The sequence below is a fragment of the Haemaphysalis longicornis genome, unplaced genomic scaffold, assembly GCF_048455015.1.
Source record: "Haemaphysalis longicornis isolate Haplotype H1 unplaced genomic scaffold, Haemaphysalis longicornis Haplotype H1 scaffold_2, whole genome shotgun sequence".
Lineage (NCBI taxonomy): Eukaryota > Metazoa > Arthropoda > Arachnida > Ixodida > Ixodidae > Haemaphysalis > Haemaphysalis longicornis.
The window spans coordinates 70,769,767-70,841,855 of NW_027526295.1; the positions used below are offsets into that span (position 1 = coordinate 70,769,767).

General features: G+C 47.1%; 1 protein-coding gene and 1 long non-coding RNA gene across 2 annotated transcripts; both read right to left on the reverse strand.

The window, feature by feature from the left end:
* Nucleotides 1–9,213: 9,213 nt before the first annotated feature.
* On the reverse strand, nt 9,214–31,617 carry LOC144167179 (uncharacterized). The gene is made up of 4 exons (XR_013321875.1): nt 31,488–31,617; nt 26,665–26,799; nt 25,149–25,273; nt 9,214–9,332 (listed from the first exon to the last, which is right to left on the reverse strand). It is a non-coding gene; the product is annotated as an uncharacterized LOC144167179 (long non-coding RNA).
* Nucleotides 31,618–32,832: 1,215 nt separating this feature from the next.
* LOC144168048 (sodium-dependent nutrient amino acid transporter 1-like) lies at nt 32,833–59,974 on the reverse strand. Its single transcript, XM_077697135.1, has 5 exons — nt 59,830–59,974; nt 55,096–55,227; nt 42,424–42,629; nt 37,464–37,673; nt 32,833–32,895 (listed from the first exon to the last, which is right to left on the reverse strand). The coding sequence occupies exons 1-5, from the start codon at nt 59,972–59,974 to the stop codon at nt 32,833–32,835; spliced, it is 756 nt and encodes a 251-aa protein (XP_077553261.1).
* Between the last annotated feature and the right edge of the window lie 12,115 nt (nt 59,975–72,089).

Below are 72,089 nucleotides of genomic sequence, written 5' to 3' on the forward strand. Positions count from 1 at the left end.
TGTTTTGCAATCATTAGAGATGTCGAAAAAAGGTTAACAAAGGGTTGCGGTGTCTCTTTAAAGGAGCCATGAAACATCGCCTCCTGTATTTTACAATGCCAATCCTATCGCGCGCTTCCCAATGGGAGTGAGTGGTGAGCTTAGTGGTGAGTGGGAGTGAGCTTAGCTATACATCTCCTTTTTGTCTCTTTTCACTAGCTCAGAGGCGGCTTTAATAAGAAATGGATGAAATACAGCCTGGTATGCTGATGCTGCTTTCCGTCCAAAAACCGGAATTTGTACCTCATACAACTTCAGCGACAGCTGTACCTTGCTCCCGGCTTTGGCACGAGAAAACGAATTACCGATTGTAAAGGTACCCCTAGTACAACGTAGGTTTACAGCGTGGAAGTCTTAGTGGTAGTCTCATGACAGCTGTTACTTCGCTATAGCATCATACAATCGGCTCTTCCCCTGAGCATACGCTCTGCTTCGGGTAACACACGCACACTTTCGGATCAGCGCGAGTGGAAATTTGTAAATTATACTATTGACAGCGACTGCAGTAGACAAAATGCTGCAGAAATTTAGGGAATTATTCACTAAGGCGTAGCATTTTTATGCCGCTTGTCTTTAGTGCGAGCTTTTACAGTCAAATTTTTTTGTTGTTTTTCTATATCCTGTCCGACCAATTATCTACATTTACGCTATTGAAACGATTCGAAGTGGAACATTCGCGCAATCTGCATTATTGTGGAAACGCAAGGCGTTACACGGTTCGCCATTTGCCGTCAGTTTTTTATGTTTTTTTTCTTATTTCTGGTGCTTCAAAATTTCTTTCTACAAATTATCTCATTTACGCTAATTATAGGTGGTACTTCAGCAAACTCTGCATTACTGTGGAAAAGCAGGTCGTTATACGGTTTGCCATTTCCCGTATTGTTTTCATATTGTGACGTGGCAACGAAGGGGATGTATTCAGATATTGTAATTACCAAAAACAGACGGGATATCAAAGGCAGACAAGGCAGCCGCGATGTCCCAGATACTTCACGCACACCAACATCAGCGAGCGTCTTCTTCCCTAGCCTATGGGTTCACTTATCCCAGAGGGCGCATACCCGCAGAGCGGGGTTTGGACACTGGCACCGTTTATAGTAAGGAGCCAAGGGACGAATCCCGTGACAATATTTTTGTGATTTATTTTGTCGCAATTTCGTTCGATCAATTATCTCCATTTGCGCTATTATAACGATTACAGGTGGAACTTTTGCGAAATCTGCAAATGTGAAAATGCCATGGGTTATACGTTTTGTCATTTTTCATATGTTTAACATTTTTCTTATTTTTTAGATTTTCAAAATTTTGGCCAACCAAATATCTCCATGTACGTTATTATAATGATTACTTTTGGAAGTTTCGCGAAATATGCATTATTGTGGAAATGGGAGGCGCTTCACGGTTCGCCATTTTCCGTATTTTTTTGTTATATTTTTGTCACTGTTTAAGACTTTCGAAATTTCGCTTGACCAACTATCTCCATTTACGCTATTATAACGATTATAGGTGGAACTTTCGCGAAATCTGCATTGCTGTAGAAATGCCTTGCGTTATACGTTTTGCAATTTTCCGTAATTTTTTGTACTTTTTTTATTGTTTTTATATTTCAGAATTTCGTGCGACTGGCTATCTTCATTTAGACTATTATACTGATTACAGGTGGAACTTCCGCGACATCTGTATTTTTGTGGAAATGCAGGGCGTTACACGGTCCTGGCTGTGGAGGGTACTCGGCAAACAATGCTACGCATTTAATAGTAAAGCAGCGTTGCGTCTGAACGAGCGACTTCAGCCGATTTGTGCGGTGCACGGAACACTTGCATGTATGCCCCACCAGAGTACTTCTTGCCACAATCATATGCCTCGCGGGAATGCACAATAGGCATGCCTGCTTGCGCGGTTTGAGCTAAAAAACCTACAGAAAAACCTGTATTCTTTGTAAAGGCTTGTCTGTTCCGTTCCACGATATTATTGCCGCCACTCCTCTGCTTTTCACTACTTCTTTGGAAACATTCTCGCCATTAATGATGGCAATGACCTCCTGTCGGCCGTCCCAGTTCGAATTGTACCCCACCAATCCCCAGGGACAACGCGAATCCGCAGCAAGAAGAATGCTGGTTCCGGTGGGTATGCCCAAAGGCGCCAATTCATCCCAACCAGATTCAAACTACAGATTTGCATTTCGCTGAAAAGGGCTGGTGCCGCTGGAACGCATACCATAGAAGTACACCACGACCATCAGCTGAGCAAATCCAATGCAGAGAGTCATGTCGCTGGAGACAACGCTCTCGACGAGCTCACTCACGTAGTAGCCACCCTGCGTACGAACAGAGTGCTTGTTGTGGATGCGTTCGCTTTAGGAGCACGGAACTCAAGTTAGCAGACAACACTGAGCTGGTGCAAGCTAGATTGCAGTGTACGCGTGTAATGCAAATTCGCCTTACAATCGGTGCAGTGTTCAATCTCGCTGAAAAACGTTGATAAGCAGGTACAGATAAGCTATACGAGATTTGCACGTTGCTGACTTGTGGTATCTCTTAGTGCGCACTCGCGGTTGCATGCTCAGATTTGTTTGTTAAGGAAACTTGACACTCGCACAGTTGTCTGCACAAAATTAAGTACGTAACGTTGTAAGTGTAATTTCCTGCTCAAAGTACTCGATATGAATCGAAAAGCTTCTTCCACTCGCGGTTTTGTCTTTTTAAATTTCAGATGTTTCAGTAATTCTGACTGAATATCGCCCTGCCATCATAAACAGAACTTTACTAATGCTGGCCGCTTACCAAATATGCTCCAACATATGGCACGTAGCTAGACCGAGAATTTCCAGCAACGAAGTATTGAAGTCTTTGAAACACTTCTATTTGGACAAGCAATACTTATACAGTGAAAACCGACTGCGTAGACGACAGCCAGAGTCATGAAGTGTACCACTGAATCTGAACAATTTATAGGAAACCATCTTTGTAAGCTGGTACCAGCAAACCAGTTCCAATGCTCTTGCATTGAATATACGCATTCAAGAAAAAAAGCACGAAGTTGAAGTGATTAATATCCCGTGTGAGGAGATTTATTCGCATTCAGTTGGGTTTTCGGTAATTAAAGACTTGTTGTCACACACAAAACAGTTTCGAGAGGATTGAAGGAGTGTCGATGTTCGGGTTGAAGAAGTACGGGGAGATGCACCGGGCACTCGAAAACCCATCGTGGCAACAGCTTCTCTGGCTTGCTTCCTTACAAAATAGAAGAACTCTGAATTTGTTTGTCTCTGTTGGGCTTGTCCTTTGGGCCACAAATATGTGTCTCAGGCGGGAGCCCTTTCTGAATATATGGGTTAACATATTGCTTCGAACGCGTTTATTTGTTGGCTAATGCAAAAAATACGCGCCCGTGCAAAGTAAAAGAACAGTGCTATAGTATCAGTTATGTATTTGTGCTTTGCCGCAAATATTCCTAATGCTTTTTTATATGTAACAGTGTTCACAAGAATAATACTACACGATTTAGTGGTTCAGATTGGGTTTGCCTGTATAAACGTGCGGTTGCATCATTCATTAGTCGTATCGCTGGGCGTCTAATTCGACAAACTGGCGGACACGCGTACGGGCAGCCCAGAAGTTTTGCGTTGAAGTAGCGCAGGAAGGCCGTATCTGAAACGCCATAAGCACGCGTTGTGCTACAGGTGTACTGCTGCTCATGAAATGATTGTGGGCCTGTCCATTAGGGCAGTGTAAAATTGGTAACGTATGTATGCGCGCTTAACATTTGTCTCAGTGATTGACTACTGCCCTTTGCGTCAATCTTGGCAGTCGTCAACGACCGCGAGCGTGGAAGATTAGGTACAAAAAAGCGAAACAACTGGTAAAGCGGATGGCTTAACTCTGAGCGCTCAGGACGGAAGCAGTCCCCCTATGCTTGCCTTTCTTGAACAATTTTTTTTCCTGGCTGAGGCCTCGCTTTTTACCAATATTTTCCAGTTTCTCTGAGGCATTTTCGGACAAAGTACCTGAAATGTCCAAAATTCAACCTGCTGCACTTGCCACAAGTACTTCTTCGTAGCTGCAATTACGTGGGCGCATTGTTGTTGTACGTAAATCCCTGTAGAGCGCTACTGTAGATTTGTGTTCGCACTTTCCCACGTTATGGTTGTGTTTTCTATGGTTCTCGTGTTGGCCCTAGCCTGAGCAAGCGGGGGCAGCTGCACTGAGACACTTGGAGACATCCTGTAACGCAACAACAATTCACAAGGACAAGTCCCACCTGGAAGGCCATGGGCACGGTGACGCAAAAGCAGCCCGAACACGCCAAAAGGGCCGTCAGGGGCGTTCGCCGCCGGAGTACTGGGTACACGTCCTTCGCTGTTCCCAGTACACCCTCCATGACGGCCATCTGTGCGAGCACGGCCGATGTAGACGGAAGACAAGAAAGAAAAACCACTCTGAACGCACACGTTGGCAGTATTCCATGCAATACTTGACGTCTACAAGCGGCAGGCGACATCAGTAATAAGAGAAATGCAACTACGCGCGGGAAACCCTAGCCTTGTCTATCGCAGACGGGAGGCAATATAGTAACGGAAGGGATGCTGGTTACCATCCCAGCTACGTATTTCGCAGTACTGAAGAGTCGTTTACCTTACAGATATCATTTCTAGAAGGCACCTCAACTTTGGACACCATCACTCGACGCAGTTTGCGCTTGTGAACCAATATTTTGTTTGTTGCGAAGCGAATCTGTGGGGGAGAGGCATAAAAATACGTTGTAACGTGGCGGCAGGACGAGGCGAAGCAGGGTTGAAGATGGCCGGAGGTATTTACAAGGCTCCGATGACCACCCCTAGCAAGGCGAGGTTTCACGCACTCCTTCGTCGTCGACAATGGTAGGCGACCATGACACACTGCGCCATTCCCCGCATCTACTTCTTGTGTCACAGATCCCCGGTCGAGGATGCCCGTTCCAGACAATGACACACAAAGGTGATGATTGCGATTAGACGAAGCATTCCAATGGGATGGAAATAAACAGTTAAGAATGCGCCCGTGCACACCATGCAAGGGGGTAAAAGCCGAAGCTGTAACGGGTGGCCGACCAAGCTCCCGCCACTTACTTCTAACTCCACTCCAGTGAACATCGCAGGAGATGCACAGAAAGTGAAGTGAAGCCTAAATTTGACGAGTGATAGCTCGGTTTTCGCGTCGAGAGAGCACAGTAAACGCGCACATATGCTCATGGCACACGCCCTCAATCTTTCCTTGTATTCCTGCTGCGCACACTCCCGTCGTGACGAAATAATAATTAAGCGCTTTCACTTCACGCAAGCGTACGCGGTGCTGGCGTAATCTTGCCGGGCTTGAAGGTCACAGTTCCGAAATCAGGCGTCACTTCGATACGTACCTTAATAGAGATTTTGCTGTAAAACTGCGGCCCCCAATAACAACATTAGTATTTGTGATGAGTCGCAAATTTTGTACCCACGGGCACTTTCTCTGTCACCAAGAAATTTTCTCGTTATTTTTCTTCAAGAGACCCTGCAACACTTTCTTCAACGTTTTTTTTTTTTTTTGAATTCTTAAATGCTTGCAGAACGTAGACACCCAACACACCCATTACTTAGATTAGGGGGTCGCAGAATAGCGCAGCGAAAAATTACTGTTCTATGCCCATCAGAAAACTTGTAAACTTGCTCAAAAAATTGTTTTCTCTTTTCCGGTCTTGACGTTCGTATACGGTTTGAATTACGTCACTACGGGCATATAGCGCCTGTTGGCCGGTTTTGCTTCAAATGAACGCTTTCCGTTAGCAAAAAAAAAAGCAACAAAAACAACGCACAAATGGAAGGTGTATCTGGTGCGACGAGCACATCCCGCAGTGCCGCTCCGTACTGGCTATGACTATAGCTTTCGCAGTGGTTCCAGACGCAAAGGAAAGAGTGAAAGCGCTTATCGAAAGTGTTGCAGTGTGCCTTTAAACTACATTACGGGTCCAACAAGAGTTACTTTCAACGCAATAGACACGCACGGAATGTTAATAGAACCATTCCGGGCCAGCCGTTGGAGGACGTCATATCTTCGGCTGTCCACTTCACGGCTGGTATCGGCTGGTCTCTATGTGCGTCTCACGTGTTGGTAACACGGAGTGGGGCATGGTCGAGTAACTGTTGCCGCGGTGGTAGTGTTGCCCGGCACCGCCAGCGTACTCTGAACGATTGTGTCTACGCCAATATGGTACGAAGATGTGGCCAGGATGGGGATGACTCGGCAATCTCCACCACACATGCTACGTGGCGGTTCAAGATGGCTCGGGCTGGCTTAAGTGGCAAGGCAGCCATTACAGCCCGAGCAAGGCTGCGGGCTACAAGCGCCTTCCTCGTCGTCTGTAACGGGTAGAAATTGCTCTATGCGCCATTGTCTACTTCTGCTTGTTCTGTAAATATTGTTACGGGGCATACGTGGGCATTGCCCCATGAAGCCATCGCCTGGCATCGACGACGACGAGGAAGTGGCGGGCTGCAGCCTGCGCGGATTGCGTTACGGTCGCTTGTAAGTAGATGGTCCTCACCTTGCATTTAAATCGCTTCAGCACCAACCCAAGTCCATGTCATCTGTTCCGCCGCCACATTACAATATTCGCAACCCACTGTCTACGTCAAAGCCAGCCGATGCTGCCAGTACTGCACATCATATGTGTGGTCCTCATGAGTTTGGTTTGCGTATTCACGCTTGCTATATACCGAACGAATAGTAGAGAGCTCGACTGGGTTGAGGAAGAGATGCTGAACACCGGTGCCTAGAAATGGCATTTTTCGGTGTTATACTATCGTGATACATTCAAATATAACAATAAACTGTGCGCCTTTCCGGGTGCGCTCCGCGTTCTGTGTAAGGGCCGCGTATCCGGAGTAGAAAGGCCATCGTTCGGCGAGTGAGCATTTTGATTTGAACCACCATCACGTCGCGCGCTCGTTCACTCTTCCGTTATATGACTTCGTCAGTGCGTACGGTGAACGCACCCACACAGCTATGTTCTTTCATTTTTTAATTTCATGTTGAGAGTGCGAAAAACTAAGATAAAACCTAGCGGCGCACGATGCCTGAAAGCAGTGCTCTCCAATTTGGCTGAAAAGCCACAGAGTGCTTCGTTTTAGAAAAAAAAGCCTCGTGGAACATTCACTAATTTTCGCGCCAAAGAGATGTGGCGCGGTCGTCTTCCCCTGGCGGAAAAGCTACATTACGGCAGCGTAAAAGGGCACCAAACAGGGTGGTGGCGGTGGTAACCCAAATCAAAACGCTCACACCTCGAACGACATCCTTTCCGTAAGAGCAGGTTGAAGTCAAACCCTCGCAATTTATTCCGACTACGCATACGGGCGCATTGCCAGGATTCGGAGCATTCACTCACAGTTACGAGCGTCGTTGCTCCCATTTGAACTTCACTTCAATGTACATTGTTCAAAATGGGGTTCACCAGCTGTTAATATTCCTACATCCGCACAATCCTATTGGATAGGAATTGTGCTTTCTGACAAGACCTCTTGCCCCACTAGCAGCAGGACGTTTCGCATAGCGGGTGTGATACTTTAGGCAGAAACTACTCAGGCCTCTTGATGTTACGACAACGATGGAGATGGATTCTCGTGAGGGATTTGTTCGCTGTCGTTGCCGTTGTTAGGGTGTACAGAGCTTTGGTGATGGGACGGCCACCACCAGTGAGACACAGGAAGCTTCGCTTTAAAAATTCCCCGGGTCCTTTAGTCTGATTACGTGGTGCCATAGCGAAACCCTAGCAATTGTTAAAGGCTTCATTCCTGCTAAATCGTGTGTGCGAATTTTTGCGTCTTGCTTCGTTTCTCGGTATCCAGCGTTTAGCGCGGCAGAACGGCCGCACGTAACGAACGCTGAAGCTTCAGAGCATTCACCACGTATTACCGCCTCTCTCGCCTCCGATACCTTCCCGCCCACCCTTCCCTCAGCTACACGGAAGAACGGCTCTGGAGACTCCTACAAACTGAATCTCTGCCTAACAGAGCGCTCCTTCACCGGACACACCCCTCCCCATCCCCCTCACCGAACTGCACATCATGCGGCGCGAAGGCCAAAGTAGAGCACCACGTGTGGGCCTGTGCCGACGACCTCCTACACCCAATCACCCCCCCGGAGCTATGGGAGGCGGCGCTGGGCTGCTCTGACTTGACGACGCAACAAGCCCTCACGGAAAGAGCAGCCAAGGTCGCTGAGCAGCTGCGGCTGCTGGCCACCCGCCCCGCCTAACAGGGCCCGAGTTGAATAAAGTGTTTCTCTCTCTCTCTCTCTCTCTCTCTCTCTCTCTCTCTCTCTCTCTCTCTCTCTCTCTCTCTCTCTCTCTCTCTCTCTCTCTCTCTCTCTCTTTTCAGAGCATTCACGGTGCGCTTCCGCGTACACCCATTTTACAAAGCTTCTCTCACGTCCCACCCCGTTTACCTGCTCTGAAATATCAGACAACATAGACTGCGGTGAGCTTCTTACGGAGCTTGCTAGCTTTGCAATTAAGAGTAGTCTAGCGCAAGTCGTGTAGCAGGGCGACGCTATAGTCCGTCACACTGACTGAAAAATCGTGAAGTGGGAACTAAGTTTTAAATGTTTACTAGGTCTGAAGTGTGAATTGAGTGTGAACTAAGTGTGAACTGTGAAGTGTGAACTGTTAAGTGTGAACTAAGAAGTGAAACCGATCATACTCTAAATATTCCCCTTTCCATCCCAACCGTAGCCACCCCCTCATTGGCTATCGCCTTGCTGTCAAATAAAAGCTTCGACTAACTAACTCATTGGGCATCCTCGATTTACCGGTCCTGGACGATCCGCGGACAGTCCGAGGACTGTGTTCCGACCGGAAGTCCCATAGGAATACATGAATCGAGCGCCGGATCGCGTCTCGGGCAGTCCGCGGACGATCCGGGACTGATAATCGAGGAGGCCCATTGTTCGATATTTACAGGTTGCCTGGATGGTACTGCGGTTAGGGTGCTTAGCTGCGGCTCTGGCAACCCTGATTCACATCCTGCACGAACTCATGTTCTCTTTACATCGGCGGCCACTTGGGTACCAGTCGTGTTTACACAGACAAACACCACGAGAATGGCTACGACGACGCTAAAGTTTCGCGTCTAATAAGATACCTAAAGACTAGGCTTATAATGCGCACCTGTGAACCGTAGTTCAGGAGGAACATCATCGTGTAGAAGGCAGTGAACCAGATCCGGTCGTTGTAAAGCTGGCCTACGATTTCTGGGAAGGTGACAAAGCCGTATTGTATGCAACCTGCGTTGGAAATGACATTCGCACTTTGAAGGAAACGTAAGGTCACATTGTTGCAATTCGCGACACGGGATCATGCATTCCTTTTTCCATGTTACGCAGAAAGCAGCGCGTGGGGAGCGCGATAGAGAAGAAATGAACTTTTTGCTTTTTTTTCCGCAGGTTTCAATGACATCTTTCATGCTATGTAATGCACGCCGCTCACAAAAAAATACTATAGAACCCCGCTCGTACGTTCCTCAGTACTACGATTTCCAAGATGCTACGTTGTTTTTGTCCATTCCTGGCGGAGCTCGCATAGAGTCCCATGTATTTAAATCCTCTCTGTTACGTCGTGGCTCAGAGTACATTCCCGGATCATTCGTCGCAATCCGACACACCGAACCCTCCCGGGCAACATGCGCGGGCTGCCATTTTGACGCTTCACCAGCCTTGGCCAGGCTTCGCTACGGAACTGACTGCATGAAGCAGCACGTGGGTGCGATTCGCCACCACTTCATGGTTACTGCATGCTATCACCATTATCACTGCGCTTACAATGGAAGTTTCAATACAGAATGCCGGAAGTGCGTGTTTCTTATAAAAGCACCACCGCAAGAATAGCTCGCGCTCTCGTCGTCATCGGGCGCTTCAAGCTTTCAAAACACCGTTTAACTTAGAACCGCAAACTTTGTCGTGCCTTGAAGGCGTCGCGAAAACGGGAGGCGCTTTCCCATCAGGAAAAGCTGGACGCGCTAAACGCAGTAGACGAGAAACCAGCGCGGAAGACAGTCGACATTGCTAGGGACCTTGCATGCCACGCGTGGTGTTTCCCAACGATCGCAAAAGGCGGCAATTCTAAATTCTCGAGTTTTTTTAAGGCTCGAAAGCCGAAGTTGCAGAAATAGATGGTTGAAAGTCAAAGCTACACAGTTTTCCTTCATTTTCAAAAGTTTCCTCACTGCTGCGTTTTCCTGGTTGTTACGTTTGTTTTCCCGGTCCGCTGAAAAACGTATGAACGGGGTTCCACCGTACCTATGTCCGCGACTTCGGATTGTGTCTTCAACTTTATCTGGATTTGGGTAAGCGAGACACTTACATTGAACAGCCCACTTGTTTGAACTGAACCGAGTTTTGTTCTGTTTGCGTGTCATGAGCCAATTCCGTTATGTGCATTTTCCATGGCCGCCTCATTCATTAGGCGGGATTCCCCTTACAAGACGGGTCCACTTCCCATGCTTTTAAGTTCGGCTCAAGGACAGAGCGCCATTCCGGGAGTCTTTTGTAGCTGTTTCACCGGTAGGGGCTCGTCGCCACCAAGGAACACGGTGGATTCCACAGCCACAGTGGACCCTCAACTTGATAGACGCCAGTGGAATAACAGCGGCAGGACCGTGTCCCTCCCTGAGAATGCAGTGTTGTTTTCCGGGACCCGGCGAACTAGACAAGGGTCAGGGGCTGTTTTCATGAATACAGGCATACAGGCAGCTGTCCAGGCGTGCATTCCATGTCATGGGTTAGCACTCAACCGGGGACTCCAGAAGACATTTAAAAAAATTAAAGCCATCCCACTCAAAGTGAAAGGTGTCGCAAGTGCAGAGAAGTGATTCGCCTTAACGGGCTGTACCGCCGTTATCAGCTCACTGCAACCACACAATGCAATTCAAATTTCCCGCCTTCGAAGTGCATCGCTCGCCCCCTGCCTGAAACTGCTCAAGCGGGAGTTGTCTTCTTTTTGTGCTTGGTTTAATTTCGTATGCTGGAGCTGGTTTGCGTCATTTCGAACGCACTATTTTTTCTTGCGGGGCCGCTTTTTTCTCTTACTATCGTAAAAATCAACCCAACGAGCGTTTTTAACTGAATGAACGCGGGGGCTGCCGCTTGGTTCCGCATATTTTGCCTCAAATGTACTTGTAGTTTTGTTTGCGCTAAACAACGGGAATGTACGACAAGCGGCCGCGGTTCCAGAGCTTGGAACGCTTATGACCATATATATCACTTGGATTTTGAAGCCTCCTGGGTACGCCGCGACGACAGCGCTACAACGGAGTTTCCAGCGAGCCAGCTACGACGACAAGGCGAGCGCCTAAAGTGTTCTGCACTTAAAAATCGTGCAGCCCTCCATCCAACAACGACTATGGTTGAACGCGAAGCTTTCTCGTGACGGAATCTTTGGTTGTCGTCTTTTTCCAAACCAATTCGACATTTTTGAAAAGGAGCCATCAGGTAGACGCCGGCTTCGTAACACGAGAGACCCAGGTTACATTCCGGCCACAGCAAGCCTTTTTTTCTTTCACGCCGGCGTTTTGGCGTTACAGATACCATCAGTGAGGACGCTAATTCTTCGCTTTAAGAACCGGTAAGTGCCCGGCGGTACGCGGATTCCAGCCCGGTACCCTCCACAGACGGTGTGAGTGCAGTTCCTCGGAGCCATCGGTGCAGTTTAATTGTTGTGAGGAAACACAATAACAGTTATTAAATGGTGACCTCACTCACAACGTGGCAAACTTTCAAGGACAGTTAGACGAAATTTGTTTCTTCTTTTAGGCGGATTATTTTGATGATTACTGTGATAAATTACAAAGAACGGCAATAAAAACGAACTATGCAACACAAAACTAAAGAGACCAAAAGATCGAAGCAAACGCAGCGAACATTTAACAATGAACAAGGATTGTTTACGCGACGACGGTGGAAGGCACAAGAAAGATTGAGGTTGACCCGACAAAAAGCCAGGGACAGCTATAATCGAAGACGATATTGAAAGAACGTGGTGGTGATTCACCAACATCCACCACTTCACAAAAACTATTCCCCAAGAAAGGAAAACGATCTCAAAGAAGACAATCTAACTGCGGGTGGAGAAACGTATTCTATACGTTCGTCCACGGCGCCGCTTAACGGCATAGCAACAATCGCACGGAACTCTAAAATTCAGCTGCTCGAATCAAAGAAGAGGAAACACCCTTAGTGCAATGATGAAAGCTACAGGTATCCAGGCGTTAAAAGGAACGGCGATTCTAAACTACGATTAGCGCGTAAAAGCATTTAATACCTACAAGCGTATTGGGTTTCCGCAAAGGGCAGTGGGTGCCCTTGAATCCGCGCACTAAACCAAATAACTGCCATCTATGTGGTACCCGCAACGTATCACATTCAAAGTCCGGAACATTCCTCACGACGCAGAAACATCCAGAGTGGATCGCCGATTATGTGCACATAAGTAGCTCATGGCTCAATCCTGCAGATGGCGGATGGAAACCTATCGGGAGCTACACAATCACAGTATTGAGAAAGTCACGCAGCCTGGCACAGGTAATCCAGTTACCCACCTTTCTGATCTGTGGATGCCGTGGAGCGGTAATAAGGAGCCCACAAGACCACGGCACGAGTAGTCCACGGCGATTCACGGAAATCAACGCACCCACGTCGGCAAGCGCTAGTGTCTCTGCACCACAGCATCGGAAGGCAATCTGAGCTGGACCACTGTGCGTTCCGATGGTCTATAGTTGTCATGGAATTCAGGAACCTATATCCTAACGATTCATGCAAATACTGTTTGGTTCTCGTTATCGTTATTAATTTGTGCGTATTGCAGGGTTGCTGCCTTTTGGTAATAATGTCTGTTAAAAAATGTGATCTGGTTGGTTGGAACACAACACCAGAGCGAAGACGAGCCGCCACCGCACGGGCAGCGGGGCACGTGACATCTTCCTCAAGCGATTAAGGCTAGCCACTCGAACGTCGTCGATAAAGCGGTGTCCTCTAACCCGCGCCTGCTTCCTGGCTTTCAACAATTTGGTGCCGTGACAGGATGGAAGGATTACAAAGTTGAAGGCCCCTACCATGAAGCAAGCCCATTGAAGAGAAAGCACCGGCCAAGAACGACGCATCGCATCATTTCCCTCCAGAACGTCATTTCTGCCTACCGAGCCACATCATGGACCGGCTGAAACGGAAACATGGTGTGCTCCGCGCCTCGACTGCAAAGATCATCAGCGAGATGAAGGCCACGATGAGTGTGACCTCACTACTGCTCGGTGAGCTGGCTGAACAGCTTAATATGCTTAAGCGGAAAGAGTGTGCCTTAAACGAAATAGACAGAGATAGAGCACCTCGTCCCCGATGAAGAACTAGACGATGAACGGAGAACTGCAGAAGATTGCCGAGATTTTGTCGCACGCACGGCCTTCCGCGCTGAAAGATATCTTCTAGCCGCATGCCCGTTCATTACAACTGGTGTGATACAGGCCGCAACGCCACCTCAAGAACGAGTTCAAGATTTCCCAAACTTGAGATCTACCCTGTTGATGGAGAATTCATAGGGTGGCCTGCGTTTTGGGACCAGTTCGAGTCGACGATTCATAAGAACCCGTGGCGGGCAGACGTTGATAAATTCAAGTACCTGCGTAGCTATCTGAAGGGGAAAGCAAAAGCCGTCATCAGCGGATTACCATCAACTAACGACAACTATCCCATAGCCATCGAACTGTTGCAGCAACGTTTTGGAGACAAAACTGTGCTTATCAACGACCACATGAGCGAACTGCTAAACCTCCCAAAGGTAACTTCGTGCGACAACTTGAACGACCTTCAGACGGTCCACGAAAGTGTTCAAACTCCCGTTAGATCACTTAAGAACCTGGGAGTGCACATTGAGTTCTACGGAATCAGGTTGAAGACTGCGCTAATACAGAAGTTGCCCTATGAGCTCGTGCTAAGGTTTAACCAGTTCACGTTAACAACGCCACATGCACAGGAAGTATCGACGTTACTTTAACTTTCGAACCTGGAAGTGCGAAGTCGGAAGACCACTTAACTAATTAATGGATCAGACATGCCTACCACAACAGAACCATACCGGAACCAAGTCAAGGAAAACAAGCAAGGTTCTTTTTCCGCGCTAACGGCAACGATATCCCGCCATGGATGTCTTCTCTGTGATTCCAATGACCACCTCACAGAAGACTGCCGCGCTCAACTTACATTAAACGAGAACAAAGCGAAATTGCAAAAAGAAGGTTGTTCCTTTCGCTGCGCCATGGCCAGGTCCTTCCACCACGCCAAAGATTGCAAGAAGGCAAGAAGACTCTTACGTCGGAATTTTAAAGGATTCCACATCACATCCTTGTGCGATCCCAAATGGAAACGACCCACACCAGAGAAACTGACGATTGTGTCCACATTGACGGCTATATCAGAGACACCCCCAAAGACAGTTTTTGGGTGGACAGTGCCTGGAGACGCGAAACTTACCTCACCAATCATAGGATCAGAAGCAGTGTCACACGTATCAACTGAAGGACCAGAGTTTGATCAGGAAAAGGCTTCTTTGTAGGCGGACCAACCACGAGCTACAGACAAAAAATCTTCCGAAGAAAGCCCACGTGTCTTAAAAGTCCTCGCCGAAACCGAAGCAAAAGCCCATACGAAATAAACCGCCGAATGTTTATTCTCGACTTAATCGCCTGAAGCTTCATCGGCCGGGACGCTATATGAACGTTTGAAGCAAGGAGAACACCTTCTGGACAGACCATGGAAATTAGGGTGGCGAAACAAATACCTGCACCCGTTGCGCTTCGCGCACACGACTCTGAGGAAGTCTCCAGTACTTCTCTACATCGGAAATTCCAATCAATCGCTAAGCCATTTCCAGGTTCAAGATATGAGCCATGTGAAGCCAACCAAATCCTTATTATTGCGCCGGCCCGGAGCCAGTTACAAAATGTGATCTGGTTGGTTGGAAGACGACGACACCGAAGCGATGACGAGCCGCCACCTCACGAGCAGCGGGTCTCGTGACATCTTTATCAAGCAAATAACGCTTGCCGCTCGAACGTCGTCAATAAAGCGGTGTCCTCTAATCCGCTTCTGCTTCCTGGTTTTAACAATGCCAGAGTTTCACGTGTCTTATTACAAGAAATGTGGTCACGCCAGTGTTGGCGACCCTACTGGCGGGCCCAAAGATGCTATTGTAATTTCAGCACTCCCTATCGATTGGGAATTCCAAAGTGTTAATGTCGAGCTGAACTCTTTATATATTTATTTCGTTTCGCGTTGTCGAAGGGATTTGCAATCTTGCCGCTAGAGGCGATGTGCTACGCGATCTGCCTGGGCGCTTTCGAAAAGCTTCGATCTGCCTCCCACCCCTTGCACCGCTGCTCGTTTATGCCGCCGTTAATGCGACAGTTGTCGATTGTGAATTTCGCTGCTTAAGGTTCCCCTTGATTTATTTGAGAAATACTGGCGGGGAAGGCCACCTATGGCTACTGCAGAGAATTAAGCTTGCGCTGTGGAATGCCTCATAAAGGGGCCGATGTATTACGCTCCGGTTAGAGGTGCAGGCCTGTTGGAACAAGTTTGCTCTTCGAACGCCTCGTGACAGGAGGAGGACGAGGAACAACTTTATTTTGTCAACAATCATTAAGTTTGATTATTGATGGGCTTATTCTTGACTCCGTGAACTGGCCAGAAGACCTTCCTTCATGGCGACTTCCAAATCCCAGTCTACGGCGTGAATTTTGGGTCTCAGGATCGGAGCTGGTCACCGCAGTCTCCCACTTTATTTGGTTAGAGAGATGCCATATTCGGCTTTAGGTTGGAGCTCAGGGCATTCATATAGGATGTGGGCTAAATCGGCTTTTTCGGCCTCACACATTCTGCACTTTAGGGTGCACAGACCTGGGTACATTAGGGCCAATTTATAAGAATTCAGAAAGGTATGAGATTGGCGTTGCCTCCATGTCGCCTGCTGAATTTTCGTTAGTGAATAATGAGGGGCAGGGTAAACTAGTCTTTCATTTCTGTAGTGAGATGTAATCTCTTGAAACGTAACCATACGCTCCTTAGACCCTCGCAGGCACGATTGGTCCACCGCGCGGTTGACGAGTTCGCGGGCAAAACTGTGTGCCGCTTCGTTCCCTGGATGGGACGAGTGCGCAGGAATCTAGATAATCTGGATCTGGCGGGGTTCGAACTGATTTCTTAATAGAATTTGAGATGCCGCTTCGTGAATTTCGTTTTTCGCAAAATTACGCCCAGCCGTTTTGGAATCGCTGAAGATAAATTTTGCTTTGGTACTAATAATTGCAGCAGAAATTGCAGCCTCTTCCGCTTCTTCCGGCCGCCTGCCATAAACAGTGGCTGCGGTGATGTGCTTGAGTTTGTTAGACAGCGTCTCAGAAGGAGCCTTGTTTCTGCTAAGGACTCCGGACGCCGGGGCTTTCTTTTTTTTTGCAAATCGTTCATTTGGGGCTTTCCCATTAAGATACTTCATCCACCGAGGCGATTGGTACTACAGGCGAGCTTACCATTTACAACGGTGCTTTACCAAGCGGCAGAGATGTCCGCAATTAAGCTGGCACTTTGTGCACCTCTCCACCACACTCCCTGCCAGCATTTTGGCTTTCTGCTCTTTCCGGCTAAGATAAGGATGGCGGGCCACAAAGTTCAACCCAGAACAACTGGGGTTAGTAGACGTAGGCCTTGAGGTTACGAACAACACGGTGGCGGTTTCAGCCTCGAGCATGGATGGAATTACTCGCCTAAAACAATCCATCGAGCAAGACCCGCGGGCACAAGGATACAGCATGCACATCCTGGCCCCACAAAAACCAATGTTTGGAATCGTTGACGTTCCGGTTGGGCTCCCCGCGAACGACATCACCAACTGCATTCTCGTACAAAACACTGGTTTCCAAGGAACACTGCAACACATCGCCATCACCTCGGACTACATAAACAGGAACAGAACACTAATCATCACAGTAGCCACCTCCATCCCCGTTTACAGACAACTGAAACCGCTGACACCTCAACATATGCTGGGTCTCGTGCGCACTCTTCCAAAACCACAACATCCACACATGCAAGCTGTGCGCTACCATTGGCCATGTTGGAAAGCACTGCCGCAACCGCTTCAGGCGTTGTGGGTACTGCGCTGAGCCACGCACAGTAGACCAATGCCTCTACCGGGGCACCACTGAGCCCCCTCTGGGCCCGTCCTGCTGGTCAGCTGGTATGGAAGCCCCACACGATGTGCTCGCACCAGAGTCTCCCCTTCGGCAGCAATGGATCGCACGAGAGGAGGCCCGCTGGAACTAAAACAGCCCAACCAAATCCCAACACCAATACACATAACAGAAGCGAAGCTCACACGCAGCACCAATCCCGAACTCCAATCCCGAAAATGACCCGGTCCTCTAACCCTCAACACATCTGGCAGTGGAACTGCCGTGGTTTTCGAACTAAAAGAGCCAACCTGCAAGCACACATCACAGCCATACCCCCCCCCCCCCATCCTCCTGGCACTACAGGAAAGGTACCACCCACCCAAGCTAAAAGAATATGCATCTCACTCCTCGCCAGACTTCCCCCAGATAGCCACCCTTCTACTCCGCAATATTGCCACCAAGCATCAAACTTTCGCCTTACCAATCCCACACATACTACCCTCCACCTTCCCAAATCATCTGTCACACGCCTGCACGTTCTCAACATTTACAGCCCCCTAAGCCGAACACATCTTTAAATACATCTTTCACCAAGCCCTTTCTCTCGCTAAACGTGACCCTATCATAATTGTAGGCGACTTCAACGCCCCCAGTGGGGAGTCGGGTTACTCTCACAGGAATCACAAAAGTCGTTTAATATCTGAACTTATCACTCCCTTCAACTCACACTACACACCGACCCTTCCTTCCCCACACGCATTCACAACAGTGCCCAGTGCGACACCACTCCGGACCTCACCTTTAGCACCTGAAACGTACCTATCATACCTCCAGGACACCAGACACACTTGGTAGCGATCATTATATTATAAGCACATCTCTTACCCTTAAGGGCATCACCACAACGCCCCAACTTCCACCTCGAACATGCACAGATTGGTATTTCTTCTGTACTGAATGCCCCCTCCCGCCAACTACCACCTGCGACTCTGACCTAGAACAATGGACGACCCGTCTTCTCTCAGCTAAGCAATTTTCAACGAAAACCATCGACCCTGCTCCTCCAGTAGAATATGCATACACGCACATCCGTAACCTTTGGTATTCTTGCACCAGCATAGAGAAGCGCTGGCCGAAACATAAACACCGATGCAACCTTCGCCTCAAACTACAAACCCTTCGTACGAAGATCGAAACACACGCACTCACCTTTGCCAGGAACCAATAGAATAACATTTGCGACGAAATTCGAGGCCATCTCTCCACAAAGGAAGTTTGGCACATCAAACGTGCCTTACTCGACCAGCGCTGTACTGAGTCCCAATCTCGGAACCAAACCACTCAACTGATAGCGGACACTCAACTCTGACTTACTGCTATATGCGACAGCCTCCGCTCCATTTACATCCCACCGCCCTCACCACACCCTGTTGGTTCCCCACACTATACTGGCAACCCCAATGCAGATCTCGATGCCCCTATCACCTTTGCAGAGCTACGTGTGGCGATCCAAGCCCTGAAATGTAACACTGCGCCTGGACATGACAACATTACGAACACCCTCTTACGACACCTAGACGAGGAGGCCTTCGAACACCTTGTGAAACTCTTTAACCAACACTGATTTAACCACACCCTCCCCTCCACCTGGAAACACTCCAACATCACCCTCATCCCCAAACCTGGAAACCCCCCCACCCCTCCATACACAACCTTCACCCTATCTCCCTCACTTCCTGCCTTGGCAAACTTCTCGAACACGTCCTGAAGAATCGTAATAATGCACACCTTGAACACACTCAAGCCTACCTTCCCCCAACATGATCGGTTTTTGACGCAACCTATCCACTCAAGATGCCCTTATACAGTACCATCATGATATCCACCAAACCCCCCGCAACAAGACCACACCTCTATTCTCTCAATGGACCTTCAAAAAGCCTTTGACAATGTCTCACATCATAGTATCCTTCAGACAGTTTCATCCCAAAATTAGGCCTACACGTCTATCACTATATCAACTTTCTTACACAACGTACTGCTACCATCCGCTTTGGCCATGTCCAGTCTGATCTTTTCCACATACCAGACCGCGGAACGCCACAGGGAGCGGTCTTCTAGCCCACGCTCTTTAACCTCGCCCTAATTCCACTTGCCCGCTGTCTCCTCACCATACCCACACTACGCAGCACACTGTACGCAGATGACATTGCCCTGTGGGTTCACTCTGGCTCCGACCAACACACTGAAACAGCACTCCAACACGGCCTCAACCAAGTCTTAGACCACATCGAACCTTTGGCGCTCCAGTGCTCTCCACAAAAATCCGCTCCCCTATCTTTCACGCCCCCTCACAGCAAGCCCCCTCCAAAACCCCCATCCAACTTTTTTATTTATTTATTTAACGATACTGAAGGGCAGTATTCTGGCCCTGGCAGGAGGGGCCACACAATATACATACAGTATAATGAAGATTAGTAACAACAATCAGGACAACATGAAGACTATAGCAACGTTCAACCATCAAAATTTACAATTTGACTCAAGCTCTTTCATAAAATCAGCAGATTCAAAAACCTCTCGTGGCAAAGAATTCCATTCAGACACAGTTCGGGGGGAAAATGTGTACTTGTGAGTGTCAGTTGTGGCGAAAATTGGCGATAATGAGTATTCATTGTTATGTCTAGTTGTCCGTGAAGTTAAAGATTTTATACAATGAGGAAGTAATAATTTAGTTTTTCCTACAAGACAGTGATGAAGAAACCCAAGGCGACTAACTTTCCGGCGAGCCTCGAGAGTCAATACGTTGTACTTCTGCATCAACAAGGATGGCGAATCATGCCTTCTATATTTACCAAAATAAATCTCATTGCCTTTCGTTGAACTCTTTCAAGCTGCATAACATCCTTCTTAAAATGGGGATCCCATACTTCAGCAGCATACTCCAGTTTTGACCGAACGCATGTATTGTAGGCTAACGTCTTGGTACAAACAGGAGAATTTTTAAGTTTTCTTTTAATGAACCATAGCTCGCGCGGGGCTGATGATGAAATATCCAGTATATGCAATGACCAAGTAAGCTTCCTCGTAAGAGTCACACCTAGGTACTTATATTGGGAAACTTCTAATACAGGCTGTTGACGTTGATGTAAGAAAAAGAACTAGGACATTTTTTCCTCGTGACCCGTAAAAGTACAGTTTTCTCTGAATTCAGCGCCATACCCCAAAGCATACGCCAATCATCAATTGCAAAGGCAGTTTTTTGCAACAGGAAATGATCATTTGTGGATGATATTTCTTTAAAAACAGCACAATCATCCGCAAACATACTTATGGATACATCATGAGGCACTACATCCACCAAATCATTTACATAAAGAAGAAACAGCAGCCGACCTAAAACACTCCCCTGTGGAACGCCCGACATAACAGAAAGTGCACTAGAGGAACAATGATCAATTTCTACAAACTGTTTTCTATCGGCTAAATACGAGGCAATCCACCGAATTATGTACAAAGGTAACCCTATACACTCTAATTTATACAATAGTTTTCCATGCGGCACTGTATCGAAGGCTTTCGAAAAGTTTAAAAACAGAACGTCAATTTGACCGGACTCATCAAGTACACTCGATATCTTGTATACCTTGGAAATAAGCTGCGTGGTTGTAAATAGGCCCCTTCGAAAGCCGTGCTGATGGGGGGACAAAATATTGTTTTTAGTAACAAAATCCTGAATAAACGTCACGACTACGTGTTCCAAAAGCTTGAAACAGGAACTAGTTACAGAGACAGGACGGTAATTTTTAGGAAGTAACCGGTCACCGGATTTATGGAGGGGCGCCACGCGGGCTAATCGGCAGTCAGCTGGAACGTCACCAGATGTTATTGCGAAGTTAAACAATGCGGCCAAAAAGTTGAGATTTGCTGTGTGTAACATCTCAAAAATGAATTTGACAGTCCGTCAGGGCCAGTGGACTTCTTATTACCTAGCTTCAACAACATGGCCAGAACCCCCTCACTAGTTATATCAAACTCGTTTTCAGATACAGGAGAAACATTCGGCAGGTTATATTCGTCATGTATTCAAAAAACAGATTTAAAGTACTGATTAAACGTGTCTGCAATAGAAGTTGGGTCATCCAGAATTTTAACATCAACCCTGACTTTTTTAATATCCTGCTTTCTCTGGCTGAGGTAGCGCCAGAACTTTCTAGGGTCATTTTTAATGAGTTCTGCAATAGTGTTGCTGAAAAATGGTTTCTCGCTTACTTAACTTTACTTTGCAGATCAAGCTTTAGCGCCATATATTGTGTAGTGAACGTTTTGTTCTTCTTTCTCATGCGCTTAATCTTTCTTTTGGTCTGTACTATATCACGATTAATCCAGGGGTTTTACGGTGCTTTTGCAGTATTTTAGATGGAATGAAATGTTTAATGCATAAATTACCTGCACAATGAAACTTCTGCCACAAACTTTCAACGTTATTGGTGGTAACAACAAGATGCTCTTCTAAATAATCAATTACAGCTGCGTCATCGGCTCTAATATAGTATTTTACTGTAGCTGCAGGAATTTTTTCTTCTTGCATCTTGGTATATCTAGACCAGCAGAAGTAAATTAGGCTATAGTCGGAAATCCCAGGTTCAACCAGCGCTGTTTCCGAGCTGAATTTTCCCGAAAGATATAGGAGATCCAAAATTGCATTCCGCGGGTGTAATCTCTCACAATCTGATCAAGAATAAATGTAAGCATTATATCAACTAGAGCGTCATCCGCTCCAGAATACCGACATTGCATATTCCAATCAATCGATGGTAAGTTAAAATCACCTGTTATAATTAGGTGTTTGTATCCCGGAATTTTAGCAGGTGGTCGTATAGCCTACTCAAAAACAAGTCATCAACATTCGGAGGTCGGTAAACAGCACAGACGAAAAACGTGTCTCCCTGCACCGACGCCCTTAAAAGCAGACTTTCATGATCAAAGACTTGGTCAGCAACCGTAACTTCAATATCATCTTTAGTTATCACCGCAACGCCACCACCGCGGGAACCCCTATCGCGTCTGTAAAGCCTGTAGCCAGGCGGTACTACTTCGCCGTCACTAATTTGATCATGAAGCCAAGTTTCAGTTATAACACATATTAGAGGGTCATGTGACAAAAGAGGCGTTTCCAATTTATCTATTTTATTAACGATGCTCCTAGCGTTAATTCCAAGCAGACGAAGTTCATGCTCCTTTAGTCGCTAGCTTGTTGACGTAAGGCTGTTCGTCCTCGGCGGCATAGCCTTACGGGAGTTAGAAGTGTCGTCCCAATAATAAAGGTGTTTATCAATGCTAATCTTATCATGTACTAGCCATACTTTTTTGCCCGTGTCCTTATCTTGCTTAGCACTGTCCCAGAGCAGTTTTCTTTTTCGCAGCGTTTCTGCGCAGTAGTCACTTTGAACGATTATGCTAGTTCCTTTCAGTTTTTTAGCATTGATCAAGACTGCCTCCTTTTCAGTAAAATCTTGAAAGTAAAGAATTATAGGCCGCTTTTCGGAAGGTTTTCCTAGCCTATGAATTCTACCAATTGATACGCACTTGACTCCCAATTTTTGCTCGAAGACATCTGTAATGACTTTATTTCGCAAGACGGATTCAGATTCAATGGGTTCTTCTGGAATGCCGAATACGACAAGATTACTCCTACGGCTTCGATCCTCGAGGTCAACTTATTTTGCTTGCTGGGGCATGAGTGCACCCTGTATACTAGTCACAGATGCATTTAATTCATCCACGACACAACTCTTGCAATTCTTTGACCACGTCTTCTACGCCTACTAATCGCTCACAAAAAGCTTTTATGGCTGAATCTGTCTTATCCAGTCGAGATTTAATATCAGCGATGTCAGAACCGATAGCTTGCTGTCCTTTAATAATAGTTTGAAACATCTCTTCCACTGTTGGTCCAGGATTTTCCTCAACATCTCCGCACACAAGATGTTTGCATACAAAGAAACACTCATAACAAATGCGTAATAACAAATGCGTAATAATGATAACAAATTATACACTCTGACCCAATACCCCACACACAGCAACTTAGAGTCTTAGGCCTCAACCTAACACACAACAGATCCCCCACCCTCACCCTCCATCACGTAAAGAGATACGTTACCCAAACCACACATCTCATTAGACGGATCGCCAGCAAACACCACGGCATCACGGACCAGGACTGCCTCCGCCTCGTACAGAGTGTTATACTCAACCGTATCTTGTGCCACCTACCATACTTTAACCTTACATCCACCCAACTCGACTCTCTTGATGCCCACTTCCGGAAGACGTATAGGCATGCACTCATGTTTCCCCCATACGCACAAACGCGTCGCTTACTCGACCTCGGCATACACAACACCATAGGGGAGCACCTAGACGCCAACCACATCTCCCAACTCACGCGCCTCGCGTCCTCCCCTACAGGGCACTACATTCTCAACTATATAAACGTACTACTACCCCCCATCCAAATCCCCCCTCCTCATTCCACCTCACATCCGTAACAGCATCCGAATCCACCCAATTCCTTGCCACATGCAGCCAACGCCCACGCCAAACTATACCCACCATCCCCATGCAGACTATACACTGATGCCGCCTCCTATCCTCACAAAGCTGCACACTATGTAGCTGTTGTTGGCCAACACACACCACCAAACGTCACGGTGGCTACCATCCTAACTATCAACACAACCACGACAGAGGAAGCAGCCATTGCCCTCGCGCTCACCCAGCGCCCCACCCCCGCATTCGTCCGCTCTGACTGTCAGCAGGCTATCCAGAATTTTATTCCCGGTAACATCTCTCCCATGGCATTGCAAATTATCGCCAAAAATCCTCCATCCGACATCGTGACCCTGCTGTGGACACCAGCCCACACAGGCCTAAGCGCTAAGGAAGTGGTGCACGTACGTGCTCGCGAACTAATTTACCGGGTCGCCATTTTCACTACGCCTACACGCGATGCCCCTGCAGGCAAGCCAACCTCCCTCCTGCGATACAGGGATATTGCCCTGCACTACCACCATCTCCACCGCCGATACCCACCCCCGCACCCACACCTCTCTTCGGAGGAGGGCCACATGCTGCGCATCCTAAAACACACACCTTCCCACACAGAACACAATTGATACGCAGCCATACACACCTCTTTACTGACCCTACTTGTCCAGCCTGCGGAGTCCTCGACACTCACTACTATTCCTTCTGCGAATGCCCCTCAGACCCGTAAGCCCCCCGTTCCCTCCCCTCACCTCGGGGAGCTGATGTTGCGCGACCCGGGGGAGTCAGGCCAAGTCCTGACCACCTCCTGGCCCTGGTGGTCGCAGCGGCTCTGTGGGCTTCCTCCACCCCAAATACCTGATTCCGATAGACGAAAAAATGTAGTCCTTCCTTCCTTCCTTCCACCACCCCCAACTGGCAAAAATAACTTTATTGCACGAGGAAACATAATCAAAAATCTAATCGCTGGACTTTTAGTACAGCCACCATGCACGTTAGAGTTATTACTCCATGTTGCGTACACTTTGGTATTGTGCTTGCATTTTTTTCCAGCGATTTCATCAGGTTTTCTTACGAACTCAAGGCTCTGATTCACAGTCTGGTATCAGCGACATCTGGAGTCCAATAAGAGGCCACCTCTGCAACACCTGATGAAAGGAGGTTTAGTTGTTCCAATGCAAACGCCGCCCCATCGTGCAAGGGGATATTCAGACTTGAATCGTCGTTCACATCAGTAAGTCACTATTACAAGTAGTGCAGAACCAGCACTGTCCTTTTGATAACGTAACGCTCCCGGCACAAAGACGCAATTATTATAAGCTTGCGAGATACGCACCGGGGGTAATGACGTCGCTGATCGGCACCGTGTACGACTGTGCCACGTGCCCGTAGAGTGAGAACACGAAGACCATACCTAGGAGGCTGTATACGAAGTCGGCCACGCTCACCTTGACCGAGTGCCTTTCGGGAAGAGAAAGGAACGGGAGACCAGAACAATTCGCGCTGACATCCTCGAAGTACCATCAGATGTGTACAAAATGCGCCTCCAGAGGAGCCGGAGCCCTTGCGTGCATTATTGCAGAAAGTTATGGATGCCTGGCTCAAGGCTACACTTGTTCAATCATGGGAATAGGTCACGGCATGCCAATCACCAGTTTCACCGCTACCTTTTTTTTCTGACGTTCGGAGCAGTGTTGTGAGTGCTAGTCGGAAATCGTTCCTTAACCTGTAGATACTCTTTACTGAACCCTCTCCTCCCCCTAGTGGTAACAGGGGCCCGCTATTTCTACGCAGATGTAACAAGGGGTACCGTTATTGTCTTGACGAATACAGTCCTTGCAGGGAACGGTGGCGTCAGGCTCCTTTTTAAAGTATTTTTAGCTGCTGCCTGCTCATTTTCATTGAATATAACACGCAAGGCACGCCTCTTTGCTCCTCGCCAGTCTTCTTTGGCGAGGTCTCGGAGGCTGAGAGGGGCATTCGGACAGGGAACAGCACCTGCAGCGCCTCAAAAGCCAGCAGTAGAGGCAAATTCAGCTATGCGTCGGAAGGTCCTGCTTCGACGCCAGGACGTATCGGGTCGCGTAAACAGAATCATACCAAGGACGCTTTGGTAAATCGTACATAAGTATGTCGGCCTGGAAGTTGTTGTAGCTGGCAAAACAGGTTGTGCTGCCCAGGGAAAGACCCGTGCTGTAGAAGAGGAGCCTTGTAGCCGAGTACCACGTCTGCATTCGCATAGAAGAGGGGTTACCTGAATGAACCTATACTCGGTAGTTACTACTGTAAGGAACGCACAGGTTTTTGTCAAGCTACAGTAGTTAGTAGTTAAGTAGATAGGATTTAAAATGAAGCGTATTTACAAGATGGCTACTAATATGTTATTCTGCATGCTGGTAATTTATCCCTACTTCTTTACTATTCTCCCTGGTCCCCAATTTTACCGCCATTCTTGAATGAATTTGAATTACTCATGTGCACTCCTCTGGAAGTGCGACTCATCTTAGTATCCAGGGCCGTAATCGAGGGAGAACATTTGAAGCGTAACGTTTTTCTTGTGGAGCCATCGTTACTAATCAATCTTTCCAACGACCGGTAAATTTCTCATAATGATCAACATCCTTGTCCCGATCGTCCATTACAGATATTTCGGCTGCTTAATTTTCAAACCTGTCTGCCACCGAAAACCTAGGGCTGGTTTATGTCCGCCTATTAGAGCTTATCATAATGGCGATTATCAAGGTATTGGTGATTTATTACAGGCCTTTATTTATGTCGCTTCAAGCTGCGTGGAAATAGGCACACTGTCCCAGCCTAATTCCGAACGCTGGCAGATTTATGTCAGGTATCACCTTTGCTTTGGGCAGCTTCTTCAGGTCCGGCTTCAAGCAAGTGGCGACTCCACGCAGGGCCCCGCTCAGCCTCACAGCAACAAAGCACAGCGCAAGGAGCAGTGCGAACTTGGCGTATACGCTGACCGCCGACACCTGCCGGAGACGGGGTTTGCACCGGTGTCAAGAGACCGTGCTCGAGTATTACGGTCTCCTCTGTTATTCGCTGGCCTTCGCGCAGGTATTGGTTTCTTCATCGGCAACGAAGATAATGCTGAGGCTCTACGAGAAATTTCTAGGGACGAAGCTTGTGGTTCAAACAGATCAACAAAAATTATATGGCCGCTGTGCTAAAGTTGTTCTATTTAATATACCATGATAAACTTGGCATAGACAAAGCAAACTACCTGACAATCACCGATCGCCGCCCGACGCGTTCATATCACACGAAAAAAGTTAGAGATTTTTCTTGTCGCACAGACGTATTTAAACATTCCTTCTTTCCTCAAACAGTCGCTAGTTGGAATTCCCTACCTCAGAGTACGGTCGAATGCCCTACTGTGGATATATTTATGAAAAACCTCTCTATTTAAGTAGCTGCCTCCTTGTTCTCGTCCAACTTCTTCCTTAAGGGTATATTTAATACTGCTGTGTGCTAATCGCTCCTTCCGACTTTCATGTTCTCTGTGCCATAGTGGCTTCTTGTCTGTAAACGGTGCCTTTCAAATCAGTTGAACGCGTACGTATCGTGTTCTCTCTTGTGTAAACATTGTTGTCGTTTTTTTTTTCTCGTTTTTTTTCCTTAGCGATGTGTAAACGTTCTTCTCCGAGTACATTTTCCTTTTTTTAAGTTATTCCTTGTATAGCAATTTTTTTCATCGTGCCGTGTTTTTCAAATTGCAAATAGTTGTTATCGGCTCACTCTTCTGCAGTGGAGCGTTAAGTGTCATGTGCGTAACATTTCTGTGCAGGTATGCGCTTTCTCTGTTGTGTTTTCATTTGTTTTCTTTTGTTCTTTGGCAAATGTTGTCAATGAGTGTCGTGTTATTTTTTCAGTGTTGGATTAATATGTACCCAGTAAACTATTGCATCCTTGTGAATGTAAGCATGTAATCCCACCCTGCCCAAGGCCTGGCTATCAGGCTGCCAGTATTCAATAATTAAATAAATAAATAAATAATGCTTAATTTTAGCACCTTACAACGTGACACCTTCGTGGTCTGCTGGGCCGGAACTTTCGGTGTCCGTGTTTTGTGGCGCCTTGTTAATCCCTTTCTTACAGGGTGAAGGAACTTGCGGTCGCAGTTCCCGAAACCCGTATCTTCGGACTATACAGCCAGTATGCTAACCGCTGGGCCGCGCGGGAGGGATGTTTTTCTCATTGGAAACGTTACAATGAATGGCGTCGTGTAGCGAATTTCTATAGACGGCCCAATTGATATGATGCACGACAGGCTTGAAAGCTCTTAATTGTCTTGAGACCCCTGTGGACGCAATGTTACAATGCAATGTCTGCTCATCTCCCGTTGCTGCTGATGCCGTCCTTGCTAAAGTACACTGCATTAGGGGAGATTAGCGCGTTATTGGCGTCAGTAGAACTGGATGGAACTTAAGCTTATGGTCAAGGGAGCATGCTTCCGCTACCCGACGGAAGAGGTCAGTTCCCCTCTGTTAGCACTAAAGTTATGGCCAATCTCCCGGCTGGGTAATGCCGAAGGTAGAAGAAATATGAAAAGAACAAAAATGGCGCTTATAAAGAAACGTCAAGACAGTGGGCGGGTGCTTGTAAAGAAACATCAAGACGGTAGGCTAGTAAAAAAATGCGTGAATAACAAAGCACCGCTGGACTTCCAGGTCAAAAGAACCGCCGCTTTCCGGCTTGCTGTAGTTCACGTGTTATTCGATTATTTGAGTTGTGCACGTTCAATGTTTCCTGAACGACCACCTCACAGTAATTCTTCTCAACAGCACTTATTAACTATTCTACACCCGTACATTTCTCGCCTTCCTTGGAAACTCTGACAACAGAGGCAGCAAGGAGACTGAAGTGAAGGATTTCAATTAGGAGTTGATATCTTCTAAGCTGTCATGAACCATCTCTTTTTTGTGTCAATGTAATTCGCAAAGGTCGACATTCCTTAACTACTTGATCTCAGCTTCAGTGATCAAAATCGTCAAACTGATTCAAAGAAATGCTCTGTCTAGAGCCATGCGCTCATAAAACACATCGAGCATAAACTGCTCAAACAGCGTATAATAATTCAGAGCTCATCGAGCTTGAGACCTTGTGTTTTTTAGTTAGACAAGTTTTTTATTAATAAAAGCAAGCAGCAAGCAGCAGGCGTTATAGAATATATATGGGAAATTTTATTATTAAAAGCAAGCAGCCAATAATAGCTGAAGGCGTGGTAGAATATATATGGTAAACTAGGGCACGTGAAAGTGAAAGATAATGATTTGTACTTGTCTGTGATCTCCCTTCTCTATTTATCACACCAAGAAGCTGTTTAATCTGTTGCTTTCAGGTTATTACCATCGCTGAGGCTATTTTTAACAGTGCAAATGCGTTTTTCATCAACGAAGAGTCGGAGGTTAGTATAACGTTAGCGGCAAGTCATCAGCGTATAAAAGAGGAACAGCAGAGGGGATAAACCGGCACCTCTGTCTTTTTGGCAAACACTGAGATTTTGGTTGAATTGAAAAGGACTAACCAAACTTAATAACTAGGCAGCAAGACAAAGGGAAGTAATGTTGCGAAGTAGGGGAATGTTACTTTTGCGGTCAACAGCTTCGGCGAAACATTCCAAAAACGGTGCCTATGGGGAAGTGAAATCATGTATGAATTTGCTGAGCTAGGCGTTACCGATATAAAGTTTAGGAAAGGCTAAAGAATGTAAGGTTTAGGGGGAAAAATCAATAAAATTTGTAATGCAGAAATATTTAATGCATATTTATTGCATATTCAAAAAGCATATATTTTTTTGGTTTTAGGTGGCTGCTGACATGATGTGCTATAATATGCTGAAATAGTTTAGAACCAAATGAGCTTAAATATATTGGACGGTAATTACGTGGAACTGACCGGCTGCCTGACATAACGGTCGGCAATACCTGGGTTTTTTTTTTTTTTTGAAGCCTTCCATTCACCTAGTTCACAAAGTTGATAAAATGTGAGTAAGCTAAACATAGAATAATAATCAGTGTTTTTAATAACCTTGGAGATAATACAGCCAAATGCAGCTGATTAAAAGCTTAAGGTTGTGAATCAAGTTCGAAATTTTATTAGAGTTAAGGTTGAATGTGAAAAGCTCTCAGGGAACAGAAGAGGGTTGTGACGACAGTGTCATTGGAGTGAGTAATCGTTGATGTAAGGTGGTCATTAGGACGTACGCGAAATTTTATTGTTGTCTAAATGGCCACCCAAATCAGTAAATTGAATGTGAGTAACACGTGACTTTGAAGAAAGCGAAGCAGAAAATTCGCTAAGATTCAATTTTGAAACAAACAGCAGATTCACCGTAAAATATTTAGCCTTCGCTTCAGCGACTTCATTGGTGTACTGACCGGCAAGCACGTGATATCTTTCCCGAGCATTGAAGCGGTTTTTGTTCTTATAGTTCAAATAAACTGAGTTTTTTTTTTACTTCTTTAGTCTGTTTTTTATTAAGTTCCGAGGTATCATTGGTGCAGCATGTTTGGTAGGAATGCCGGAAGTGCTCGCACAGCTAGACTCGTTCGGTGGATATCGATTTTATATTTATTTCCTTCATTTACAGAGGACCCGACGCAAAAAGCTGTTTGAACAGCTTTACGGGGCCCCAACACCTTTTTTGTTGACAGCAAAGCGAAGATGAACAGTTTTTGCACTTTCAAAAATGTCATGATACACTCTATCACTCCATGCAATTACACAAAAAAAATGTTCTTTCCCATTAGAAAATTCGGAGCAGTAAAAGTAGAAGTTCACAGCTTAAGCTCACACACGCATAAATGTGACAGTTTGCATGACATATGGGGTGAAAGTTTTCTTTTAACGCCTCATTCACCACTACAGGCGATGTGTACTGCAAAGATTGTTGAATGTAGTAGGCGTGGGGAGTCGGAATTGTCCATCTCTGCATATTACGTGTTTCCCGGATATGTGTATTTGGCACCTGTGATATTTGATTTCCAGCAGATTTCTTTGCAAAAGGCAAAGATAAGAAAATGTGCAAGACGCTATTATGGCTGACAGCGGCTAACCACGTTACGCTGTTTATATTATCCTGGTGCGTGTTAGTGAAATATCGAGGGTGTTTTTCTTATCATTGTTTGGTGCTGATTGAAGCCAGGATTAAGGTGGTGGAACTAATTCGGTGGACTGGTTGAGGAGAAGCTTGAAACCAATAAAAGTGCAGCAGGTTAGCTGGACATTCCGGTACCGTTGTACTGGTTCGGACCAATCACCATTTCGCTTAATGTATGTAATAAGCATTAAAAAGAGACCGAAATAATATGAACACCTGACTTATGGCGAAGATATATGTAACAGTATACGGTAAAAATTGTCTAATTTTCGTGGGCACGCTGGTGGCCCTTTGAAGATTTAACTGACCACATATTGCAAAATGAGCAGAGAATGGCATTAACAGTTCACAGCAGCAGACCTTCTAATGAAATCGACAGTTGAGCTAATGTGTGTTGATGCATCGTTAGGTAGCGCTTGAGTTAGCACAATAGATGAGGTGAGCGCCGTGATGTGTGTTTCCTCATCTTCCAGTCTCAAGCGCTACTTAACGGTGAAATTCCATAACCCATTAATTTGGGCATACGCGAAAGATATGAATGCGAGAAGGTGCACGTACTTTTGCTAGTGACCTGGGCCCCGTACGGATGGTAAGAAAGCCCAGGAACCAGCAGACGGCCAGGCTAATGGCCACTCTTGGTTGAATGGCTCCCGGTTCGGCGATACTTGAAGTCAGGTTGAGCACCTCCTTCCTGAAGAAAACGAAACAGCATGATAACATACCAACCGAGGCGGGAGCTGTGAGTTTTGCTCACACAGGCGAGTTGCGATAGAGCTAGGGAGGGCCCTAGCGGCCGTCCTTGGAGCTATTGTAGCGAACGAGACCCAAGGGGGGTGGAGCTCCAAGGCTTAAAATATCAAAGGTCCAGTTGCTACGCACCCGGAAGCCGACTAAAAACACACCGTTATTAGAAACATTGTACGCAGTACTGCAGTTATTTGCAGGGTTGTGATAATAACACAGGTGGCCTGCAAGCTACCGTTTCTAGTTCTGCTGCAAATTCAAATTTGCAGCGCACTGTTAGCGAAATCAAGGCATTGCGGGAAAGCGTAGTAAGCAGCGTTGGTAAGCCATAACGTGATAATAAACAGTTGAGCGCGCGTGTTGCACGGGCCGCAATAGGCACCAGAAGGAGCATATTTGTGTTGCGGCATTACTTTTCTTCCCTCAGTTTGCTGGTGACAAAATAAGCGAAGGGGGTTACCATTGACCTGACGGCTCTTTCCTTCTAGACACCCGCCGCGGTGGCTTAGTGGCTGCTGAGACGAAGGGCGCGGGTTAGATACCGGCCGCAGTGGCTCCTTTTTGGATGGAGGAGGAAAGTGAAAACTCTCGTGTGTCGACATTTCCACGCGCATTAATGAGCCACACGTTGTGTAAATTAATCCGGAGCCCTCCACTACGGCGCGCCTCATAGCCCGGTGCAGCTTCGGCGAGAGTATTGGTTTGGGTGAGTTGGTACATCTCGCGTATTGAAGCGCAGCAAAGACGAGGGCAGGAACACTGTCCTCTGTCTGTGTGTCGTCGTCTGTGTTCCTGTACTCGTCTTTGCTGCGCTTCAATATGCCCGTAGCTTCGGCGACCTTAACCCAATTATATACGCAATACGCACCGTTACATTTTCACAGCACCGTCTTCCCTCATACGTAGGTCAAACTGAAAGCACTCATTTAAACTCAAGCACCATTCTTTCTACCCATGGTAGATTAGGCCCAAACGCTACGTGGTATTTGAAATCGTACTTCCAATAGAGGCGGAAAACGAATGCGCGTGAATCCAGATTTCGCCGCACGTTAAAGGTCCCGAGGTGTTCCTAATTATTCCCAAGACCTGCATTACGCCGCGCGTAAGGTACAGGGTTTCAAGTTGAAATTTTCGGGGTCTAGCACGCCGAGATTACACTTCAGCTGAGAAGCGCGATGTAGTCGCGCTCTTTGGTTTGATTTTCCCGCCTGGGCATCTTGCGCTGAAATATCGACAAAAGGCCGTTTTCACTTTTCACCTCCATTTGAAGAGCAGCAGCCACCGGGGCCGGGATAGAATCGGAGTACTCGGGAAGAACAGTAAGGCACAGGGTTAGCTTCGACTTTTCACTCCAGTAACAGTGTAAGTGAACTCCAGTATGAAGTAAATATATATCTAGAACTGTTGTCAAACTGGGTGCACGAAAATAACTTACAGCTAAACGCATCCAAGCCTACTTATATCATTTTTAGGCGAATTAAAAAGAAGATAGATCGAGGCATTCATATTGAATATCGGGGCAATAAGATCAGCCAAGTCAAAGAACAGAACTTCTAAGGGATATGGTTTCATGAAGAATTATCTTGGCATCCTCATACAGAATACTTACGCAATAAAAATTCAAAAAGATATTGGTGTCGTCTACAGATTCAGGGGTTTAATATCGCTTTGGCTCGACCAACAGCTTTAAAACAAGATCTTACAACAGCTTTACAACTCTAGTGTATTCTAGGATTTGCTACGGAATGTTAGCGCAGGGAACAAAAAATGAAAGAAAATGCAAACGGCTGATCGTATGGAAAAAAAGATTTCTCCTTATATTTTCCAATTTTACGGACACTATGCCGACTTGAGAACGGATCCACTATTTCTTCAGTGCAGTATGCTTAAGGCTAACCAAATTTATTATATAAAGCTTTTAGAAGTTATACACAAAGAAAATTGTGAACAAACACCCAAATTGCGAGCAAACTACGGCAGGCAGTCTTCTCTGTTTCAACGCACCGACGTACTAAACAAAGTTGGAGACCAGATTCATTTCAAATACAGTAGAAACAAATTTAAAACGCAGGTGAATGAATGCCTCTTTAGTCAGAATTTCTGCTTCAATGGCTAGAACCGTAGATGTTTAGGCCTGTTTAACGCGGAGGTTTTGTAGCTGTGTCAATATTGTGTCAATGTAGTTGTGCCAATCTTCAAATCATTGTTCTGCTCTGATTTTCCAATTGTACTTTATTTTACTTTACCCTTATGTACTTTAATATAGCTTATTCTACCTTTCCCTTATTATTTTTTAATATCTGGTGCTGTACATGTTGCTTGCATTTTTAATACTCAAACATTACATTTTCCAGCTTGTCAATTTTTCCTATTCATTGTACTGTACCGAAGGGCGTTGGGGCCTCTAACAGGCTTTTGTATCCTTTACTCCAAGCCTGCCTCCTCGTACTTCTGAGGAAACGAAAATTGGCCGTAGAGTACGTGCAAATTTGACGCATTCCCAAATTGCATTTTTAAAATATTGCCACGCAGACGCAATGAAGATGACAGCCTAAATTCACGTTTATTAGAGCGAAATTGCGCTGCAGAGTACACTCTCTCCAAGAAGCTGTAAAAAAGTGACGTTCATTTTCTAGCGTTCCCAGTTTGAATCCCGGCGTTTCCAATATTTTTATTCATCTGATTGCACTCGCCTTTCGAGAACCATCGAATTGGGCGCAGAACATAATCTATCAAGAAAGTCCAGTTAATGATGACTTGAGGCCAGATGTTTGGGCATTGAAAAAAGTGCGTCGTAAGCGCCAAAAACAGACAGAACAAACAATGTTTTTAGGCTCCGATTGCCAGAAATATAGGCAGCATATTTTTTTACGTAAATGAAAATATGTGAAACGAAGACGAGCGCGTCCGGCATCTACGACAGGAAAACCAAAATTATTATTGTTTATGACAGCACAAAGGAGCCAACAGTTGAACATAGCGGTTCAATGATTGATAACACGGCTAAACTAATGGCGATCCATTGGCCTAATTCAGCAAGCGCAGTACTCACATTCATGTTCAATGGCCACTGTCACTAGCTCGAGCGTCGCATATAGTGAAACAGGCATGACAAATACATCAGAGAAGGAACGCTGGTTAAAAGAAGCGCTACGCTCGGCAAAATGTTAAGAACGACAGTACCTTCCGCAGTGCATCACTCGGCCGAAGCCATGCCCCCGGATACCAGCGCGGGAGCGCGTTTTGAAAGGAGGTTGCGCCGAATGCGTGACAGCGCCTGCTTTTAAGTGCAGAGAACTTTAGAGGCCCGGATTTCCGTCGAAGCTCGTCCGATGACACGCTACCTATCCACTGAAGGGATGTGGTGTAACCCTGCCAAACACAGGCTTCGAAAAGACACCCGTGTGTCCTTCGATTCAGCCTTCTGTTCAAGAGTTAAGGTGATACTTGAACAAGAGGTTTATATAAGCACTGAGGAGAACCGTTCGAAACTCTTGGAACAACTGGAACTTGTAATACATGTCCCCATTATTTAGAGCAAAGAAAACTGCGGGTACTCTTAGGAAATATAAATGTAATTAACCGGCGGTCCCCGCATCCATTTAGTTAGAAATTCTCATTGGGTTGGTTTTTACGATAGTAAGGGGGGAAAAAAGTGGCGGCTGAGAAAAAAACGACGCGTTCAAAATGGCGCAGAAAGGCTCCAGCACGTGGGAAATAAAAGAACGCAGATTAATTCTCAAAAATCACTGAAACGACTCGCGTCATATTCGGAATACTCGCAGTAAGGCGTGCTTTGCACCGTGCAGAGGAAAAGCTAACTGCTGTGATGAGGCGCCGTGGCAACTTCCTTTGCGTTGTTAAGTTTCACCCGTGTATGGTCGATGGCTGCCCAACGCAATTTGATTACGACGCAACAGAAACAGACTCAAATTACAATGCCAAGAGACACTACGATTTATCAAGAGACTAATACACTCTTACATGGGAACTGTTGGGTACAACTCTAGCAATTTTCTCATATACAATGATATTCGAATTTAACAGAAGAGGACTCTCTTCACTGCGAAATTCACTTCCACGCAGAAGAGCGTTTTAAAGACGACAGTCTTTCTTGGGGTACTTGAACGCAGAAATTTTGGTCTGTCTGTCTGTCCGTGTGTCTGTCTGTCTGTCTGTCTGTCTGTCAGTCTGTGACTCGATTCAGCCACCCGGCCAAAGTGAAACAGAAACTGTGCAATAGTCTTATATACTTATAGCTAAATTAAAAGGTCTAAGCCCGGTGTTAATGATCATACTTGTCAACATTGTTGAACAAAAACAAGATGTTACGCAAATATAAGGTAGAAAATCGATACATGAGTGATATTTGCAGTGTTCCCTTATTAAAAAATTCACAGATGCTTGGTTTTGTGATAGCAAATGAAATACTACATCAATTACAGAAAACCAACGCCTGCTGTTGCCCGCGCTACCTGGCGGCATTTAAAAAATCAAACGGCAACAGCAACAAAAGGTTTCACTAGATAGGTTCTGCGTTCCGCTTGGAACGCTCATGGAGTGGGGTAACGTGGTTCTCTAAACGCTGTATTAGGGTGCCTCGATTCACGCGAGTCTCCACCGTAGGACAGTGCTGACATGGATGCACCCGGCCTGGAGCAGTGGAACGTGGCAAATCTAAATTGACTTGAGCCAACCTCTAGCGTGTTATCGTGGAAGGAAAGAGACGGGAGAGGAAGAGCTTGAGAGGTGAGCGGGAAAGAGAAGGGAGGCATTTACTTGCCAGGGGCGCCAGTCGACTATCGTCTTTCCTCGACATTTGCAACGAAATGAGCAGATACGCGGCCATTTTTTCAAAAGGTGTTTAGCAGCCGAACCGAGTTTTGATGGAAAAGCATCTTTTAGTGCTCATTGACAGTGTAAATTCTAAGGCGTGAGAAAATTCGGCTGCGCAGTGATGTTTCGCAGTTTGGCTCTTCTCTTCAAAATGGAAGTGATTTGCTACCAAAGACGTGTTTGATTCTCAACCGCGCCGTTTACAATAGAGGTGCATTTGGGTATGCTTTAGGAACGAGGGTGACACTGCTCATGTTTCAAAATATCAGTTTGGAGAGCACGCGGGACAGAATCACGGTGAAATTTTCTCAAACAATAGAACTACCACCATCTCCGTATTTTTTAATTCAAAATTGTGCCTCTTGCCATTGTAAATAACCGTCCCGTTCTACGGGTGCCAGCGGTTGTTTCTGGGAGTTCGTTGAACTAGAAAGAAAGACTAGGGTGAACCCTGTGGAGTAATAAACCGTAAGTTCTGTCCGGTAACGTGCATAATAATCTCAAACTGCACCCGAAAGCGAACCTTAGGCTGTATACAGTGTTCATATAGGTGCCGATATCGAAAACAGGCATTGAAAACAGGGATTTACAAGCATTGCTAGGTATATAGGCACAAACACCAAAATAGGCATTTATAGGCACCATAAAACACCATAAAAGTCTTCTTAACATCCAATTCATGCTCATATATTGGTTTGGCGTGATAGGAGTGCAAAGAACAGAATAGACATTTGCCTAAAACCTGGTGTTCAGTGATGACGAGGTGACGCCCTTGCCTTATCGAGCAAAAGGACGCTATGTTTAGCAGATAAGATAAGCAGGCGCGGCCACTCTCTGATAGCAAAAGATAAACAAAACGAATCCTAATCAATAGTTCGTCGCAACATTCAATTTGTTGAACAGAGGATACACTCTAATTATAACGGGACGCAGCACGCCAAGCTGCGATATCACCGGGCACTTAAGGCGGACGTACCACCAGTAGTACTCCTGTGACGATATATTGCCGGGGATACAGGCGTTCCGCAAAGCCGTGTACTCGGTCAAAGGAACCACTACGGCGGGGCCTCCAGTGACCTCTTGCACAGCCACCGCCTCCGGGCCTGTGTAGTTTCCCGACCCGTAGCGCCGAGCCAGCGTCGAATTTACGCGGACGCACGGGTACTGCAATGAAAAGAAGTAAAATGGCGGAGGGTCCCAAGCCTTAATTTCTTATTTTGCTTAAAAAATATTTTAAGGCTTTTCTAGATTTGTTCTATTGCAAAGGATGCCTTGTTTGTTTAAAAAAAGTTATTAAAGGTGGCAGATGTATTTTATTTTTTTCCTATTTTTCTCTGGGGTAGAAGAGGACGCCCTGTATCGTGAACACGGACTGCCTACAAAGTCATTCAAGCAATGGCTGAACTTCTACCTAGAAGGTGAGTGGAAGAGGCGCACGGTATTTCTCATAACGACGACTGACCGAAGGAGTGGTTGCGTAGCCAATTACACCAGAATATCTGACATACTGCTCTGGTTGTTGCGAATTTACAGACACCGACTATACAAACCGTTCGTTGCAAGTCGGGCATTCACCCGCATAGGTATTCTGACTGCACTACCACGGCAATGCAAAACACTTTATAGACTTCGAAGCTGAAACACATCTTGACCAATGTTCCAATGGGAGTAAAGGAAAAGCATTGTCTATGAGGAAAAGTTGGTGCCTTTAAACGTCGTCTGATCAGCAATAGCTACTGCATACATGTCTTTTGCATTTACAGACCCTTGCTGGATTTTTTTAGTTCCCGTCCTTTACTAATAATCCCCAACCTATATTCGAGCGGTGGGTGGCATGGCTGACCAGCTCCGACCTCCCCTCCCAGTGTAGCCTGGTGGAGAGGTCCTTAGTGGCCAGCGCAGGCCAGGGTATCCCGGACTAGAGAAAACCCGCCATCAAGCGGGCGCCCAGACATCAGTATCTAAGGCTCGCCTAAATAAAGTTTACTTTTCCTCCTCCTCCGCATTGGATCAGTGGCAAAAGCATAGGGCTCCTGAGCCCAAGGATGCCGGTTTTATCCCAGCTATGGCAGCAGTTTTTTCTGGTGGGGGAGAGAAAACAAAAACGACAATGAGTAGACATTTGAGCTCATGTTAAAGGTCCCCGTGTGCTCTAAATTAATTTTGAGCACTCCAATACGTCACACTTCTTCGCCTACGTGTGGCTTTTGGGCGTCAAACCCTTCCGATTCTTTCACAGTGGACAGTTTCAGGCCACTTGCGTGTGCCGACAAGGCGCGCAGAAATATGTCACGTCGGCAAAACGGAATCTTCCCGCTATCCCAACTTTCTGGGGAATGCTCTGTAGATCTCAATCAAAAGTGTGTTTCTTGTAAAATAAACCACACTGAAACAGGCCTTTGTGGCGAGTCTATCACTCGGAAACCTTCATGTACTTCTCTTGGTTAGTTAGTTCACAGTGAAGTGAAAATTTGGCCACCTTCGCAGTTGCGGTGGGAAGAGTGAGGAAGCAGGGAAGCTCGTGGTATTAACTATCTGTAACTTGGCTTTTCTTAGATCTCGCCATTTTATCGGTATAGATCGGACACTGATGCCGCCGAGCGCACGCCGTCTCTCTCAACAAGGAGAACAGCTGCACGTCAGAGCTTACGTCATCACTTTGCGCAGCCAACACCCGACGCACGTCTCCCCACCCCCACATCTGCGCCGCGACGCTCACTCCCCCAACCTGCTGTTTTTAAGGCTTGACCCGTCAGAGTGGCTAAGCGGTTAAGGCGTTTCGCTGCTGAGCCGAAGGACACGGGTTCGATTGCCGGCCGCGGCCGCTGCTTTTCAAATGGAGGCGAAAGGCAACTTGAAAACGTCCGTGTGTCCAGATTCTATCGCACGTTAAGGGGGTCAAAACTAATCCAGAGTCCTCCACTAAGGCGCACTAAGGCGTTCAAGTGTAGATTCAGCACGTAAAAAACCTCGAAAATTGGAATTGCATTTTCTTTTTATTTCGCGGTTTTCGCTTTTTTTTTTGCATTATTCACCTGCTGCAGTGGTGAGTCGTAGATTTCTATTTACGGATCTGTTATCCACTGACACAACGCGGATTTTTTCAAAAGCTCAGAGCCACTTGATGCGGAATCAATCATGCAGACGCCAAGTGACTGACAGATGCGTCTACCATGCTAGCGTGAACTTTACAGCCTGTACAGCCTGTACAGCCTCTGAGCGTTTCGGAACTGTAGAAGGGAAACGTTACAAGAACAATCTTTAGCGAAGTTATAGCGAACGGGTGAGAAGATTGTAGCTTGAATAGGGCAAAGCCAAAGGCAAATAAAGAAGGCGTCACTCGAACGCACTGCTCAAAACTATAAGATTGGTGTTTCAGATTTTCATGAATTGAAACATGGTCGAACGCATTTGGCTTAAACTGTGTTACTAGAGCGAACTGGTGTTCCGAAACCTCAAGTTAAAACAATTACAAGACGATATGTGTCATATGTGTTTAGGTCCGTTAAATAGTGCAGCGTCATGCATGGTCCCCTCTATTCACACCCTTGAGCGCTTTCCGACCTCTTCTTTAAAGGAGCCATGAAGAGAAAATGCAAGTTGGTTTTATTCGAAAGATTTCGTGTTTTATAGTGCCCCCAGCGCTTGTCCGGATACAAACGGTGCTTTATTCACTGAGAAATTAAACAATTTAGGTTAAAATTTTGATTTTCCCGCTCAATCGTGCGTTTTCGTGGTCCCAAATGACATCACAGGAACCGACCGCTCTGCAGCCTAGAGTACATTCATTCACGCATCCGCCGTACAGGGTAGAGACACGTATACGCTGGCGCCGCCATTTTCGGTTGCTCGCTAGCCGCCGAAGCAAGTCATTGTGTCAAAACCGCGCTAAAATTATCGCCGCGACGCGGTTTACTGAAGAAGTTTGAATCATATTGTCTGTTTCGCGTTGCTAGGTCTCGTGGGAAACGAAAAGAATAACGCGTTGAGCCCGTTGGCCCAATTGCGGCGCCACGGGACCGTTCAAAGGTTGTCTCCACCCTGTAAAGCGGTGTTGGTTTGTTCCCGCGTTTCTTTACGTTCCGTAACCTAGATGGCGCCACCATACCGTGGCAAGCGTTTGGTTTGTTTTTGCCCGCATTTAAACCTGGCTTGTTTTTGTTCTGGGAGAAAATATTCGTTCCCTGAAACAGTGCTCGCTCGACAAATGGGGTCACGTAAGACACCGTTGCTTGCGTCAATCGGCCAGTGTCGTCTGAGACAACCCCAAGCCCCGTAGTGCTGTGCAGCTAAACCAAAGCATGCTGTGCGCAGTACGAACAGCAGAACGCATCAGTACTTCTATGTTTACATGTGCTTTAGTAACTTCCACTGTTTGTCCGATCATTCTTATTGCTTTGTAAAGAATGTGCCCTAAATTTAAGCGCAAATCGCTCGTTCGTCTAGTTTGTAAGCTCTACCTAATTTGCGTCTGCTTCTGCCAGCCTCCGCCAATCGCAGAGCTTAGCTCATGTGACATCATAGGTTCTGTTGCGGGAAATGAGCTGGTGGGTCGCATGACCATTCCCGTTTTTCCTAATTATGTAGCTTATTTCAGCGAAGTTTACGTTAAAAGTGGTGTCAGTATGATTCTAACGAGACAATCTTTTGAATGAACCAAGCTTGTGTTTTCTCTTCATGGCTCCTTCAATAACTGATCGAACCCAGAACGCACGCAGGTGTAAGGGCTACAAACTCATCACTTTGTCGAACTTAAACGCGACTGGGCGGTTGGCAGTAGAGGGCTCAGTTGTCGAGCTGAGGCGGTAAAATTGCGTCGTGGCTTTTAAACGTGGCGCTTCCAGCCGCGCAGTTTTTGAGCCACCCAGTAAGCTGTCAGAAGTTTCAAAGCAATATCCTAGAGAAACTATCATTAGCGAGTGGCCTAGCCTGGTCTGTTCCACTTTTCGCCCCCTATAATTTTAACCACTCCGCCTTATTTACTGAAACACAATATAAAATACCCTAACGACTGCATACATGCACATCACGATCTTTTTCACGAAGATTGTGAAAAATAAAGTCAGTCTGATTAGGTGGCAGTAGCGTTTCATCTAAGACAAATGCGATACGGTGACAATTAACGTCCAGCCTTACAGTGTACAGCCACGGCCCATCGACCAAGGTGCGTGAGCTTGCACACACCTTGCGTGCGCTTGATGGAGGGGCCGTGGAAGAGCTATCAAAGCTTAACCGACACTGGTGAACTTTCAGGCTCTGCCGCTGAGACCAAAGAGCCAGCTCGCACGGCATTGAAGCCCCGCTAGGCCTGCTTAAATTTTCTGTGCAAGCTCCGCCTAGGTTAATTATGACAAGTGCCGTACTGAATATGTACGGTTCGAGGGAAATTGGCGATCGTTAAAGTGAGCCGCAATCACAAAGCCAGGGCGCCATAGGGGCTTTTTACCCAGACAACAAAAACAAACAAGCTGACAATTTCCGCCGGCTGGGTACCCAGCCGTCAAGCAGTGACTAAGCCAGGCAGTCACGAACGTTTTTAGTAGTAAGCAATATTTAATCGGTACGGGTAACTTTCGGCGCGGGGGTGAAAATATTTCTGTGTTCGAGTTGCTGTCGTGGGTCTGAGTTACGGCACAAGAGCATATTTTCTTTTTATTAGATCCTTCTGCATGATCTTAAGGTGGACCTAAATTCAACAAGAATGATTTCTAGCTAGCTACTATGGAGCCGCTATGGTAAGTATCATTCCACAGGTGTTTATCTGCATGCTCAAATCTCAATTTTTTAATTCCGTAATGGCTGTGAGTCGTAACGTTGGTTTGTGAATTTTCCTTCTATTCCGACGTGGTTTGCAGCAATGTTCCACAATGAGTCAAAACACTGAGATACCTTGAAATATTTTACTTGCACCAACCTGGTACTGCGTGATCTCGTAACAGCTGACGTTGGAGACGTAATTTTCGGCGCTAACAGCGTGGGTTCCACCAACACCGCCGGGGCACCATTTCCACGGCAGTCGTTGCGAGAAGCACTCAATCAGGTAGATGAGGGTGTACGCCATAGGGGGAGTGTTGACGATTACCAGCAGCACCCCCCCGTAGATCATGGCCCAGCCGAGGCCTGTGTATGATAGGGCGGAAAGTTATTTTTTTTTTTCCTGGATGCATCGTAACTGTCGCCTGTTACCACAAGCCGCGTTTAGATGAATGCGACAAGTGGCGCATCGCATAGCATGGCATTACCTTTCTAGAGCATCCATGTAAACAGGGCTGATACGCGAGGAGAGCGCGTCGCATTGATGCGCCAGGCAGGGGTGAATTTAGACGCGCAAGTAAACTTTCGAAGCGCATGTAAACGTGAGCGCATCGCATTAGGAATTATGTCGACAACAACAGGAAGCCCTGCAAACGCAGCTTTGCTTTTAAAAACATTTTAATCGGGTGTGGGATGCCAACCCATGCAAGTCTAGAAAAAAAAAAAAAACGCGAACCAGCCGTTTCGGAAGCACCGAAAGCGCTAGCAACGCTGACTTGCCTTCGATATGCGACACTGTATGGGGCCACCATCGCACTAGGGGTGATGCGCTACATGTATACGTTAGCGTATCGTATTACTCGTGACGGGCCACTATCGCATTCTGTCGCATTCATCGAAACGCGGCTACAGAAACGCTCAATGGCTAACACAGCGGGTAAGAAATTTTAGCTTCGCTACTGCAATCCACATTCGCAGAGAACCTCGCGGGCCTGAGTGGTCCTCCATGTGAAGGATTAGAGAAAGGTGAGAGGGGGACAAAATAGCGGAAGGCTGCAAAGAGAGAGTGAGCTCTGGAGGTCAGGAAGGAGAGAGAAGGGTGTTGACGAAAAGAACAGGGAAAGGGTAAGCCTGCTTCTTAAATGAAATATCTCACAGAAATGGAATTGAAACTGGTAGCGTAGGCTTACGTCACCGATCAAAATCATCAACTGTACGCACTTTTCGTTTATTGCTAAATTTTGCGTGCAGCGATTTTTCACGTTTCGCATCTGGCTTGCGGTGGACTTTACCCGAACAAATTGAATGTGTCAATACGTCGAACCAGTTCCTGGTCACTGTGTTGTGCACCAAACCTAAACCATTTTTAGTCGCTCATATATTCCATAGGGTACATTCATTTTAGGGGCTAAGCCCCTTAGGGGTTGGGGCTGTTGTCGCCTGTCGTCGTCGTCGTAATCGTCGTCTTATGTAGTAACGGTACTAAAACACCGGGATACTAGTTTACGCCTCGCGCTAGAGATCTTCGAGCTTCAAAGAAAATAGACTTTTAGAGCAACGCTGTACACCTCTACCACTGAACGAAAAGGCGCAAAGAATATACTTTTACACTGCATGCTTAGATAGCCCGAGATTTTTTAATTGCATGAATGTTCGGCAAAAGCTGACTCGTCGCCAAGTCTTATGAAAAAAAAAGAAATCTACAGACGAGGGTTTCTCGCTAAATTTCCTGCATTTTTACTGAAACATTATATTGGAAATACCGTTGTTCTGTATGTCTTTATTTTATGGTTTCCGGTATTGGCTCTGCAGAGATACTGACAAGTAAGGCAGATGATACCGCTTGCCGTTGCTTATATTTCTTCTTAACTTCTGATGTTCTTACGTTGAGGTGCATATCCTTTGACATAGTTACCTTTGGTTACGTTCTGGTATTGAGCCTAAGTCGCAGGTTCGGTCCCGGCTGCGGCGGTGCTCTTTTGACGGAGGCGAAAAGTGTAAACGCCCCTGTGTCGAGATTTCAGCGCACATTAATGATCCCCAGGTGGCCAACTTAATCAGGAGCCTCAAATGCGGCGCACCTCACATCCCAGGTATAGCTTGCCTTAAACCCCACAATCAGTCAGTCAATCAACGTTCTGGTATTTTAGAGAAAATCGAATGGTTTCGCCATTTTCGCCCAAATGCCCTACAAAATCCAGTTTATCCTCAAGTTTCTTCTAGTGTTCACACTTATTTTGCTCGATTTGTTCACTCAGTATAGACATGACAACGTATTTAGCATAGTTACGAGAATTCTTCAAGGCTTCATTTACGAATGTCTTAAAGGAGTACTGACACGAAATTTTCATGTTACGTTTTTTTCGCTGCTATGCGTGCCTACCTGCCCACTAATCATAGAATGACAGATTAGACGGTTGAGCGCAGCGTAAACCTTCATTTACGGCGTGGTTTATTCGTGCCAGTTTCGGTTTCGAGAAAAAAACGCCGAGCGGCCGCCATGACAGGATGTATCACATGGCGTCACCATTCTTGCCGTATCGCTGCCTCTCCGGAAGCGCGAGCGAGCGAGCGCACACGCGCGCCCAGACCGGCCGAGGTCTTCGCCGTCCCCACAGGCCCGGGCAGCATGACGTCAGTCCCAAAACCATGACGTGTACACACGCCCGAGCAGCGCGCGCCAACCACAGCCAGCGCGTCGGCTTCGTCACGGGAGCCCCGACGTCGGCAGTTTGGGGCATGTAGCAGATGATGTCACGTCGGCCCGCTCTGGGCTTTCTCGTGCGGGCGCAGATTAAAATGGATTTTAAATATGTTCCGCTGAACGGTTGCTGTTGAAACTTGCTGGGAGATATCTCCTGATAAAAAGGAAGCGGTTTACATAGTTATCTCAGCTTTGAAATTTCGTGTCAGTACTCCTTTAAGGGTTGTGGTTGTTTCGTGACTGCTACAAACAAATTAAACTGTGTCGGTGACAGTCGGTCAAATGCAGCGACACCGACAAAAAAGAGATTCACTTGCAGGTGTGTAAACATCGCCCCATCTTCGCAACTTATCGCACTGGTGTTTCACGCACTAAAAAATGAATCCTATGAAAGGCAGGCTAAAATATCTCAAATGCGCCATGCAGGGACAGTTTCAATTCTTACCACAGTTTTAGGCGCTTCCTACTGCAAACCCGGCAAAGGACAAATGTTAGCTGCTTAGCCGATTTCTTTCCCGGTTTCGACAGTGCAGATGTGCGCAAGGGGATAACGAAAGGCTGAGCATTCCCCACTCAAAGAAAAATATTTGCCACATTATTGCACCAAGGTGATAAGGCCTCAAGAGACTGCGATCGTCACCATACGGCAATAATTTATGCATATGCATTCAAACAGTAGCTATAAAAAGAGCAAAAAGAGCCAACGTGGGAGCGTGCACAGCGTGCATGCATGTCTGTTAGCCCGCGTAGACGCCCCTCCGGAGATTGTGCTGAGGCATTGACGTCTAAGTTTTGCGGCTATCGGCAGTCAGTAGGTCGTTCATCATGCGTTCGTGAGCGCGGGTCTGGAGGCAAGCTGACAGACATTTTAAACACGACCGTCTCTGCTGGCCTACTTGGATGCAGGAACTTTGGTCTGCCTCTCTGACTGTCGATCTGGTCTGTCTGCTTGCCTGTCCCTATACTCACTCGCCCGGTAAAGGCTAACGCGGATATTGAAAGATACGTTTAAATACACAACGCCATTTCTAAACATCGAAGTCTAGTGACGATGTCCATACCTGGCAACATTTTTGAGCAAAAACAAAAAGTTATGCATATCTGAGGAAAAACATATCCCAACTACTGCTGCAAATATCGCAAATATTTACTGCAATATATCACAAGGAATACTGCAAATATCACTAAAGTGATATTTGCAGTATTCGTTTATCGAAAATTCACGGATGCTTGATTTTTACGTTTGCAAATGAAACACTACAGGGGCCCTTTTCTCGACAGCAAAAATTGCCGGGAAATTCGCCATACTTTTTGCGTAAGCACAACGTAAGCCATGGAGGAAATCTTATCTTTCTTTATGACGTAAGCAATTAGTGACGTGATGTACGTATAGCTCTGGCGAGATGCAGTGTAATTTGACGATTCACTCATAAACATCACACCCAAAGTATCAAATCTTGCGCATAAAAGATATAAAAATACTTGACATGTACTAAAAAAATTAAGACGGTAGCTGAGGCTCGCAAGAGAAACACATTTCTGCAGGCCAAAATTGGCGTCAACACCACAAGGCGATCGAGTAACGTTGATCCAAAACCGAGCGAAAGGCGGATGTCGGGCTAAAAATCACCACACAGTTTTTACCGTATCTATTTATTTATTTCAATCGCTTTTAGTAACATAGTTGGGCTCTCTGCTTCAATGGAAGCTTTGTTGCGTTATCACCTTCCCGGCCGCCACCGCCACCACGCCATCGTCTGCTGCTATGTTTTATGGCGTGATAAGAGAAAAAGCCGCCCGCATCTTCCCACGGGGGGAACTCGAGTAAATGCGTCGCATCTACTCGAGGCAAGCAAAGCATCACGTCAAGCGAAAGCCAAGCAAAGACGCCCTTGACTGAATTCCGAACGCGCGCTCCGCCGCTTATATACGTTGAAGAGACTGCGTAAGCCGGTCCCAGTCGACGACGTTGGCGTACTTGTAAAGCGGCGAGGACCCTAGGTGTTTGAGCCAAGCGCGGATGTTGCTTCGCCGGAGAACGGCACACCGGTTATATGCGGAGCGCGCCCGAAGGAGAGGAAACCGCGGAAGAGAGAGTACTGCACATGCGCCGGCCCCAGCGCGTCTGCCGCGGCTATGACGCAACGTGCCGCGGCTATGACGCAACGTGCCGCGGCTATGACGCAACACAATCCAACACAATCCACTTTAATCCAATCCAATCCAATCCAATCCAATCCAAATCCAATTCAAGCCAAGCCAATCCAAGCCAATCCAATCCAAGCCAATCCAATCGAATCCAATCTAATGCCCTCGCGAGAGAGTGTTAGAATCCAATCCAATGCCCCTCGCGAGAGAGTGTTCGCTTTCGCCTCGACTCGACGCGCATGCGCAGTGAGCGTGCGGACTACGGACGCCAACGCGGGTGACATCGTGAGTTACTGAAATGCTCTGCATTTAAAAGACGGCCGCGACCACCGCTTGTATGACACAAAAGCAGCGAAGTGCTACGCCTGATAACCGCGGAGCGTACCGATGTCGCCGATGCACTGATTCGTCAAGCTGGACTTCAATCAGCGCCCTAATGAACAAAAGAGTCACTTTTCTTTGTTATTTTTCTCTTGAGTTAGATCATGTGACCCAGCGGCTTACTAGGACGCATGGAGGAAAGAAAAGGTTAGGAAACGCCCTGACGCCACATTTGTGAAGCCGAGTCCCGCCATGACTTGAGCCCACTAATCCCAGCACTCTATCCCATCATCCTTTGCTGTCTCCGGTTTGATTTGACTAACATGGCGTCGCCCTGCCCTCCCGCTTCGAAGCGAAAACAGCTTCGTCGCTAATTCTTCGGTGCGATGGCATGTTCTAAGCTGTTGATTTCGCCTTCAATTAGCCCATTCTAACCCTCACCCAAAGTTGCAATCGAAAAACGGCCTTCGTTTTTGAGATATAAGGACGATTTTTCAGCTCTTAAGCCTTGCAAAGTAGCGTTTGTCGTCGTCATAGCAACAGGCTCGCGGGATGGCCAACGCAGACGACGGAAGCATTGTTTGGGGTCGTACAGCACTGCGGTCTTTGCGCGCTACGTCTCAGCAGCGATAAATTTCCCTTCACTTCACAACCAAGAAGCACAAAGCGAGCAAAGAACGAACTGTGGCTCTCGCCAACGCTGAGCGAAGCGGCCGGGGTACGAGTTAAGGCCGCCTCCGACGGCGGAGTTTTCAAACTGGCCTAATCTAAAAACGTTTGTCGTAGCGACTGTGCTGGTTTGCAAGCGCAGCGAGGCAGCCACATACTAAGCGCCTTAAAAATTTGTCCGTTCTATTTGCCCAAATGTGGCCGCCGCAGCTGTAAACAAGTAAGCAACATTGTCCATGGGCTCAAGAAAAATGACGCAACTTCCTCCGCACTTTTCGCATTCATTGGGATGCCAGGGGCCTCTCCTGAGTTTCTTTCCTCCATGCTAGGACGAGTGTCATGTAGTCTGGACAAATGCCATGCATTGGGTTCTCTTGGTCATGGAGAGGCTTGTACTGCCCTCTTATGTTGCGGTTACGCCAAACAAATAATTTTTATTTTATTACAAAACATAAAATCAAAATACTGCACGTTATTTGTATGCTCTGTGATCGCTGACCTGGAAACAGTTGAAACTATAATTTGTTTCGGTAGAAAACATCCTTTAAACCGCGTGCATGCGAAACTGCGTCTGCTGCAAAATTCGCGGACAATTCGCGGTGCCGAAGGTCGGGGAAATTTTTTGCCCTATTTCGCGGCAAAAGCAGCCGCCATTTCAAAGCTGTTACGTAAGATTATGTCACTTTTATGCAGGCTAAGTTGCGAAAGCGTAACGCATCGGTCCCGCCAACTGTTTAAATTACGTCACACCTTCTCAGCCAATCACAGAGAGGACGTGTATTACAAGCAGTATTGTTGTTGAATAGCGAAGACAGGCTTGCGTTGTGATGTCCGGTGTAGTTAGTCTAGTTTTTCATTGCAGGCAAAGAATTGTGCGCATCACTTAGGGAGAAATAAGGCAAACTGTAGAACTGTTGACAGTGAACGTCATGAAACGTCAAAATGACGACAGCTCTGGCAACGACTTTGTCAACAGGAAGCACGTGGCCAAAACTGAAAGCCAATCAGAAAAGACTTCCGGCAAATTCCCAGATTTCCCGGGAATTTGTGCAGTCGATAATAGGGCCCCAGGCACTATAAAAAATAACTGCCCATAGAAAAAAAAATCGCGCCAATCCACCCCGTGAATGTGGTTGGAAAGCAAAGCTGTAAACGGCACCCATAACGATTACCCATGCCACGTCACTTAAATTCACTCACATCGCTCTACAAATAGTAGAACCAGAGAGAAGTGAAATCCACTTAACCACACCATTTATTACTTCAAAGAGATATTCGTGGTGAGATTAAATCAATGCATGATGCATGAATGGTGTTTGGTTGAGTTGTATTGGTGTAGCACAAGAGTGGAAACTTTTTTTACAAAATTAAAGTAAGCTCCAACCCGGTGTTAGACGATCTGACTTCTCCGTCTCTGCGCCGTGGACGGAGGCGACGAGATTTGCGGCAGAGAAGGAGGAGAAGGAGGAAGAAATACTTCTGCTCAGATTTCTGAACGGCTCAAGAGTGCAGCCCTGGGTAAGATTCCTTCTTGTGTGGGGCCCATATCCAGTCCGCGCGGCCGGTGTTCTGTCCACCCGCTGAAGCTGGGTAGCGGTAGAGAGGGCCTGGACAGCAGCATCTCCCATTGGTCTTGTTGGGTAGTTGATGGAAAGAGAGGAGGGTGCTGAGGGTTGAAGTCGCACACCCCGATTACGGGGCGGAGTGTTCCTACTTCTGAGTAAAATTTACATTCAGCGTCGTAGTGATTCGGATGCATTAAGTGAAGACGCGTAGGCTGTGGGAAGGAGCCCGGATTGTATGAGCCGTAGGGTAGTTTGTTATTCTCTCGAAAGGTCAGGGTAAGGCGAAGATACGGTCTGTCACAGAAGGCGATAATGCTGGGTTATCTCCCTGAACGTGACAAGCCGGTGACTCCTCGTGCAGCTCCATAGCACGGGAGGTAAAACCGCAGGATTGTTGGGTGGGCCTATTTGTTGCCCTCCATTGAAGCGTGAGGGGGTTTCCAGATGAGCTGAATGAAATCGTTTGGGGAGTGGTTTTTTAGCACGCGCAGTGCAGGTCAGGACACCCAACCCGACTGGTAATTCCAGTAGGCCTGCTGGGAATCGGTGACTACCCTCTGAACCCCTGGTTGAGTGCGAGCCAAGGTGATGGCTGCCTCTTCTTCTGCTGTCATTTCTTGGGTCCTAAGCGAGGTACACGCAAGGAGGTTGATTCTGGAGGTAGCCTTGATGATGGCGTATTGACGCCCTCGATGTTTGGAGGTGTCTGTGTAGATAACTGCATGAACCCCATCGAGGGTGGTGTTTAGCGCTTGAGCACGTGCTTTTCGGTGACCCTCGTCATGTGAGGGCCTCATATTTCTAAGCAGACGGAGCATCTTTAGTTTTAGTCGCCAGTAGTCTGAAAGTACGTCAAGCGGAGTGACATTTTGGGCTGCCCAGCCAATCTGGTGAAGCTTGCGGTTACCCACCGCAGTTCTTAGTCGGACCTTCTGGTTAGAAAGATGGCCTTCTTTCAGCTCTTCCACCGTGTTATGGAGCCACGTTCTAAGCAGCCTCTGTGTGGACGCACTCATGGGAAGACCAATGGCCTGCTCTACCGCCTTTCTAATCATTATATAAACCATCTGTGTCTTCCTTGTCGAGAAGAAGACAGGGGGTTGACGTAAGTGACTCTCGAGAGGACAAAAGCTTCAATTAATCGAAAGGTACCGGATTCCTTTAGGCCTCGCTTCTTGGTGGCAACTCGCTTGATCATGTGTATGATTTGATTGATGCTGTTTTTGAGGCGCTGCAAGGAGACGTCACTCTTGGTGTTAGCCTCGAGATGTAGGCCCAGGATCTTGATGCTGTTGCTTGGAGTGATGGACTGGCCACCAAGGAGTATTTGAATGTGATCCTGATTTGCCGTGAGGGCGGACGACAAGGAGCTGTGATTTTTTACGTGAACACTGGAGGCCACAGGCTTAAGCACATTGGCGTACTAGAAGTGAGATGCCATGCATTGGTGTGAGCATCCTTTAATTTTTGTAGCTCTTAGCGCATGAGCAATACACGCACAGGGCCGCTAGACGGGCGTGAGTGGTCGCGTGACCCTTTCACGTAGCATTCAGCGAGAACGCAGGGGGTAAACCCGTAGATGTGCTTGGTGAGTACACCACCTGTCTTCCCCGTATTCGCGTGGGCTCGTAGCTGAATCGGTAGGACAACGGGCTCTCACTTTGTTAGTCCAGGTTCGATTCCCGGCGGTGCCGGTAAATTATTTTATTTGTTCGCTGGAGTTTTCTGGTGACACCAACGGTCGCGAAAGAACCCTTGGGGGGTAGAGGTAAAAAGCTTTGCTTTAAAACGCACGCCGAGCGCACTGCTCAGGAACTGGTGGAGCCACGTGGTAGTGGCCCTGTACGCAAGCCCGCGGGGTTCCCAGGGCCTGTGCAAGGTGGCGCCATTTCTGTCGACAGAAGTATCGTCGTCGGTGCGTTCCACGATCCGTATTTCCTTTCTGTTATTGCGCGGCGATGAAATTGTACTCAGTGGTGCATTACTGCATACAGTGTGTGCCGAGTGCATATAGCTCTGCAAAGGACGGCGGCAGGTCACGCGGTTTTCCACCCTTCAGCGACCGCAGGACGCTGTCGTCTTTCGACGACATTTGCAGCGAAGCAAGCGAACACGGGGCCCATTTTTGTGGCGCTCTTTGCGGTGGCATGAAAATCTCAAACCATGGGAAATACTCTTGGCGAAAGTCTCAGATCTCAGTGTCTGGTGGCATGCGCGAGTTACGGTAATACGCCGCGTCTCTAGTAACTTTGCTGAAATGTCGTCAAAGGGCGATAGTCCTCTGCCACGTAAATTACTCTTTTAGGTGCGGAGTACGTACCTTAAGACCGCACCATGTCCGTCCGCGTGCGTGCGCATAGCATTTACAATCGCGAAAAAATCCCACAAGCACCGGCAGGATTCGAGTCTGCGTCTGGTAGACGAGACAGAGTTAGTATCAGTCGTCTTACCCATTGGACTACGACCCTGACTTAGTACCCGAGAGTCAAACGGCTTACTCCCTCGTCTGTAACGGTGCGGAGTACCTTAGGACCTCCCAATGTCCGTCCGCGTCCATTATCAAGCGTCCATTATGCGCACACCATTATCAAGCAAAAATCAAGCGAAATTCGATTTGAGCCGTGAGTTCAGTTTCATTTAGGGAATAATAAAGGTGCAACTCACGGCTCATATCGAAAGACGGTCGGGGCGCAAAAGAGATGTCACTCCGGGCACAACTTGGATGTCATTTCGAGTCCCCGTACTACGCACCCTCCCCATCATCCACCGAGTGGAGATGTTGCCATTTTTTTTCTTTCGCACCCACCTATCACGCTCTCTCTCTCCCGTTCAGCCCCTGCCATAATAAAAACGTTAGAGGTTTGCTCGCATTAAATTGTGCGGCGTTCCATGCTCGCGAGATCTACTGGAACCTTCTGTTACTGTTGAATTTCGAACACTGCTGCAAGGGAGCGCCACTAGCACTTTTTGTATCTTCAGGTCAAAACATTTTCTACACGACGTGCTTTTCATTTGTTACCGTAAAAATCAAGCAGCCATGCATTTTATATTGAAACAGCAATGCAAATGTCACTTACGTATTGATGTCGTTCCTCGAGTATGCCTCGTGTTTTCTTTTTGCTCCAAAATATTGAAAAGTATGAACAGTGCCACCAAATTCAGTAGTTTAGTCGTGATTTCCCTACACACACGTCTCGCTCAAGAATCCTTTAGCGTTCGGCAGGGCGGCTGAATAGAGGCACAGGCAGACAGACCAAAGTTTTCCCGTTTTAGTAACGCAAGGAAGGATATCGTTTTTCAAAACTGTAAGGTATAGCGAATAGCGCGGAAAACCCGAGCGCAAGAAGCGATCAGGGAACCGTGCACAAAAAAGGGAAAAGGTTCTGCGGAAGGGCGACGCGGTCCGCGCTGAGAAAGAGAAGCAACCACGCCAAAAGAGGCAAGGTCACAGGCGCACGCGCAGTATCTGAGCCGCCTTGAGAGGTGAAGACCCCGGCTGGGGCGAACAGGTGGCTCCTGGTGAGGACTGTTGTCACTACATAAGATACACTGGGGCAAGCGTCAGCAATTGAGGTCATTTTGGTGTTTATCTCTGTTGCCAGATGGCCAATTCTGCGGTCTCAGCGCTAACTTTGACTTGGTCCTTTGTCAACAACACTGCCGAAGAAACAGCAACACGGCATATTCGGACACACTTCTGCTGCTGAAATGCTGCTACACGCGTTATCTTTGATTCGCGTTCCGAACGACGTCAGCCGCGCGCAGCCGCGAGCAGGGAGGACAAGCTAAGCCTACCAGAGTTGACCGACTACAACGCATAAAAAACAAAATGACGGCGACCAAGAACTGTCGCAGTGTAAACAAATGTCACGTAATGGAAACTGACCAATGACGACGGCGGCGGCACGAAACAATAGGAGCAAAAAGTGCCGATACTCTGTAACCTTATCAAGTGACACTAGTGACGGCTAGTGAACTTGAGTGATCCTCGGAGGGTGCCGTCGAGTGGGCTGGTCAAGTCGTGACATGGGCGGCAGCGAATAACAAAGAGTTGACCAGCAGATAGAAACAACGTCAAAGTATGCTTCCGCTTTTCCAATATTAAAAAGTTTTAAGGGTCCCGTAATTCATTCCCCGGTCTTTTGAGAGGCCTTGAATTCAAATGTCCCGAATATTCTTTTCAGCAGCAAAGACCACCGGGTGAGTGGTTATGATTCCTGGCTGCAAAGCAAATGGCTTTGATACCCCAAGCTTCTGAACTACTGATATTGGTTTTCAAGTGCGGGCTTGTATACGCTTGCTTTACGCTTATAATTAACAGACGACCCGCCGCGCTGGCTCAGTGGCTAAGGCGTTGCGCTGCTGAGCACGAGGTCGCGGGTTCGATTCCCGGCCGCGGCGGCCGCTTTTCTGATGGAGGCGAAAAGCAAAAACGCCCGTGTGTACGAGATTTCGGCGCACGTTAAAGATCCCCAGGTGGTCAAAATTAATCCGGAGCCCTCCACTACGGCGCGCCTCATCGCCTGCGTTGCGTCGGCGCGTTAAACTCCACAATCAATCAATCAATCAATTCTGAACTACTGATATTGGTTTTGAATTCCGAGCTTGAATACGCTTGCTTTATGTTTATAATTAACAGACGGTCATCCACGCGAACGCAGAGAAAAAGTGGCCGCTGTAATATGCTACTGTCCGCTCTCGCTCTAATAGCAAAACTGCAGTACTTGGAGGGGTGGGGGAGTTTATTCTTTGAAAGTGAGGAGGAGGGCATAAAATAAAAGGATTTGTCGCCGCCCCGTTGTCTCGCTCCCGTCCGAACTTTCATCATGCTGTTAGTTGGCATCAAACGGACAACTATCGAAAACGTTTGCTGGCTGCGGCTAGTGTCGCTAGATAAGGTTACAGAGTACCGGCACTCTTTTCTCCTATTGTTCCGTGCCGCCGCCGTGATCATTGGTCAGTTGGCATCACGTGACACTTGTTTTCAATGCGACTCTGCCTGGGCGCCTCCATTTTGTTTTTTAGGCGTTTTTTGTCGATCAACTGTGGTAGTAGTCTCAACTTTGCCTGGCTGCTCTGCGAGTGCGCGCGGCTGGCGTCATTCTGAATGCGCACAAATCAAAGGTAACGCGCTTATCAGCATTTAAGCTACTGAAGTGTGTCCGAAGATGCCGTGTTACTGCGTCTTAGGCAGTCTTGTTTACAAATTACCTCGTCCAAGTTGGCGGTGAGGCCGCGAAAGCGGCAATCTGGCAACACTGATAAACAACAAAATGGCCGCCGTTGCTCACTTCCGTTCCAAGTATTCTAGTTCACTATACTTGCGTGCCTCAGTGACGGTACTCTGTATCTTATCTAGTGACACAAGCTGCGGCGGTGTAAAGGGCGTCCACCACAAGCGGGTGAATTCGGAGAGCTGGCCTACCTTTGGCCATGGGGAAACCCCCGAAGGCCTGAGGCATGGACTGCCCGCAGAACTGGCCGAGGAAGAACTCCAAGTAGAGCAAGGGCACTCCCAACGTTACGACGAGGTACGCGTACACCAGCACGAACACCACTGCCACAAAAAGACAAAAAGACGGCAAAATTGAAAAGGAAAAAACTGTGATTGTCACAGCAATCGGTAAAACACGAAAGTGAAATGTGCAGTGAAATTACAGCTGAGCATGATTCGCGGGTCGGCGTCAGTATTGTGGGTGTGCTTGGCGAGCGACGCCCTACTGGCGGGTCGCTTCGTCAAAGGGGTACCGGCGTCATTTCCGTGACAGATATGACGCCAGTGAAATCTCTCTGTATCAGGGCATGAAACACTTTTGTGTTACAATATAAAACCCGAAAACGAACAACCCTAAGTATAACGTACTCTTTAGTGTTAAAGGTCGCTTCCCCGCAAGAAGACCCTCTGTGCAGGGGTGACCCTTTACAGGCCGCTTGCTTCGTTTTACTAGCGTCCTTTCCGTGACGGCTATGACACCACTGAAATCTTCGTGTATCCGGAAACAAAACACTTTCGTGATGAAAAATACATCAGGCCTACAAATCCTGTGGGTGACTCACATCCAGGGCCCCCCTCCCATAACAGACGATTAAAAGGACCTTAATACTGTATACATGTACCGAGCAGAACCACAAGCAGGCACGTTTTTTGGTATCATTGCAAACTTAATCGTTTAGCGGCTGAATATAAAAGCATCCTTGTTATTATCAGATAACCTTGCAAAGGTTTACTTACAGCTGTACATGTAAGAGTGTCAAGTAAATCAAACTTCCCTGCTGCGGAACCTGTTACCATAGTCCACGTGGTGTTAACTTTTGTTGCTTACGTATTTAGATGAAATTTCATGCCACCAAATCTTTATCCCGAAAAAAGTATTCAGTTCTCTACCGATCGGCAAAATTCGCTGAAAAAAATCATTAGCCATTCCACCATCTGAAGGGGCGTCAGCAGGGTATCCTTGTAGCACCCAACATAAAGGGTACATGATAATTCAAATAAAAGGCGCGGCAACTTTTTCTTCCTGGAACTTTGACGCTGGGCATCACTAGAAAGGTCCCACGCACACACGCAAACACCTTCATCTTGACTCTGCAGATCTTGACAATGAAGAATATCCATAGACAATCTACTACAGAAAGCGTATGTAAGTAATGAGAATGCTTGACGTCTAAGTCGTGTAGTTATATTACAAATGGTGCTACTATTAAGTGATCTGCTCATAATGAAAGAAAAAAAATTGTCGCAGCTTAGTGGTGCAAGGCTGGAAAAGCAGCAGAACTGGCGGCCCCTCTCCCTTTGTGGGAGACCCGGCTGTTGCATCATCATCATCAGCAGCAGCAGCCCATTAGGTCCACTGCAGGACGAAGGCCTCTTCCATCGACCTCGAACCGCTCCTGTCCCGCGACGCTCCAGCGCATTCTTTGCCTGCGATTTTCCTTATTTCGTCCCTCCATCGAGTAAGCAGCCTCCCTCTTTTTCTAGACCTGTCTCTCGGTGTCCACTCTGTCACCTTAGTGGTCCACCGAATTTTGCCGAATTATGTGGCCAGTTCAAGCCCATGTCTTTTTCTTTATTTGAACTATGATACCTTCGACTCTAGTTTGTTCTCTGATCCAGGAATCTCGTTTCCTCGCCGCTGCGCGCAATGCCTACTCAGAACAAAGAGTGGACGACGGTCGCGGAGGGAATACGCATTTCTTCGTAAGTAACCCCTCACGCGTGCGCACAATTTAACAAAGTGTGAACAAGCATACGCACTATTGCCTCGCAAAAGAATGATGGCAGCGTCGGCTTGAAGTATTCCCGTTCAAATTTAAGCAACCAAACTTTTCTCCTTTCTTCGCCGCGTTTCCCGGACGGAATAACGACGCCTTTTGCCATCCCTGACCATATTAGTGCTGCCTAAGGCACAACACTTCGGCACCACGAAGCAACATAAAGCGACACCGACGCTACATTTGTTGGGAACGAACAGCTAATTCTTACTTTGCTATTCGCTGGCGCCTATACGATAAAGCCGGCAGTGAAGCTACGCAGCCAAACATGGCTCCGCACCGGTGGCGTTGCGCAATGTCCTTACCGCCGAGCCGACCCGGCCGCGGATGCAGAAGAAAAAAATTGCGGAGCTACCACGTGACTTTTCTGTTGGCCAATGGCGGGCGGCGCTGGCCGGAGAAAAAGAAAATAGCAAATCACGGAGGAGGGAAGGAGCGCGGGTGAGGGCGAAAGGCGGCAAGATTATAGAATGGCGCTACCTTAGTCATTTTAGGGGCCTTGTACGATATCACGTCGAAAAGCTTACGAAACGTTCTACATAAACGGACGTCTCGGTGCCAAAGTAGCGGGCCGCAAAAATTTAGCGTTGCGCACTGTTACAAGTTAAAGTAACAGATGGCGCCACGTTGTTATGCCGAGTGCTATGGCCGAGTGCATTGAAGCGACTAAAACCCGACTATCCATAACAAGAATGCAAATCAAAACAGCGCCGCTGTCGTCGTTCTCGCTGCGGTTGCGCTGTACGCTAGACGTTTTGTAGGTAAAGTAAGAAGCCGCGCGGCACATTCACATAGTTTAAAGGGACACTGAAGTGAATTTGTCAAGCTCCCGTTTTTGCTTGCACTGCGTAGACTGGCTCAAATTAGCACACTTTTCATCGTTTATCCGGTTGACAAATCGGTCATTATTTTACAAAGCGCGAAAGAAGAAAAACTACCATGCGCGGTTTGCGGCGCCCGCACCAACTAAAGCTGTGACGTTAGGAGGAGCCGCACCGTGATTGGACGATGCCCAAGGTGAGCAACCAAACAAGTTTCGGTTTCGGTTTCGGTTCTGTAAAACACAACCGGTGGTGTTGTTGGATGGGCATTCTCAATAACTCAGTAATCATCGTACCGCGCTTCTGCCATGTTGTCACCTGTAAAAATGCATAAAGATAAGCCTCCCAGGACGGCTTGGAATCGTAGCATTCACTAGCCGAGGCCTACGCAGTGCATGGACGCCCTCCGCGTACCTGCAGACGCCCAAATGTCATGCGCTTTTCCCCCATATTTGGAGCTTGCCTCACTCATGCCTGTACCGTAAAAAGCGTGTTCGCACCAGGCCAAGGGTCTGTTCATTCTGGCCTGTGCCCACTGCCCGCAAGCAGTCGGTGCTTATGGCAACAGCACGCCAACGAGAACTCGCTAGCGCGCCAGTGCCAGCCTGCGCGCGTTCTGTGAACTAGTTCGTGGATCCATGAACGTTGCGGCCCAAAAAAAGCTGAACTCAATGTAGAAAACATCGGCAGATAACGAAAAAGTTAACTTACAAAAAAAAAAAAGCACGTACCCGCAGGGACTCGAACTCGTGACTTGCAAAACACTTGCGGCAACATACCTAGCGCCTCAGAGCACTCGGCCACGGAACGGGCTCTTCTGACCTACGTAATATAAGGTATATATTGTACAACAAGTTTACACTTTTATTTAGTTTTGGCATTTCAAGCAGCTTAGGTGACTATTTGTTGTATTGCGCTCGTGCAGTAAGCGTCCCCCGAGTTTCCACAATAGCTCAGGTCTAGCAATTGCATTTCGTAGACGGAAAAGCGTTCACAGATGCGTAGTCGTGCTGCTGACCGCTGTGCTTGTTAGCCCAGCGCAAAAAAAGTGCTTCCCGCACCCTATTTTTACGCTGTACGGTAAAAATATCAATTGATTTTATTGCCTTAGTACCTATATTGACTTCGCTGACTCTTCTCCCGCCTTCAAGAGGCCTTATATTTTCCGACTGGCGTACCAGTCAGCGAAGGGTCGCATGTGCGCTTGTGCAGCGCTTGTGTGAAGCGACCTCGACTTGGAGCTAGATACAGTGTACAAACAAACCAAGTAAAGAAAGGCCCATTCTTCCATTCACAAACGTGTCCTGGCTTCGTTTCAACTGAGCGAACGAATTGCGACGACCTGTCGGCGGCCGGCGGACGAAACGCTGGGCCGACTGACTCTGCCTGAAGGCAGGGGAGCCGTGCAGTAGCGCAGCCAATTGCGAGCTCAGCTCCTCCCGATGTCGCAAGAAAACGCCACAGAAAATGGGCGAGCGTAAAGAGAGGAGGACAGCCTTTTCGAATTAATTTTTCTACTAAATAAAATCGCGTAAACGCGCCCAGAGTGGTCGTAACGTGGCGTTTACATATCACTTCAGTGTCCCTTTAACAACTATCTCACGTCCCGTGCGGCACTAAGATTGACTCACATGGAGTGGCAGGTAACATAAATGTAGGGAAGGCAAGTTGTTTTGTCGTATGGGACAATTGCGCGACCATTGGCTCCTGCGGCCACGGTGGTTCGCTCAGAAGGTTTTTGTTTTCCTGCTAGACAAGTCACTCCGCCTCACTAGCTTCCGGCTACCGTTTACGTCACCTGAAACGCCATGAAATGGCGCGAGGAATGAAATGCGTTTTTCAATTTGTAATTGTTCGGCAATTAAAGCATCTGTAGCCGCAGCATAAACGCTGAGAGGGCTTCGGGGCAGTTGAACTTTCGCCGGAGCCAAACTTGCTATTTGCTTTCTGTGTCTGTCCCTTTAAAAGAGAAGATTCCGCTGTCTACTCTACAAGAAAGCGGGGCGCCATTTGCCGTTTCCAGTACTACGCAGTATTCACGCAGGGTTAGGTGTGTCGGTACTCACGACCTCCGTTGTCGTAGACTTCGTAAGGAAATTGGCACACGTTGCTGAAACCGATGGCCCCGTTGATGACTGTGTAGGTGAAATCGCTGCTCTTGGCCCACTGGTCCCGCTCGTGCAACAAGGAGGGGGTGCCTCCAGGAATCATCGTGGTGCGCTAAAGCTGTCTTCGTGGGGAAGAAAAGCTTCCTACGAACGGTGTCGTTCGTGTATGTGCCGTAGAGAGCTCCTCCGCTCGTGGTTGGGGTGGGTGGTCGGTCTAGTGGAACCTTTCTAGAATAAAACGTTGCCTCCGGCGGGCCGTTCAGCAATCTGGGGCTTCTTTCTTCTTCTTCTTCTTTAGCTAACGAATCGGCGCAGGCACAAGGTCTTATACAGACGCGTGATGGGGTGGTGGCTGACCCGAAAAATTGCACACACTCATACGGGTCCTTGATCATAAATTGGCTCTGAATAACTAAAGTGGAATGACCTCAGCTTTTTACAATCACTCAAAACGACCCGCCGTCCAGCTCATAAAATCCTCCGCCGACTGTGTGTGCTCACAAATAGCAATACGAAAGTAGGCGTTCCCAAACCTAACAAGGGATAGGTCATTAACAAAAGATAGCCCGGGAAAACTTAACCTTCCCAAACTATCTACCCCGACTACCACCACTCTCTCAATGCTGCGAAGTATTTATCGAGACATTTCCCGTCAATGAAATATACACTAGCGAGATTAACTGAAAGTACATGGAACCACATCACCACTTTCCCATTACCCGCTTGCCACACGTTTGCAGTAGCTTATTTACATCTCGTCGTGTGGTCGTGCGCCGCATTAAAAAGAAACCAAGAAATCACATCTTCGCCGACATGTCCCGATAGTACACCGTAGGTTCCCACACTTTCCATCGAAAGGCCCTTTAGTCGCTCAAATTTCTCCTGACACAAATGGTGTACGAGATTTGGCCTCTCCGACGTCTTTGTGGTGGAACGCCCTATGCGAAGCTCTTGTCTCCAAGCCTATCGGTCCTGCTTGACGTCGAATTTGGAACTGGCACAAGCCTTCATTATGGTAAAATCCTGGACACCCTTCCATTTCATATGTACAGTGAGAAATTTCCTTCATCATACTTATCAATTCCAACTTCTCTTTTAGATGCAACGCATCTCTTTAACTCGCCTTGTCCCGCGTTGTCGCGGCGTAGTCCGCATCACTCCCCCATTTTTCTCGCCGCGGCAGCTGCGCGCTCCGCCGCTCTCACCGCAGCGTCATCTGTGCGTCAGTGCGGTCAGCGCGCAGCTTCCGCTCGGCTGCACTCGCTCCCGTCGCCGTGCCAGCTGTGCGTTAGCGCGCAGCTTGCGCTCGTTTAAAAATTTACACCATCTTCCCGCGAGGGGAACCATGGGGTAGATGCGACGCATCGGGGATGAACATGCTGCGTAAATAGAATACACAACAACAGCAATCCACACGCTGACATCGCTAACAACTGAAACGCAACGGCAACCCCCGATGCGTCGTATCTACCCCATGGTTCCCCTCGCGGGAAGATGGTGTAAATTTTCGATGTGCTTAAGGGGAGGGCCACGGACCAAGCAGTACATTTAAGCTGATTGGTCCTGGGCTTAGGTACTTGAAAGTACTATAGCGGCGTTGTTTGGTTATCTGGACAAAATAGGTGTCACTGAAATGATTTATAATACTACCGCGATGTTTAGCAGACTGCTCACACAAAATAAAGGTTTTTTTTTCTTGTTTTCACTTCTTTTGTCGTCTTTCTTTTGACCTTTATTCATTTTCTCTCCTCCCTCGCCATGTAACCCGCAAAATAGCATGTGTTGAGAAACTGGCAAATCTCGTAGCTTTCATCGCTTTTTAAAAGCTCTCTCTCTCTCTCTCTCTCTCCTACTTTCCTCCTGTTTACACATGCTTTCTGATCTCTCCCTGATCTTACGTGGGATGGATAGAAGCCTTCGAATAAAACCGTCAGGGTCCACTGTGCATTTTGACCTGCACCTTACCGGTGCCCCTATTCGCACTTCACGTGGGAACAATGTTTATTGTTAGGTCGCACGCCGCGTGGGAACAATTAATAATTTTAGTTCACGCGCCGCGTGCCAACAATTTTTATTTCTAGTTCGCACGCAATTATTTCTAGTTCGCACGTATCGTTAAGAAATTTGGGGGTGTGTCTCATGTACATTTAGAAAGAGCTTTAATTTTCCACTCCCAACCAACACAAAGACCAACTTGCCAGCGCTTTTCCACCGAATGACCTGTTCGTATTCTTCTATTAAAATACTCTCACCATTGCCTTGCACACATGTGCTCATATTTTTTTTACTCTTTTCACGTCTTCATTTTCTTGTATGGATATTCGTTTTCTTGTGTAAGAATTACAAATTCTTTAGGCTTCTGTTCTTCACCATGGTTGGATTTTCTTCATATGCAGGCTGTCCCTGTGGACGGTTTCTTCAGTGGAGGCACGAAGGCTATCTTTGTGGCTGGTTTTATGGACCACAGAGCTAATTCGGTCTCCTCAATTCATCCATTTTCAAAAATCTACTGAGTCTTTTAAAAATGTATTAGAGGTGAGATGTTTCAGCAGAGGCAGCATTCTGCCCTCAGGGCATTCGTTCCTCTCAACCTTGCATGCTGAAAAAGTGTGGTCTCCATTCGAAACAACTGGAGGGACTGCACAGCGGCTCAAACGCAGGTTTCAGTTTCTCATCGCCGCATTGTGACTATCACTTTTGCTGGGACTACTTTCACTTCAGAGATAACAGGCAGGTATATATTTTCAGGTGCAAAGATTAAACACACAGACGTAGTCTTGACAAACGTTTATTCAAACGACGTAGCAAAGTAATGTGGGAGAAGAAACAATGAGCAGCAGGTGCCCATTTTAGTCCGTTTGAGGGTATTCTGCAGTCGCCCAAGAATTCAGGACCTTCTGGTCTTTGAGCTCGTAAAAAGATTTTTTTCAATTGCTGCATTTATGTTGAGCAGCTATCTCTTCCTCTATCTGTGATTGAACTGGCATCAGGTTCTCTACAGCGCTGGTCATCATTTTGAAGTGATCCGGAATTGGTGCACAAATGCACGTGTTCTTTGGTCTGGTAGTCCCGCAGAATGAGCGGGGATTGTAGAAATCACAGTGCGTCTTGCCAGTGTGTACCTCAACGACACGCACAACAATGCACACTCAGTCTCCTGCTCCTCCGCGGGTACCCCTAACCAAGGAAGACGTGCACATTGATGCTAGATCACTTCAAAATGACAGCTATCGTTTTAGAGAATTCGGCCCGTGATGTCTGGTGTTCTATTGCGGTGAACTATAAATGTGAAAGCATTGCTCGACTTGGTAGGCTGAAATTCAGCATAGTTAGAACTGATGAATGGAGGACAAAATGGATAACGACCTTGTCACACACAATGTACCCACGATCTTTCATAGGTCTCCGAATACTATATTTCGCGTAGGTACATACCAGCATGGTGAATTGTTATAAGCAGAAATAATTAAAACAACCATTAATAACCACTTTATTTTACGATACAACATGTAGCGAAGTTGATGGTGCTGCGACTGTACATTATTATTCCCAATATTGCTATAAGTGAGTTGGACTGCATAAAGAATATTCCTGTGGGTTGTTTTCCTATGCTAAAGCCCATTTTGCCGCAAAGCATGCTTCTTGCCGCTCCACAACCCATTATTTTTGCTTTGAAATAATATTTTGGCTGCGACAATATCCTTTTTTCTCCTTAAAACAGACACACTACTGCTCCCAAACAATCCAAAATGACTTGGGCCAAATCACATCACTACCAGTGGGTTCCGGTTGCTTTGAGGCCTATGGCCAGCTTAGAAGGTAAACCAGAGCTTGCCACAGTGTGGTTAAATCTCTCACCAATGCTCAATTTGGCCCATCCCTGCCTGCCAAGCCAGTTCACGGGGCATATGCACGCAACGCCGGTAGGCTATCCATTCAGCAACAAGACTTCTGCCCTCAGCTGCAGTAGCCTGAGATCCGGCATGGTAGCCCCCTCTGCAGTGGTGCAGCTCCACATTAGTCACCTGGCACTGCGAGTTGGACCCTGGAAGAGCTCTACCCCCTTCACCAGCTCCACCATGGCAAGGCGTTCGGAGAACTGGTCCCAGTAGGCGACATGGTACTGTGTGGAGCGCAGGGCTGGCTTCCTGAGCGGTGTAACGTGCAGTGGCTAATACAGTTCTCATTAAACTCAAAGTCTCGGCTGCACAAACTGACGACGCACTGTGGATGACTCTGAGGCGCTGTTCTGTAACCAACATGGGCTGGGCCTCATGCGGCTCACCCGCAAGCAACTGGTCCACACTGTGGCAGCACATGCGACCTAGCTAACCCTAGTGGTTTCAGGTGTGTGCCCTAATGATGTAGTACCCAGACTGTATCATTTACCAAAAGTGTGCCACAGACAAAGCAGCGCCTTAGACAGTTAACTCGTGCAGTGCACACGTGGTGAGTGTGAGTATCTATAAGACAGGATAGGAACATCTTAAGGATGGTTATGGAAGCACTGAAGCTCATGCATCTAAATAAAATGAGTTGCATGTAGATTCTAGTAAACTGGCTTGCACCTGGGCAACCTAATAGACTCTACACATTTTGGGAATATGCTCAAGCTCTCATATGTTTCTGAATGAGCAACTTTTAGGAAGTCTTCAGCATTGAAGCATTACATAAAACTTCATCACAGCTATCAAACATAACACAAAACTGCGATAATGTGGCGCTGCTATTCTTCACTAGTAGTAGATCCAGACAAACTTTTCGGCAAAGGAAGAATGGCAGGCAGTGATTGGATGGCTTGCCCTGTGTGCTTACCAGCACAAGCTCTGAACGCATTTAAAAGAAAATGCTGATTTCGGCCTGTCCCCCTGCGGACATCAACCAATGTTTCGCTCCAATCCTACACATTTATTATTCACCTTCAGACACTTATCTGAGTCAGTCGAAGTAAAGTAATCCAGTGGTTATTGATTTGGCTGGAAAAATTTCAAAGTGTGAACAACATGAAAAGGGGTGTCCCCGATTATTAACAACCAACGCAATTTTGCGTCATTTCATGTCTGGTTTTTGTTACAGCCACTCACAAGGTACCAAACAGTTTGTTCACAACATGAAAAGATGTTTACCAAACAATATGTCACTGATATAGGTAACTCAACTAAAAATTGTTTTTGACTAGTAAGTCTTCCATTCAAAGTAGGTCAAAAGTAGCTAGCCTTTAAATATTGATTGGGTCTTTAGTCATTGCAGAAGAGTAAAAAGGGCTGATGGACACGTTTTGAGCAGGATTGCCTGAGCTTGAAAAGTGGTAGCCATTTTGCAGTTGTTGCGATAGTTCATTTCACAATCTGCATGCAGCACTGTAGAGGCTACATTGTCGTCAACAATCCACCCGCTGAGTACGCCTAATTCACAGTTAAGGGTGCCTTGGGAGGACATTTCTCTCTACCCTCTGGGCAGGTGTAACCACAAAGCCCCGACGCATATTGTCGCATTCCTTCACTGTGAGTTAGATGGCCTCAGTGAGCAAACTGTTGACAACAATCCACAGTGCCAGCATCCACAGTGCTGCATGCAGCTTCTGAAATGCACTATGGAAGCAGATATATGGAATAACTTTAACAGAAGTCATGAAAACACTCTTTTGTTGTTTTCATGACTTCTCCAGAGGGAGCTGTACTCGTCATTGGAACTTGCACCAGTGAAGTTAATCACGAGCCACACTTGTTGAGGCCAATGCTGTGCTTGTCAGTATCAAAGGTGTGATATTGTCAGTAATCGTTTCTAGTACCCATTTTTAACACCAAGAGTCCTTCAGAACTTTGGAAAAAACCTGATTGGCAAAGATAACATAAAAATGGTGTCACACGTCAGGAATGATGGTGATGGCGTCGTCTCTAGAAAAACTTTCACCATCTTCACGTAGGGGAACCCTGAGTAGTATGCGAAGCAGCCGTGAGGTCGACTCAAGTTCCCATTAGTTTTCAATTCATCGTTTCCGTTAAGTTGAGGTTCGTAGCTACCATTATATTTACCGTTTGGTTTCCATGGTAACTACCAAACTTTTCACTTACTGGAACTACGAAATGCCGCACCACTTCGGGATCCTCTGCTCGGCGTTGACGTTTCGTTTCGGCTTCGCGAGCCTTCGTTGCATCCGTAGCTTTTTGACGGTGTTTACGGCGCCCTACAGCTTCCCGAGCCCAAAGCTCAGGATCGTCTTTGTGACGTTGACGTGCGGCTTCAGCTTTCCGAGCCCGAAGTTAACTATCTGCTTGCCGGCGTTGACGGGTGACTTCAGCTGCGCGAGCCCTCGTTGCATCCGTAGCAGCTTCTTGGCGGCCATGACGTTTCCTTTCGGCTTCGCGAGCCCGAAGTTCGGGATCGGCCTGTTGCCGCTGCCGTTTCGTGGCAGCGGCTCGAGCCTTTTCTCCGCGGCACTCGGCCCCACCTTATTCGCGCATTTGCCATGTGCTACGCCGTCACCGCAATCACACGCCGAATGTGGTATTACGTCGAGCTCTACGCCCCGATGCACACAATCATCTACACCTAGGACGAAGTTTGCTACACCTAGGACGAAGTTTGCCATCGCTAGTTCTGCACTTCCTATCCTACAAGCCACGTTGCAACAATGTGCCTGAGATCACCCCACGAAGAAATGCCGTGCTGCGATATGGCGAATACTGTGAGGTGTAGATTGTGTGCATCGGGGCGTAGAGCTCGACGTAATACCCCATTCGGCTTGTGATTGCGGTGATGGCGTAGCACATGGTAAATGCGCGAATGAGGTGGGGCCGAGTGCAGGGTGTGTTCTCTGCGCTATCGCCCTTCATGTTGGCGCATTCGTCGGCTGAGTGCGATGCTTACACGGGCAGCGATTGTTGCAGGCAGCCGTTGCAAGCAATGCGCGGTTGCACTAGTCAGCTACGGTCGGCTTGGCGTTTGTTTAGTGGCCGAGGTTCTTTCTTTCAACGTAGCTGCTACCCGCGTAACAATGAGGGGAAAAAACGCGATTATCGCACGGAACTGATAACTTGAGCATGCGTGTGTGGTATATTCTGTGCAGACCTTGAGTGCTTAGTATTGTTCTGCGGGTGCTTGCTTGCTACTGCGCGTATTAGTTTTCGGGCTAGAGGAACAGGCACAGTGCCAAAGCGATACTGAATCAAGTGTTCATGCATTGGTTTTGAAAACAACCCGAGGGTACGTAGATTAACGCTCACAGCACAAAATAAAACAACGAATGAAAAAAAAACTGGCGCTGTTTGCTGTCCTTTAATCTGCCCGTTTTTTTTTATTATGATCATTATGGTTTACCCACTAGCTAGCCCCCTCATGTCCTAGCTGTGCTAGATGTGATGAGGCGTCAAAGACCCTTCGAAAACACTGCGTATGAAAAAATCAGTCGACTTCTTGCCTATAAAAATTTAGTTCGAAATTACAAGCGCTCCATTTTAAAGCACTTGCTTTCGTGGAAACTGCTGCTGTGTGAAGCGAGTCTGATACATTTAAACAACACACATCATTGCCACATTCTTTCTAGGTAGTTGCACATTGTATGCACTGCTATTATGAGCACGTTAAAGCATTATAAATGTGGTATTCATGCCTAGAAGGAGACAGAGAGAAATCTGTACTATATAGGCAGCCATAGTCAAGGTTGCCTGGCCGTCTCCTCATCTTCATTAGAAGACGGCCAGTCTGCAAATCTCCCAGAGTTCCTCACTAACCCGAATGCCATGACCACCAGAAGTTCTTGCATCGACTTCACGTCCACACCATGATCCGCGCTCAGCCAGTCTTCCCAGGCAGCGTGTGGCGGCAGGTATAGTGGATGGAACCCCCAGCAGAAGGGTAGTACTGGTGGGGTGTGAAGGGCAGTTGGTTGTCGGGCAAGTGGGGCAGGAGGATTCCATTTATATAGTGGACACGAGGCGGGGCAAGAAGGGAAGGGGTTTGTGCATTTCGGATCATAGATGCAGCTTCACGAGACAGGGTGAGGTGGGGGACCGGGAAACACTGCCTACTGGCACTAGCACATGTGCAATATGTGGGCTTGGATATACAAAGCTTCACAGCAAAACTGTACAGAACTCAGGATCTGCTATGATGCCAAAGAGGGCACTGGCAAGCATTTCATCACACGAGTTCTGGGTGTGTCACGTCTTTCCTTTGTCATTGTTCCAGCCATGCTGTTTTTTCCTGTTTTGCAGAACCAACACACTGCCACTGTTGTATATTTTATCACATGGTGCGATATGTGTTGACCCCTAGCCAAAAATTCTGGGTTCGTGCATCATGTGTCGGTCAGAATTTTTCTGTTCAATACTCTATATGGTAATAGAGGATCTAGAGCCAAAAGCAAACACTTCAAAAGCTGATAATTCCAACCTGTGCCACCATTGTATACATTCACTCTTAAGAATGGGAATTATATCACAGTCATCACACTGTGTGCCTTTGAAAGTTCTTTCCAGAGAGGATGTATCCGTTAATCTTTTGTATTATGAGTGCATGAGACGGCACACATATTAAAAGAGTAGTTACTCATAATCTTCAGTTCTTCCTACAAGGCTTGTGGGGAGCGCCTTGGCACGACACCTTCTGGCCTAGAGGGTGTTGCCCAGAGCCCCACGCCGCGAGCTCCCTTCCCTTGCCCTCCTCGCCTGCCGTGCGGCTACCGGGCCGCGGGACCTGGGGACGTCGGGGCCCGAGACATGGCGCTGGCGGACACGGGGCAGCGGGCGGCGAGGTGAAGGAGCGGGCGGGGGTGCGGAAGAACCGCGGCGGGGACTGAGACACGGGACGGACAGAGTGTTTTGGTGTGGGCGTGTGTATGCCCGTAGGAGGATGTAAGTAAAGAGTTCTTTCACGCAACCGCAGTGTGCCTCATTCCTTGGCATGCCGTAGAGATCAGGCCCACAGGCTGAACTGGGCAAATCGTTTTAGACCATAGGCAGTGCAAGTGTTTCAAGATATGTACTCGCTCGTGTTGTGGTGTTTATCAATTTCTTTTTCTTGGGTTGGTGTTCTGCCTTTTTTTTCACCGTTTTGGCTTTTGAATACGTGCGAAGCTTGAAATTGTTTTATGAAACAGTAAAGTTGCAACTTCTGAAAGTTTACATACACAAGAAGCTATTTGCATAGTTGCTCAAATTGGAAATGTCGTGTCAGTAGTCCTTTAAATCGCCTTTATTCTTCACAGGGGCAAGGAAGATGAGAACAGGGCTGCTTTCGACATAGGTGCCTTAGTAACACCACTCTTGACTCAGCACAAAGGAAAAAGTAAACACAAAATTTCGTTTCAGGTTGCTATAAAAGGACCATTACCTTGTTCATAATTTTGTAATGAAAAGGGAAATAGGTGACACCAGTGCCAGAGAAAGGTGCCCGGAAATTGTTTTCATTCATTTCAAGGGCAGGTAGAAAGCAGTAGCTTCTGGTGGTATTATGCAAAGGGAGGGGTAATAATGTGGAGTCATATGCATGATTGTTAAACTCATTATTGTTGCATTTTATTGAGTTCCGGAATCACCACAGTTGAAACACCTTACATGATGCAATTTTAATGTCGAGGCAGTGCTGTTGCCTAACTGACCGTGCTTGTGATGTCAGCTTGTGAAATGAGAGCAGCCTTAGTAAAACTTTACTGAAAGAAATGCTGAAGATAAACTAATCTGAAAGCCACTCTCACTCGCTAGTAACTTTTTTCGGAAAGAAATTGAGCACAATAAAGCTTTTGCCCAAACAGCATCATATTGTTTTCATTCTTTTTTCTGGATCATGCTCCTCACCTTTTCACCACAGACGATAACTCCGGGGGGTTGATGTTAGCCTCAACTGTAGCTTATGGTCTAGTTTTTAGGTGAAACAGTGCAGACATTTAGAGGGTGTTTTTGTATCGAATCGGTGCAACAGAAACGAAGAGAGGGGAAGAAACGTAAGGACGGTCGCTGGTCTAACAACTCGTGTTACACATGTTGGATTTATCACGTAGCCATAGCTTTAGCCATGAAAAACATTATGGCTTCTGAGTGCACGACAAACTTTCCTACGGCACTACAACTAGCCTGAAGTTGATATTGGAAAGTGTTCGGTATTTCTCAGCAGGCTATTCGACCGAAAATGGTACCCTGGAGCCAATGTGCAGCGAGTTCATACATAGTTTCACTAAGCCTGCCTGTGCAGAAGGAGTTAACATGAGGCCAAATGTGAAGAATATGCGAGATTTTTCAAGTGGCAAAGATTAAGTCTCATCTATATGCATTAAGTTGACTTAATTCCTGAACCATATACTGGGTCTTTACAGTGACATTTCACCCGTTGTCCAGTGACATGATTCTCCACACCACAGGAATACATGTGAGCAAGAAATGCCAGATTCCCTCTCGGGGAGTTCGTAGAGAGTCCAGGACTGATAATTGAAAACCCCTACCGTTTTTGCATACCGACTTCTGTTGAGCACTATTTGGCTTGCAAGTTTTTTCTACTCCCCCTACGCATTTTTTTCTTCCTTCACAGGTTGCCTTTTAGAGTAAAACAGGGAGACCTAAATGGAATTGAGAAGAAAGTGAGCGAAATGGTAGGAAAGGCAGTAAAGGAAAGCACAGTGAAGAGTAATCATAGCGGGAACGGGGCAGTGCTATCAGCAGTCCCTCACACAGGTCAACAACCAATAGATTACCTTCACTGCACACACTCCCAAGAATGGGCTTGGTCCCACAGTGGATGATCAGCACCCTCCTGAGCAATAGGTCGGCTGGTCAAGACTGCATTTGTGTGAGAGGAGCTTCCTCCTCCTGGAAACAGCGTAAGGCAGGGATCAGGACATTAGAGGGCAGAGATTTTTGAGCTAAAGAAAACAACAGAACCTGACGGCGGTAACTTGGCAAGGATTCACATAAGGCGAAGGGAAAATGTGGTCGGCAAAGTGGTTACAGACATTCAGGCTGTGCTCTTGCAACAACTGTATAGAGATCTTGAACAGCGACCATGGATACGCTGACAAACTCAAAGCATCACCTAGCTACTTCAGGTGTTTCGTTGTGTTGATTGAACTAGCATACACGTTATCTTGCGTCGTAAAATGCTTACAGCATTGACAGCACAACATACGTCTAAGAGTACGAGTACAGGTGACGACGCCTGGGTGGGTGAGGTTGCGGGCTGATTCCCCCTCCTCTCAGTGGAATGGCTACTTCTGTGTGCAACACAAAGTGGGCCTGAGAAATAGTAGCAATGGCTGTACATCACCACGAGGGAAGGTGTTACGGTCAGAGGAGGCTCGCTGTGAAAATAAGGATAGAGCACCAAGGCCACTAACAACTGGAGGAACTTCGCTCTTTTTTGCTCTCATTTACAAAGTTTACGCCGTCACCCGGCAATCACAAGACGAATATGGTAGTACGTCGAGCACTACACTACGATGCACACAATCATCTTCACCTCAGAGTATTCGCCATATCACAGCACGGCATTTGTTCGTGTGGTGATCTCTGGCACATTGTTGCAACGTAGCTTGTAGGATAGGAAGTGCAGATCTAGCGATGGCAAACTTCGTCCTCTATTCTTCAGGGATGATGCTATATGTACTACGTAGTGAAGTCCCACCGGAAATTGCTATACGCACTACCCATACAGCGCCATCTATGAGGCGTTGTCAGAAACGCTCCCGAGCTTTTTTTTTTGCTTGGTGGCGGGCTGACGCGACCTCCGTACGAACGGCAACGTACTTTTTCGGTCACGGCAAAGTTTGCGCTGTAGTCATGGGCGTGAAATAGATTATGGCTGCCCACAGGGTCGTTTACGACGCGTTTGAGCTTTTCATCGAGGTAGGAACAGAAATTGTGCGGGCAGCTGGTGCACAACATACGGTTGATACGGTGTTGATCAACATATCGTATGTTGGGTCGGGCCGGCCGCGTCATTTTTTGTTTATTTTATTTTTGAGTTTTGTATAAGCAAGTATGTGTAGCCCGAAGCTGTTCATTCCTGGGTATTGCCAACTCTCTAAATAATAACCCACGGCGGCTTTATATCGCCTTAATAAGATTTCTCAGGCGCCAGATAGCTCAGATCTCGCATGGTCTCTCATGGCTGCAGGGGGTACAATGTCTCGGGTTCGATTCCCGGCAGCCAAGGCTGCGCTGAATTTATGATGAAGGCGAAAAATTACTGTGCGTACCCGATGTTTCGATCAACACTAAAGATCCCTG

What these genes read in the sequence shown, in the direction of transcription:
- LOC144168048 (XM_077697135.1), bottom strand. Translation starts at nt 59,974, where the DNA reads ATGATTCCTGGAGGCACCCCCTCCTTGTTGCACGAGCGGGACCAGTGG. An exon ending in AGTCTACGACAACGGAGGTC is followed by an intron (nt 55,228 to 59,829) that starts GTGAGTACCGAC and finishes TTTTTGTGGCAG; the next exon opens with TGGTGTTCGTGCTGGTGTAC. An exon ending in ACGTCCGCCTTAAGTGCCCG is followed by an intron (nt 32,896 to 37,463) that starts GTGATATCGCAG and finishes TCGATATTTCAG; the next exon opens with CGCAAGATGCCCAGGCGGGA.